We start from the raw sequence: 72089 nt of genomic DNA, 5'->3' as shown, positions 1-72089 counted from the left end.
TAGTGTTACAAGAATCAAATTCTGCATGTTACTGACGATGTTTTCACTTTAATGTTACCTAATATAGCACATTTGCTCTCTTGTTGGTTATCTGTTATGAATAATATGTTGCTTTATATCACATCATTCATAAATTAGAAAGCAAATGACAAAAGAAGATCATAGGCTCTCAAAATCACTTTATCTTTATGAATGAAATTTGATTACACTTTGATTCTGAAGCAATTTGTATCATACTTTTGAGTTTCTTGCTACAGTTTGAACTTTTGACAAAGAAAGTAATGCCTTTGTCATAAACTTTGGTATTTATCTTTATTGATAATCAAACTTTTTTGTTATGATTGATGCATTGTTACTCTCAGTAGTGTTTCTCTTACTGTTACGGTATATCAAGGAATATTCCAGCACATAATATAATTAAGTCCTTGTCTGTACAATTTAGAATACCAAAAGTATTTTGTACATTCTGTCATTCTTGTAAATGTTTCAATGTGTCCAACTGGTTTTAGTTTTAAGTCTAAAGTTTTTAATTTAAATACCAGCATATCTTCTTTTGTTTATTAGTTTTGGTTTAGCACAACTTTGCAAAAGAAATTCAGTCATGTAATGTTCAACAGTTAACCTAACAAGTGTCCATGGATTCTGTACTGGAACTACTCAGTTCTCTGCAGGCAAGTGCTAAGTTCTCCGTATTGTACAGGTGGGTGTAAATCTACTTCTACTAAGCTAACTTTAGACACGATGTCTTTATTTAATCGTCACGGAGAGCAAAGGCCTCATCCAGATATCTGACGCAGGGCCCTATGATTCATCCTATAAAGCTATGGTTGGTTTTGTATATGTTCTTTTAATGGTACTTTTTTCTTAAATTCAAAAAGTACTTTTTATAAAATTTGACTTTTACTAACAGGAAGACTGAAAATATCAGCTGTAAGATCATCATATTAAAGATGCACAGATGGATATTATTGCGTGTTTTATTGAAATTCCATCTAAACTTTGAGTAACATGGATGGTGCAATATATACTTTAGACTATTTCTGACATAACAGAAGAAAACCTTCTTAAAACTAACAGCTAACAGTTTATATAAATCAGTACGCGAAAATTTGGGCTTCAACTTCTTATAAAATATATTTTTAAAAAGCAATGGTAGTGGTAACGTATTTTAAAGTGTGTTACGGAAAAAATATCACACTCTCTGACAAGCAAAGAAGTAAATTGTATTATTATAGTACAAAATAATTAATATTAACCATGTTTATGGAATATTTTCTGAATTATTGATTCAATACAACACGGTTGTTGAAATGTGTAATGTATGTTACATTTTTATTCTTCCTTTAATAAAGTGTTAATTCTATGTCTAAAAACAATATAGACCGCATAAAAATTGGTTTTCCACTGATAACAATTACTTATATAATTTCATTCAGTTTTAGGGGTTTCAGAATTTTATTCGTTGTTTGTGACACTGGTTCATTTTATGCAAATTAGCTGAGCACATCCAGTTTTGAGTAAACAAATGGGCCATAAAAGTAACAAAATAATATATTACAAAACACTGAGAGACTTTAAGACCAGAACAAAGCTGATTAGTACATTTAAATTGATTTGAAACTTAGAAAATGTTGTTGTTGTTTTTTTTAATTTGTTATGTTTTATCATTCTCATTAATATTCTTGAATATGCAAATTAAATAATTAACATAAAAATGCTTTTTAAATGCCAATGTCTTAGCTCCATTTTGACATTATTTTTATTTTTTTATCACCAAACTGACCAAGATATGACTGATTACCCTCTATATGGCCGTATTTTCCAAAAAAATGAATGGTTGCCATAGAAACAATGAAATCTCATATAGTTGAAAAGAGTTTTTTTTTCATGGGAACATTGTTTTATTTTGAAAGAGTTGGTCCTGCCAAACAATTTGGTACCTATGAAAAAAGTCTAGGGTGGAGGGGGGGGGGGTGCATGGTAGACCTCATTGTCCCCCGTACTAATTGGTTTGGAGAGGGCACCACGTAACACCACCTGGACAAGAAAAAGTAGTGCCTTCCAGCTGACATGCACAGAAGAGCATGAATAGTCGCCTAAGAAAATGTGGATGGGGTTTTGTTGTACAAACTCAATGTCTGATATGAACATTATTTAAAGAATTCACCAAAATAGTTTTAGATGTCATGACCCTATCGTCGTGGTCCTAAAACAAAACTCGGTAATTTAAAGAAAGATTAATAGACTAAGAGGGTATCAAGACCAGGGATGTGCCTAATTATAATTGTAATTTAATTGATTATAAATAATTACAAGTTTTGATCTAACTGGAAATAATGAATAATTAAGCACAAACTAAATTAAAGTAATTGAAATCAATTAATTACCGACTTAGATTTTGGTTGTAATTGTCAATTGAATCTAATTACTTTCAATTAGTTTGGCTTTTTTACTGATCAATGGGCGTGTGAAATTTTCACAGTGACAGTAAATAGCTGACAGGTATTGTTGTATCAACAATCAGGTGTTAGAGGTGTAAATCCCTATTCAGTTCTGTTAAGTGTGATCACTGGGTGAACATTTTAGTCACTAAACCTAATAATTGGGAATGTACAGAAAAACTGATATTGAAACATGTCATTCTGTCATGGTATTACCTTTGTGAGTTGCAGGATACTGTCTCATATGGATGTCAATGTGTAAATTTGCTTATACAAACTGAATGACTGAATTTCGATATGTTTTCTTGCTGACATTTGCTGGTATTAACATGTATGTTTAAGTAAATGATTTGATTTGCTGCTTTTATGCACATTTTGTCAAAAAAAATTGAATTGTAAATAATTATGTTGAATAATAAAATTGTTTTGCAAAGGACTGAATTGTTAGAGATAAAATAATTAATTATAATTAATTACTTTTGCCAAAATAATTGTAATTAATTAATTACTTTTTGAAAATGACTTGTAATTTAATTCAATTTAATTTAATTTAATTAACAATTTTCTCAATGTAATTGGAATTAATTAATTATTTTTGAAAATAATTAGGCACATCCCTGATCAAGACCCCAGTTGTATTTGGGATTTTTTTATATATATTTACTGTTCTGCTCTGGTATACAGCACTGTTGAGATTATCCAAATTTGGTAGGGACAAAACACTGCTTTCTATTATCTTCAATATTTATTATCTGACTACTTCATCTGCACCGGATTAATTTAGAACAAACCGAACACGTTCAACTGGTATAAACACATCTGATATTTATTAGAAATGCGAGTTAGGATGCTTATTACTACCTTTTAAGTATATCGTATAATTGTAGGTTAGTCAAACCTAAGAGACTTGGTTTTGTTCGAGCCGGGTCTCTTATGAAAAGACATGGAACATTTTGGAGTTCGTGTTTTCTTGAACTATTTCTGCATTGTTAATTTTATACGTTTGGAAATTACAAACCAATGGCAACAGTTTTATCATTACGTGTACTATATACCGGGCAACATGAATATTGCAATCACTTATTAAGTGAAAATGTGTAACCAATTGTTTTATTTCAAGAAAATGAAGATAAATTTACTCTTTACAGTGCAGAGCCATTCATAGATGTTATTATTTATAAATAAAATATGCAAAGAAGAAAGAAGGAAGCCGATTAGAAATGTAACAAAGGCAGTCACTTTAATTTAATGTAGGCAATCCTGTACTAATAAATCCGTATAATAGCTTCAGAAACTTATTAGATACTCCCTGTTGTATTACTGAACGCTTAAGATGAGTTCACGTTGATAATATTGTCGCGACGTAGACATTGAGCACATATTAATCTGCAAAGTAGAGATAATTTAGATTTTATTAACTATCACAGCAGTAATCCTTAAGTGCCGTGTGGCGGCCGTAATCAGTTTCCCTGTACTTGGGTTAAGTGTTGTCATATTTTCTTGTCCTTTGAGATCATGCAGTCCATTCAATATTGATCAGGGCAGCCACTTACCTTGAAAAGTCAAGGAAAAATGATTATGTTTTTAAGGTCAGTGAATTGTCAGGGAAATCTTGATAATGATTAGTGAAAAATGAAATTTTAGAAAAGTCAGGGAAAAGTCACGGGAAAATGAAATTCTGGGTCAATGTTTAAAATGTTCAGTGGCAATGTTATGGCAGTCTTCAAGCAGTATTCATATTATTTCCTAGCACATTATGTTTGCTATAATTGTGTATAAACATAATTTAAATGTGTTTCAAACAATTTCATTTGGAATTTCGATGACTGAGAGGCTTTGCAACCCTTGTCTCCAAAGCAGACAGTTATATCTGAAACAAAATGAATAAAAAAAGGTGGATTGGACAACTTTAGGGGAGGAGGAGGCCGAAAAAATATAGTGGTATTGGTCAGTGAAAAGTATTGTTTAGTTAGCGAAAAGTGAGGATATCAGGGAATTTCGTTTCTCAACTAAGTTGCAACCTTTTTTTATGTCGAAGAATTTTGCATTAGCCGGTCTCATGGCGCGCGAGTGGTGTTGCACTTCTCATTTTCTCCCATGAATAGACAACTCAATCAAACCGAATCTGCCACTATCTTGCTAAATTGCATTATCTACTTACAGATTTTAGCAGTAGGTTTGTCAAAAGTTGTCACCTAGTGGGCAGTTGATATGCGGTCTGAATTTTAGTCATTTAGACTTACTCTTATGTATTCATAATTTGTTTTCAGTTTTAAGTCAGTCATTCCAAATGGTAAAAGCAGCACTCTGGAGTTTGCGTAAGAAAGTCAGACAGTACCTACAGTGAAGGATGATATGAGGAAGTTAATGGAAGTTGCGTCAGACTCTTGCAAATAATTGCCCTGATATTACTAGTATGTAGCCTGTAGTCGATAACACAATCCTTTTTGATAAAAACATCAACTGATCTTCGCTGTAGCGATTTTAGCGAGAAAACTCAATCAGAACAAAATTACGCAAATTAAAGTAAGTAAAGTAAGGTCTAACACGCGTTGTTTCTTTATTATTGATTTCTAATCAAACCAGCTTTCGATATCTGGTTTATCATTTTAAAAAATAAGCTTTAAACGCTTTTAAACTGATATGACTTCATGAATGCACAGTTTTATATTCAAGATTTCTCAGTCAAAGATTTTAATCTATGTAAAACGTCAGTTCCATATTCAAACAGAAACATGTTTCTAATATAAAGACGTATCGAACATGAAATAGTGATCTGGGCCCAGTTGTTCGAAACTTTAACAGACTGTTACTCTAATGGCCTGTTAAAATTTGGTCCAAAATACTAGTCTTGGTGGGAAAAACTAGTAAGATGTTTTAGTTTTACTGTAAAGATGTTTTAGTGTTCATAAATCTTAAGACATACATTTGTTTCTCTAAGTTTTCTAAAATGTCGAAATATTAATCTAAAAGTTAATCAACGATAAGCTTAATCAACTGTTAAAGTTTCGAACAACTGGGCCCTGGACAGAGTAACAGCCCGAGTTCAGCAGCATTTCTCCATGTCGACGTATCCCGTACCACAAAACGGGTAATAATTGTTTTACTATCAAAACCTACAACATGCATGTTACCTGATAAGAGAAATCAAAACAAAATATTAAAGACTGTTTGACATTGTTCCCAGTGTATTAGTCTTGAAACGTTGTGAGACTTCCCATCGTTATGATGTCACAATGCCGGTTGTCGATACATGCCTGTGATTCCGCCTTCTTTTATTATTTATCATGTGTATGTATGTAGATTTATGTAAAGGACTGTACATATAGTTACAATAATCATATAAGCGTAAAGATTACAATTGCAGTGTTTATCTGCATAATATTAAAGTATAAATTGTTTCATGCATAGAAAAAGTAGGAACTCCACAGGTTGCTTAACACGGCAAAAAAAGAAAATGTTGCAAGTCAGTTTGATCGAGCCTATTCATGGGTGGTAGAGGAAATGCACTTAATGAATACTAAAGTCGGCGGTAAAGTAACAGTATCAGCTGAAATATAATCTCTTAAGATATTACAATCAAGAAGTCTACTTTATTTTCATGTTTGTAGACAAACACACTAATCTATGTCACTGAATAAATAGTGCTGCGAAACCTCTGCATAACAATGTGAGTTTATGCCTTATCTATTCCATAACTCGCTGATTTAAGGCTACCTGTACACCTCATTTGCCTTGAAAAATGCATCTTGGTATGGAATGTTTTTTCATGTCATTCTAATTTTTTAAAAGTGCATTTGTATGATGAAATAGATGATTGTTGTATCGAACAAGCTATTCTAAATTTATAGACTATGCAATCCTGAGATTTGTTATGCATTTAAGCAGTTACCACATGTATAACATTACTTTCATTAATTTTATAGTTGCTTGCTGTACTTTATTATAAATTGCATATGTGTGTAGCGGTCGACACAAAACGAAGCAATGTTCATGCAAATTTACTAGGTTGTTCAGATCAAATATCAAAGGTAAGAAATTGTTTAAAGGAGGTGCTTTGTATTTCTTTCTATCGGAATAAATAAGGAAAAGGTAATATCTAATATTATTCCAATATACTGTTTAGAAAACTAATGTAGTCTGCGTTCCATGTTTTAACTGCAATATTTTTTTTAAAATGCATCTTTTAAATATCTAAGTTTTGTCATATTTTTGTTCACTGATATTACTCTCAATAACAATTTTATTTTTAGCTACGAAATTTGGTCAGAATCTTTGCCTTGATGAAATCTAGGTCAAGTTCGAATATGGGTCATCTGGGGTCAAAAACTAGGTCACTAGGTCAAATCAAATAAAAACCTTGTGTATGCGATAGAGACTGTATTTTTCAATTAATCATCATAAATTTTGGTTAGAATGATTGCCTTGATAAAATCTAGGTCAAGTTCGAATATGGGTTATCTGGGATCAAAAACTAGGTCACTAGGTCAAATCAAATAAAAAACCTTGTGTATGCGATAGAGACTGTATTTTTGATTAATCTTCATGAAATTTGGTCAGAATGATTGCCTCGATGTTATCTAGGTCAAGTTTGGACATGGATCATCTGGGATCAAAAACTAGGTCACTAGGTCATATCAAAGAAAATACTTGTTTTAACTCGAGACCACATTTTTGGTCCAATCCTAATGAAAATTGGCCAGAATATTTGTTTCCATGAAATCACTAGGTCAAACATGTTTACACTATTATGGTGTGTTTATCAGGTGAGCGACCTTCATGCCTTAAAATGTAGAGTATATTAAACTTAAATTAAGGAGGTAGGTTACCTTAATATTTGTATGTTCGCATGTCCAGCCGGGAGCTAACGTGACGATTTACGACGACGTTTACGACAAACTAAATGTGTTTGTTTATCCATTCTTCTGAAAACAAATCATGAACCTGTCTCCGATCTAATGCTTTATGGTTTAATAATGCAGAAATAATAAATAAATTGCCACAGAAACGCTTCAAAACAATGTTGCCTAAAATGACGTCATTGACGCCATGACGTTACGTGTCAGTTACCGCGCAAAATTAATAGCTTTTATTTTGACACTGCGGAAAATGGTTCCGTATACGGGAGTGTACGCATTCCGTATACTCCTAATATACGGGCGTATACGGAAATATTTTTCCCGTATATGGACCATTCCACATACGGGAATCCCGTATTCTTTAAATAGACATTCATGTTTTTCTCACATGGATCCGTTCATTCATACTTAGCATTAATACGTTTCAACAGTTTATGTCAGTATTCAAAGTTAGGGTTTGTCAAGGTCCAAAAGTATGTTTAAGTAGTAGGTTTTGATCATACTTTCAGGAAAGATACCTTTTATATGATATGTGCATTTTCTATATTTGAACTATTTTCAAACAGCTATTATTTCCTTAAACATTTTTATAAGTCTTTTGCTTTGCATAATAATCGATATTTTGCTTCTTCTATGTAGTTATACTGAAATGTTATGCGGAATGTAAGAAAATGGATGATGATAACCAATGTTATTTGGAATATAGTTGGGTGAAAGGTTACTTGTTACAGCCATTTTCAAATAAAAAAAAAAAACTGGCAGTTTGATTCGTAATACCTATTTTTCAGTTTCCGTTGATAATTTTTTTTCTTATATACTAAAACTAAGCTCTAAAATTGCTCAAATATTGTGGTTTTTTAAATTGAATTGATGTTACCATGGAAACGAGGCCCGTGGGCCGTGACCCATATATCTAAATTTAAAATTCAAAAGTGTTGACACTGGTCTATTTAAGGAACCAAGCTGTGGCTTTTTATTATTTCAACAATATCCATGAGAATAAAGCAGCATGCTGAACGATTTTCCATGAAAACTATCAGACGAAGGGTACTGCTATAAGAATTCTAAGCTGTGAAAGGATGTTTGAATAAATGCAAATGACACGACAATATAACTTACCTTAGAAATAATATGTTTTAAAGCCACATTAACGAGAAAGATAATTTCATTCAGTATCTTTATAAAAAAAATACGACAAAAAGCAAGATATAAGCTATTTTAAACATCTATGTGGCCATGGTTTCTTTAAACTTTAAATAAAATAGGGTACCATGTAATGTGCTTGGTATTTTGCTAATAATATCACCCAAAAATTCCATGTTAGTCATTAACAGAATGGCATTGAAGCCGTCGAAAACCCGTTTTTATAATAGTTGTTTATAAAATGAGAGAAAACGCGTTACCATGGAAACACGAGCCCCGCGACATACACATTTTAAGCTTATATTAGAAAGCTAACGCGCATACTAGTAAAATTATCAGTTATGCAGACTTCTACGGATGTCAATGAAACTAAAATACACTGATGTTCTTCAAACCTGGATAAAAAGTGTACTTGCAGGGACAAAGATAAACGAAACTGAAATTGTAGCATTTAAAATATCATATTACACGAAATACAAAAAATTGCTGCCGTACAACTACTTTTAATTTACCCTTGTAACAAGGTAACCTACACTACTGGATGCACATACCATTAAACATGGTTTAAAACCCTGTAAAATATCCATTAAAATAGGAAAACCCGTTAATTAACCCCATTAATTCTTGTATCACTTTATTTAACAGGCTTCACAATATTAATTGGTTACATGTTAAAATACCATTAAAACACCCATTTTTGACCATGAATCATGCCATTAAAAATTTTGTTTGGTAGCTAAAATAGTTAATGGCTTTGAAAAGGTAGTGAAAATCCTGTATATTTTGAATTTAACAGGATTATTCATGGCCCTTAAACTTGATTTAATGCACATTAAATTTTCCGGTTGTGTACGATTTCATTTAAGAGTAAACTTAATGGCCCTTAACAGCAATGTAATGCCCATTAAATCCTGCATTCTGTAAAATATGATTCGTATATATTCTCTTTTTGGTTTTTGGCTTGCTTTCCTATTGAATGCTTATAATTCCAGTCTCATATTGTTCTAAAATGGACTTTAAGCACAATAAATACATACTACGCACACATCGTCTATAATATATCATGATGTTATATTTAGTTGCATTAAAGTTATTTCCCCTTGATGCAGTTACCCCATTTTTTTCAAATGTTTGCCAAATTGTGTTCCTACAAAAATCGGATTTATTTCAATGAAAGTTGGATGAAAACGTATTAATTTATTTGTTAACATCAATCTACAATATTTTGGTAAGGATAAATACGTATTAATGCATGCCACTTTTTCTGTTCTTTGTTTTTCTTGTCTAAAAAATCAGCATTTGTATAAGAAAATGGGTGGGGTAAGGAATTTACATTATAAAATGTGTTCAGACAAGTTTAGATTTTCAAATTTTCCAATCCTTGAGTAGAAACTAAATTTTTTAGAGAAGTGAACAGTACACATAATTGTGAAGATTTACAGTCTGATTTAAATTCATTTGGGTTATGGGCAGATCAATCGTTTCTTCGTTTCAATGAATCAAAGAGTGTGGTACGCTTGATTGGAGATGGGAGAAGCTACTTGTAATGCAATCCCTCAAACATTTGCACTTAGCTGTTTAAGTGCATGCACGTGAGCACAAAGTACTGAAGTAGAGTTAAATTGTGATTGCCCATTGTGCGCTGACATTGTCATCAACAGTTGTTTTTTGAATACACCTGATGCTGATGCCTAATGTCTGTACCAATAAAAACTTGGTCAGAATGTTTGTCAATATTATAATGTTGAATAATTAAAACTACCCACATGGTCACTTGATCTATTAAACCGATACCTGTTAACCCTTCTCAGTACAACTCAATACAATACAATATCCATTTATTTTCTCATTTCATATGAACATATGACAGAATAAGGATACAATATAACAAATGTTTGTACGAGGCTGTTACATGTGTTTACATAACAAAATGATAAGAGAAAAAAGAAGAAACAAATATTCTTCTAGCATTTTACAAAACAGTACATATGTATAGATAGTGTTACATGTGAAGTAATACATAGTTTAAATCAATACGGCAAATATTAATATGAAGTTGATTATCTAAAGATGTCTTATTCTAATGGCAAATTTTCATCGCCCTTAATTTGATATACAATTCAAATATTATGAACCCATTAAAATTAATTCTGACATATTTAATGAGACCATTAATCAGTTTTTTTAATAATTAACGGCCATTAACAGAGTACTAAAAAGATTAATGGCCCCATTAGTTCTTACTAATTAATGTGGAATTAAGGGGTTATTTTTTAATGGCACATTAATTTCATGCCAATTAAAAATTTTCATGGAGTTTTAAGGAGCTTTAACTTCATTTAATGGTTTATTTTAAGCAGCTTCTCATGGCCATCAAAGTCATTTTTAATGTATGGCATTAAAACTATGGCCATGAAAATCCCATTAAATAGTAAGAAGTAATGGGTGAATTTTAATGGTGACCTGTAAAAACTCTGTTAAAAACGTTTGAAAAAATTAAGGCCAATTTCATGACCCTTTTAATGGCATGTGCATCCAGTAGTGCTACCTCCTTAACTTAAAACATTTCATACCAGATGAGCTCTGTTGCTTAATTTGCACGTACCAGACTATTTCGTGTATACTACAAGCAAGAATTTATACATGCAAATTGAACTCCTTCTTACAAATAATGCTTAGTTACTTCAGCCTGAAAGCTCTCCACAAACTGTCATTTATGCTAACATTAACTGTCAATGTCTACACTTGAACACGGAACTATGCATGCGACTTCCATCTTAAAATCTGTCGGACAGAATTATTGTTAATCTACCTGAATGTTCTGTGATATAAATGATAAGGCTTGGTATGTCGATCATTATCTCATTTCCACTTTTCACGACTTAGTTAGGAGGTTATCGTAGAACAAGATAAAAAAACAGACTGTATGATTGGGTTGAATGTCACATCAACACAATAGCAGGCCATACTTGCGGAGGAAGACCCCGGGTGTCATGAGTAGAACCACCGACGTTCTGTTAGCAGCTTGATGACCTCCTAAGATGAAAAAATACTAGACCTAAACGAATTACCAGACCAGCAGCTGTGTTGGGTAAGAAATCAATGTTGGCGACCTTGACTGTTCGGTCATGAGGGTCTCATAATAAAATATATCCAGATACAAGTTAGACTTAAGTTGCGATCGTCATACTTGAAAATGTCTAACTCATCTTATTTTTTATAGTCAGTTGTATAGTTTGTCTTGTAGCATGTGTAAGAGGTATACAAATGTAGAGTATTATCCCTTTCAGTCATTTAGAGGGAAGTGCTAAGCTGAAATGGTAACCGTTACCTTGATCTTTAAACCACTTACCACTAAACATAAGGGATATCTAGTTTTTAGTCAAAGTAGCTATTGAATATCCTACGTTACAGTCAAAAACCTAAACCTTCACATTTGAGCAACTGATTCCTAAGCCATGTATAGAACAGCTGACTTTATTTAAGAGGTTTATTCTCTACGTCCAACATTATTCTTTCAAACTAGCCTTTTTGAGGAATTCTTCCGTTTTACTTACCATAATACCTCGACAGATTGAAACCTATACCTACTCAGTTAGCATCCCACTCATAGAAATAAAACTACTTTGTTCATTATCTTTCTTTGATTTGACTTAGTGACCTAGTTTTTTACCCCCAGATGACCCATTTTCGAACTCGACCTAGATTTCATCAAGGTCATCATTCTGACAAAAATTCATTAAGATAAATTGAAAATTACAGCCTCTATCGCATACACAAGGTTTTTCTTTGATTTAACCTAGTGATAAAATATGAAATAAGGCAATGCCTCAATCGGGAATCGTTGCAGGCCATCAGCCTGCCCAGAAATATGCGTTTGTAGATTTTAGAATAAAAAACAATACTGCACATGTTTGTACTGATGTGCAAGACGTTGCGGTTCGGACAAGTTCAGTGGACGCTTATAACGCATAAGGAAAAAAGCGTTTTCTTCCAAAATATCCGAAGTCAGACGCTTTTAATTCAATAGTATATCTAATTCGGTATATATTGCATGTTACCGTAGAGAGACCAATCCCTTTGCGACGAAAATCGGTAGAATCGATTCCCTAGTAAGAAACATGAAGTTTTTCTTCACATGCGTGTGACCGAACGTACTTAGCTTGCTAAGTTGTCATAAAGATACGGCGATGTCCATAGTATGTTTCCTAATACAATGTATTTTAAATGCTTTTGACAGTTAAGCTGGTAACATTTCCATGTACATCTAGACATATCCGTTAAATTAACTAGAGGCAGTCCGAGGCCACAGTAGTAAATCTTTCGTTACAACAGCTGGTGATCAAACTAAGCTGTTGGCAACCTTAATGTTAAATTTCTTTTTGACAGGCAAACTGATACTTAAAACAATATTAGGCCGTTACAATATCATTATGCCTGAATGTTATCTTACTTTCACTGGGCTCATTCTGTTAATCAAGATTTTAGAAATGCTTTGATGTCTAACTGAAGAAATCATTAGAGTTGAATGATTTTACAGATGCAGTGTGGTACGTAATTTATTGCAATTAAGGGTTATTTACGTAATGCTTATACAATTACAAATTAATTTCAGAAATAAAGCCATGTACCACATTAACCCTTATTATGCCGAATGATTCTGTCTTTTCGAGCAGTGCAGATCATGATCAGATGAACGGATGTGCACTGTTCGCCATTCAGTCAGTATCTTTTAGGTATGCACCCCTTCAAATAGTTAATGGTACTGTCCAAACTGAAATTTAACAAATCCATTAGAGTAATTTAGCAGGGCAAGGATTAAAGGAGAGGATATAAGTGGAGTTCTTATATAACTGACAAGAGTAGACACAAAAACTTCATCCAACAAATATGAGGTATGAGAAATTAAAAGATTGTTTGCGTTTGATTGTGTTTTGTCATTCAATATAATATAAGTATTCATCGTAAAAACTTAGTGTTAAACAAATCAAATCTGTAAGAAGCTACTTTTTGTTCATATAACGCAGCCTAGCAAACACTGTGCGGACGGCAAATTTAGAGAAATTGAGATAGTGGTTTGCCGAAATGTACTTCATAAGAAATAATATCAAATTAGATTATAAAAGTGGAAAAGCTCGTTTCTATCACATAGCTGTCTGTTTATCAGGCCGCTGCTTTATGTTATTTTGTCATCCCTCACGCAAAGATATTCAGTGCCGGTAAATGACAGGAATGGGGTCACTTACTTGGTAACGTAATGCACTACCATTACCATTACATTGAGATTTACCTCATAACCGTTGTCATTACATCAATTCTATCTTACCATTACCATTAACTCAGTTTGGAAGATAATGCATCACCATTACCATTACCATTAACATGTCATTGTAATGCATTATCATTACCATCACCATTATAAACGTTTATAAAATATTCTAACAAGACCAGCAAATAACCTACATACATGAAGAGCAAAATCTATCTCGGGTTATTCTGCAATAAATCACTCGCGTGCAATGACGTCATCCGATCAAGATGCTTAGCACGGTCGTTAAAAGTAGTTACCATTTTTTCTAACACTGTTTATACTAGTATGTCGTGTTAGATTCGAAATAACAAGTTCCCAAGTGTGATTTATCGTAGAATAACCCGAGTGTATCGTTCTTAGGCGAAACAATGTCACTAAGCGTACGGCCTTTGTGATATATTCTTAAGCATAAGAACTCAAAACTCGGATTATTTTAAATGCGATAAAAAACAAAAATCAAACAAGTAATGCCACGTACCAAAAACGCAGCCTCCCCAAAACGAAACCCACAGCACGCAGACTGCGCAAACACACACACGCATACACATACACGCGCACACACACAAAGCCAACATATTAGGACAAAACGAACAAACAAAGGAACACAGTGGGGCACCGCCTTGGAACGGTCAGTGGCAAAAACACCACTTGGGAGCTTAAACCGGTTTATGGTGCGCACCCAACCTCACTCTTACCCCCACCACGTTCCAAAGACACGGGACAGTGTAAATAAAAGTAATCCCCTCCAGGTGAATCTCTAACACACGTAATGGAGACAAAAAGGCATGGCATGTAAAACACAAAAATGCTCGTGTATAAATATATAAAAAGCAAACCTTTAATAACGTATGTACCCAATGCCTTTTCAGAAGACAGAGCAACAAGAGAAACACCTTTAAGGGCCCGACGAAACAGGCCAGAAGACAACCACGTTTGGGAACTTATTATTTCTTAACTAATCGATACATTTATTCTGAAAGATGTCACATGTTATGAGTACACACAGTAAATACCTACTACTAAATGTACATTATAAATGTATATTGATACATGTATGTCAAATGTTTGATCTAACATGTCTAAGTTGTCTTGATCATCATCAAAGTTTTAGTCACATAATAATAACATAATAACAGACTATTCTTGAGTTAATAGAACAATTATCCTGAGTTTTGTGAAGAAAACAATAAATAAATATGACACTTAAAATATATTGTGTTGAGTTGCCCCAGGCACTCCAGTATAAGGGAAGCATAGGATTAAGAATTTAAATGCTGAAATATGACTTTTGATACTTCAGACCTGCTTGTTTTACTACACCAGATTCCAAGGTTATATATCACTGTCCATAACATACTTGTTGTAGGTCAGAGGGTCAATTTATTTATTGAATTTGTTTTAAAGACAATAAAAGTACGGATTTCCTCAATATGTAGATAAGTAATGGCAAGTAATGGAAAACTAATTGACCATTACCCTCATTTTTTTAAAATAATGCATTGCATTACCATGGGACAATTGCTCCATTACCCATTACAAAAATAATAATGCCCATTACAATTATCAATTAACCATTACCCATTGCCTCATCCCTGGTATATGTTTTGCTGTATCGTCTTCTTTTATCAAAATGATTTTACTGGATAGAATAAAGCGAATGCATGTCAGTAAATGACAAATTACTGATAAAATCAGTTGCTATTCTGTCACATTTGGTAATACAGTATTTGCCGGTAAACAGGAAGACTTGATAAATCCGCACTGTATGCAGCCAAAAGCAAATGATTACATACTATCAATATTGTGTTTGTTGATTAAAAAAAACATTTAAAATTAAATGAAGAAGTAAATTAAATACATTGAAAATTTATGAATTCGTTATGTATTTGATTAAATGTGTATCTTGATTGGGGTTCAAATTAATATGAACTCAATAACAGCTTTACATTGTTTTAGTTTTTGTTGCCATTTAAGCTTATCCCCCTTAGTTCTAAACATATTAAGGGCGATACAGCTTTGTGATATTCAAAGACTCATATATGATAATGCAGCAATTGAGCATGTGACAGAAATAATCTGCCTAACACAAACACAAAATCATTTTGACTTCTTGGGTCTTTTTTTCAGGCGAAATCTGTATTTTTCTTGGAAATTTCATTTTGTATCTGCTGATAAAAAGAGACATATGACAGGCGTAATAAATTTAGCTTATTTCCCAAGAAACATTGTCTGTCCAAAAGATGTGCGAAAGATATATTAAATATTATAAAAATTTCTGTTCTTCTCAAAAGGTTTGAAAACAATTAAGTGCAAGAGTGCTATATTTTTGTTATATTCTAAGACGTATAGGCAGATGAAACAACGAAAAGTGTAAGAGATTCACGAATGAATTAATCAGCATGTGTAAAAGAAATATTTGTCTTCAGATTTATAAAATATTTTTGACTTCCTAGGTCTGTTTAAGGCGAAATGTGTATCTTTCTTAAAAATTTCATTTGCAACTGCTGACACAAAAAAGACGTGTGACAGTCGTAATATAATAAGCTTTTCTTCCAAGAACTCATGTTTGCCCATAACATGTTCAAAAGATATGTTGAATACAAGCTTAATACATTTTTTTTTTAATTCTAAGACTAAGAAAATGCCGCGTTTACACTTAAATCACGCAGCAGGTGTGTACTTGAAGAATTAATGAAATCAGGGATTATAAATTAACTTTAATTTCTTGTGTCTTGTTTTTTTCTACCTACGATTTATTTGTTCGAAGACTAAATTTGCAGATGCTGGCGTGGAAAGGCATGTGACAATTTTAATGTTATGAATTTATGACGTTATGTATTGGGTTTCTCAGAACAAACAGACATTTGCCTGCTATGTAAAGATATGATGCAGTGTTTCTTGGAAGACGGGTCTGTTTGATATATTATATATATTTATGTGTATTCTTACTGCCGAGTAGCCAAAAGACTTGTTTCTGAATTGCGCAATAATCTTCTATATATCTATGAGTTGTCTCGAACATTATCAATTAATTAAGGAAAACAGTTTTCTTTAAAGGTATTCCTTTTTAACATGTAACCGTACGAGTAGAAAATAGGAGGTCTTTTATGGATCTTTCGATCGCGATGTTTGTTTGAATTACTGTAACGTTATGTAATTCTTTCCTAGACAAAAATAAAATCATTTTGTAGACTTTTAGGAAACTACTGTGTACATAAGATATGTGCACCTTCAAGTAAACAAATTACAAACAAGTGAATGAACTGTTGCATTCAATACAAGGTCCCCACCGGAAGGTGACTAGTTATCAAGCAGTAAACCGAATGATATTTAACCTTTCTATGATATATTTCTTAAGAAAGCTTTGACATTTAATTACTGACAGACTAATAGTTTATGTTATGGAATCACATGAGGCTTTACTTGGGGTAAAACTCCTGAATTACAAGTATCTATATTTAACGCGTTAAACACAGTCCTACATAGCAGTATTGGTAAAGACAGCGGAAAACTTTTTATTGCCGCGGAAATCTGGTAGAACAAAATTTGCTTGTTTTGAAAACCTTCCACTTCACTGGGCCTCATTTGCTAGGTCTGTCTGTTTTATCAGTGCATTAAAGTATTTGAAAGAACATTATACCTATAATTTGTATATCATATCGGAATCCAAAAACACTGTCATGACGTCACTCCTTCGTAATCGCAGTACTATAATTTTAATATTAAACTGCTTACCTTTAATTTCCACTTGGAATATTCTTTAATATTGGGCAGTTTATTTAATACTGGACTGCAAGAGGAAAACGATTTATATACATATTCAATCTAATGTAGTCCAATATTTAGCAATAGCTGGATTACCTACTAAAAATTATTGTAATCCACTGAAAGAAGTCCAATATTATAACACAGTACTGGAAGTAAAAAAAAAGATTATTAATATCAAAACAAAGTTTTATGTATACATAAGATAATAGGTAAGGGTAGTGAGCACCACAAACACAGACTCAGAACCACGCATTTGCAAAGTAGGCCCAAAACAGAAAGAAGCTGTACCGAGTTTTTCGTTCTTATGCGAAACGATATACCACTCAGGCCTACGGCCTTCGTGATATATTTTTACGCATAAGAACTCAAAACACGGGTTATTCTAAAATAAACCACATTTGGGAACTTATTATTTCTTAAGTAATCGCAAAATGTTTTAAATAACAATGCAATATTTGCATGCGTCGACGTAGGCCAGCTGTTCAAATTAGGTCGTGACCATTGACATTTTACATATAAGAACAAGTGCATTATATATCCAAAGCGATATTTCGAAAGCACAGTAAGGAGGGGCAAGTAATTCAAAGTCAATGACTTTAACTTCTCCAACATTGGGCTCTCTTAACTAATTTTGTAGTTAGAGATATAGAGGTCTTTTACAATGCTTCGACACTTTGTTGAACGTGGTTTAATCGGAAAAGTTGAGTAGAAGTATAATTTGACAACTGACCTGTGTAACAGTGCGGGAAAACCCACTTCAATGAATCATAAATTGTAGAACATGTAGTATGCAAACCATACGGATTTGGCTGACAAATATTCATGAATGGTAAAATGATATATATGACCTATATAATTCAAAACGCAGCCTATAATGGTATGAACACACTCAATTAAATCAGTTTTGATATAATTTTACTCAGTTGCATTCTATACTTCCAAAGGATCTTACAGATTTTATTATGTTATCGGAACTGTTATATTCTATGAAAGTACACATGTCGCCCGTTACGCGTAGTGCTTTATTGATATGACACAATGCGATTTTGGTTTGATCGGAGATGTTAAAAATAAACTGCAGTGTTTTCTTCTAAAAGACTACTAGAAAACAAGACATACTGGCAAAGCTATGACAAAACATATACTTGGCCAAATAGCATGAAAATGAATAGGTTAAAAATGACGTTCAGCTAGTTCCTTTTTCTTTAAGAAATGTTATCACATGTCAGTAAGTCACAGTTTGGGACATTATTTTCTGTGTATAAGATTTGGATATATCTGATTTTGACTGATGCCTCCTTAAAATAACGACACTCATATTTTCCTCTTTGTTGATACATGTACATCAGTTTGAACACGGGTTGTTAAAGCATTCCTTGTACTCAAGTTCACAAGTATTGTCATAGAAACCTTTCAAGTAAGTTTTTTGGTCTATGCGTTTCTTAGAGTACATAGATTAATTCAGTGTCTCCTTAGCAGCCCCTTAATGGGGAGAACATTTTCTTTAATGGGAGGCAAATGTTCTTAACGGGTAATCTTACAGACTATAATATCATCTGTATTTCTTTTCTGCTGTTAGCTGTTTTGCTAAAATCAAATGAGTTTGGCCGAGTGATTGACAGCTACAAAATTACACTCAGCATCTTCTGAGGGGAAAGTAATTTCATTGCAACAAACTATTACCAATGTATGTAAGTAGAGAGACTTTCAAATGTATCCAGTCAAGTTTGAATAGAACCTTGTCCATGTACTTAGAAAACATTTACATAAATAATTTAGCTTTCTACTGTGTTCAGCTGAGATTAGTTGTTAAACTGGTTTGCAATGTACTGAGTTGCTTACCTGGGACACAGAGCTTTAATGTCCTGCACACACCGTTCAAACAATGAATGCATTTACAATTATTCAAGACTATCTCACAATATGTTCAGTTATTTAAGAAAATCATTTGCATTTTAATGTTGATACTAAAAATAGCATGTATTAACACATGTTGGTGTTCTTCAAAATAAGCGCTCGTGAAACAACAATACAATATAAAAGTGTGGTACATAGACTATGAAGTAGCAAATATGACACAAAATTTAATTAAAACAGGCAAAATGTTTCCTGCAAGGTGTATATATTTGGTGGATCACAGCTCTTGGCAATTTTGTGTATGTGTTTGCTCGGTTTTTTATTGCCTACTGTTTTCAAATTTTTGAAAGACCTAACAAAATTACTACACAACTTGACATGAAACAGATATGTAAAGTTAAAATGAGACTATTAGAACCTTGACATCGACTACCGGCAGCATTTTCTTTTTTTATCTAATATACATGTAAGGAACATAATTGCAAATGATCGAACTTTGTTGACCGTCACAGCATGCAAAACCACCCGTTTGTAGTGATTATTCTTATTATCAGAGTACGGTTTCGCAAATTGGAATCGCGTCTGAAACTTAACTAATTATTGAATAACAGTAACTTTGTCTTAGCTTAACAGAAAACAAAACAATGACAAAACCACAAAATGAGAGACGACCACATACTGTTAAATGTCAATTTCGCAGTGTCTCTGACACAAACCCCACCGTTTTTCAATTATTTGCAGATTGATGAAATTTGTTGCATGCGTAAATTGTACCACATGTCTTCCTCCAAGATACCTTACAACTATTTTGTAACTACATTCCATCTGTATAAAAATTAACATACATGCACATGTATTTTTCTCTTCATATAATCCGTTTATGATCACAAAATTTCATAATGGCTGTTATTGTTTATTTCTTTGAATTATTCTAAATGATAATTACAATGTCCAAAATGAGAAAATAGACCTTACCTTTAACTATAAGCAACTTACGCAAATCAACAAATTATCAAAATTATTATTTTATTCAAACTTATCTTCTTTTCTCTCGTTTAATTTCACAAAGAAAGAAGCAGCCTGTTTTATCATATAAATACAGGCGTTTTGTAATGCCTTTTCGCGACACTCATTTCTTTAAAAAAATTGCATTCATAGGACAACCATGTTTACTTTGTTTGTTTTTTTTGTTTGTTTTGGGTTTAACGCCGTTTTTCAACAGTATTTCTGTCATGTAACGGCGGGCAGTTAACCTAACCAGTTTTCCTGGATTCTGTACCAGTACAAACCTGTTCTCCGCAAGTAACTGCCAACTTCCCCACATGAATGATCAGAGGTGGAGGACTAATGATTTCAGACACAATGTCGTTAACCATGTTTGCATATCAGTTCGAAATACTTTGCAAAGCGCACAGGCACAGTTATTATCTGGCACGATCGAAAAAGCCCTATGCTTAGGATCATGTAATTTACATTGTGCGCAGGAAACTATCTGACTAGAACATCTTAAAAAACATGAAAACAGTCAGTTTTTTACTCGGTAGACTTATAAGACTTATTTTAAGTATGATATTACCAAACTTTATATACTCACAGATATATTTTGTACAATTGCATTGTACCGCATTTTATTTTGTAACACAGTGAGAAGCTGCGAGAGTTGCTGTACTTTTGTAAATCTTAAGGTCAATAGTAAGTTTACGAATTATACATATCTGCGAAAATGTCAAACTTTTCTGTCTATACAAAACATTGTAAGATTCTACTGAGTTACAATGTATTTGCAGGCACAGAGATCCGCTAAGCGCTATTATGGTGCTATTTCCTAACTTGATCATTACCTTTGACATGTGGTTGACTTTGGATTCTGGTATTTTAGATTAGATTATTCAGTGGAACAAAACCATTAAAAATGATAATTTAACTTAAAGCGGGTTTAACTGAAACAAATATTTGTAAATAAATGCAGGACATGCGATAATCGAAACGCGATATAAAAGCTACACTTATCTTAATATGTTTTTCATGAAATCAAGAGAAACAAGAAATATCTTTAAAAATGATGGTCGGCGAATTGTAATAAGGAAAGAAGTTTATGAATTTTTCATCTAACATTCATCTTTCATCTAACATTTTTCGAATTGCAAAACTAAACACCACACTTTAACAATTTAAATGGTTCTCTTTTAATTTTTCGCAAAGGTTTCGTAGGGTTGCAGTTTTGTTTCGTTTATCCTTAGACGAATAATTACAGCAGTAGTTTGATGAAGATTCATGAAGCGGTTCATGAGAAGAGGTCATTAAACGTGTTTATATTTTAAGCTAAATTGGTCCCTATCCCCATTTGTAACAAAATAGCAGACCTTACGATATTGTTACACATCGAGTTTGATAAAAATCCATTACATTTTAGTGGTTAATGCGAAGAAAGGCATATCTCTTTTAGCTATAGTGGTCCCTAATAGGGCCCAAGTTCCCATATAAATAAATTTGGAAGAGGACCTTATAATGATGCTCCAGACCAAGTATGACAAAGATCCACCAAGCTGTTAATGAGACGCTGTATAAAGGCATTTCCAGTTTTAGCTCTAGCAGCCCCTAAAAGGGGTCAAATGTCCCAGCTGAACAAAGTTGGCTGCGGGCCTAATAAAGATGCTACAAATCAAGTTTGATTAGAATACATGAGAAAAAATCAATTAAAGGATTTTTTTATTTATTATTTTTATTTATTTCTAAAATAGGCCAACTGATCCCGCTTTAACAAATGCATATTCGCTATTCATGAATCTTTGGACAATGACGTCACACCTATAAAAAAGTGAAGGTCAAGCAAAACATACAATTTTAATTATTTCAATATTTCTGTTTCATAAGCAAAGTTTGACCGTGGTCATATCACATAGATAAACTGTATGCAGCGTACCTTTATTTCAGTGTAATGAGATTCAGTCATTATATAGCATATATATAATAAAACAGATTTCAACTGAGTTCAATATTTGCATACCATACTAAAGAAAAATATTCATATATAATAAATCAGTTAAATAATTTATAATAAATATATCAAAGCAAACAAGTACTCATTTTAATATGCAATCTGAATAAGTCACAAAAGCAAGAAACCTTTTCATATACAGACGACAATTGTAACAAGGAAAATTTTTAAAAAGCACTTCTCTACATAAAAGACTCTTATCACACCCTTATTCATGTGATACGCAGACCGTATTCAGCTCTTTCTTTAATTTGATATATGTTGGTATTTGAACAGGTTTTTATCATATTTATTAAACTTACTTATCATTTTGAGATATATGAATATTCTTGCTAAATATACTGAGCCAAAGTTAGCTTTAAAACTGTGAACAGCGTCGTTTAGGATAAACGCTTTGTCTACATTTCACTCAGCGTAGCACAATCAACAGAGTGAAAGAAATTGACACTCTCGTCCAATCAGGCAGTGTTGCATAAATCTTCCATTTTGATAAATTATCTATAATGCATTATCAAGTAGTTTGATTTGCAAACTGAAGTCACGTGGCATAGGTAACGAAAACGAATTTAGACGGCGTTCGCCAAAAAAGTGTACTAATGAATATTTTCTAGTGTATATGCTCAATTGATGGCCACTCTCCTGTTTGTCAATACATTCCTAATATGCAAACAGAAAGACACTTGCAGATGGCACTAAAGACAATAAGTATTATCATACAAGAGGTGTTCAATTTAAATTAAAACAATTTACTTAAATACATATATGTGCAGAGACCTTCATCTTATTGCATCAAATCCGATCCATAGATATAGTACAAGAGTTCAGTCAATGACAGAACTGCAGTACAGATAAATCTTCCTAGTATTTATCTCCGTAGTTCTTTAACAACAGTGAAAAGCAACAATGTGTGGATAAGTCATTTCATTTAAATATAAATTTTCAAGAAAAAATATAGGAGTTACTTCTTTTTTTATTGATGATGTGTGTTATTGTACACATAACATTATTCTAATTTCCAGCTTAAACAATGGATCTAAATTTCTTATGTTAGACTTAAAATATTTGCTGTTGTCATACAACATGCAAGTCATGAACATTTTCAAACAAATCGAGTCTGCAATTTTCACGTTTTGCCTTGTTCTCCGAGGGATCTACTTTCCAGATTTTATTTACTTCACAGCAGTGGGTGTTAAGTGCTGTGCGGCGGCCGTAAAATGTCGCCCCGACTTCGACTTGTGACGAAGTTTGTAAAGCCCTTTCCTTTTTATTGAACAATATTTACGTCAGGTTTGGGAATGCAGTTTTCAGACAAGTAATTGGTATTCCCATGGGAACAAATTGTGCACCCCTTGTGGCAGATTTTTATATTGTTATGAAAGAGATTTGATGTTGAGCCTTTCTCAAGATACACAGGCAGACATTATAATTGCATTTAATAATACATCACGCTATCTGGATGATAAACTTAATATGGATAATCCGTTTTTTTTATCAGTTAGTGGAAAATATATATCACAGGGAGCTGCAGTTAAATAAAACTAACAACTCGGATAATACTACTTCATTTCTAGATTTACATCTTTCTATTTACGACAATTTCATACATACCAAAATTTATGACAAGAGGGATGATTTTAATTTCAGTATTGTAAATTTCCCCCATTTCGATGGAGATGTACCCCACGCTACATCTTATGGGGTATGTATTTCTCAGTTAATCCGGTTTGCAAGAGCGTGTAGTCATGTTGAAGATTTCAATGAACGTAACTTATTTATTACAAATAAGTTTCTTCAACAGGGTTACCGTTATTATAAATTACGTAAATACTTTTCTAAATTTTACTATCGTAATTCAGATTTGGTTTTAAAATACAATAGCAATTTAAAATCACTTCTGCGGGAAGGTATATCAAAACCCGCTTTTTATGGGGATGTGGTTTACAAACTTCGTAAGATTTTGGGTCATGGCAATTTTCCAATTGTATTTAGTAAAGTAATTAAACGTTTTATGATAAGAGGTTATGACCCAACTGTTTCGAGACACACCGCGTGTTTGGTTCAAGCCTTTTACAGTTGGACACTACGCTTTCCTCTTTGATTGTGTCTGACGGATCAGCTGGAGGACTCTATGATTAGTAGTTCTTAAATCCCACCAGGACTGAGTTATTGTGATTTCCGTCTTCTGGCCTGTTCCGTCGGGCCCTTAAGGGTGTTTCCCTTGTTGCTCTGTCTTCTGCAAATGCATTGAGTACATGCGTTTTAAGTTCGTAAGGATTGCATTTTTATATTATATCTACAAGGGCATCTTTGTGTTTTACATTACATATCTTCTGTTGCCTTTACGTATGTAAGGGTTTCACCTGGCGGGGATTACTTTTATTTACACTGTCTTGTGACTTTGGAACATGGTGGGGGTAAGAGTGAGCTTAGGTGCACCATAAACCTGTTTAAACTCCCCAGTGGTGGTGGTTTTGCCACTGACCGTTCCGAGGCGGTGCCCCACTGTGTTCCTGTATTTGTTTGTTTTGTCCTTTTGTGTTCATTTTTGTGTGTGATGTGCGAGAGTTGTTCGTGTGTGTCTTTTGGGAGGCTGTGTTTTTTGAACGTGGCTTTCCCTGTTGGATATTCTTCCTTGTTTTTCTGTGTTGTTACATTTTCAGGTCCTTCGGGATCATTGATTTCAATTCATTTAGATTTGAAGAGTGAATACTGTAAGGGAGCTTGGGCAGTGTTGCATTTACCATTACTGCTCATAAACAGACTCAATAAAACCAAGTCTGCAATTTTCACTGTTTGCCTTGTTCTTGATGCTTCCGAGGGATCTACTTTCCAGATTTTATTTGACAACTATTTCAATTAGATAAGCTCCTGCTGCAGTTTTCCAATTCTAGTATTGATTATGTATTTATCAATGGCTTTATAAGTAGGGCTACTTATACAACGGAAACTACATGGACATTAGGTAAGAAGTTTCAGAAAAGCTTAAACAGCATGCTTTAAAGTGATCAAATCCAGACTTTAGTATTATACTCGGACTTAAATTTTACTTACAAGCACTCCCAATAAGTTTATTTTGTGTGTTTGATAATTTAATATTTTAGATACTTTCTTTATATTAGACTAGTAAATTATTTTGCAACGCTTTAACCAAGACGGAAAATTTATATTGATTGTAATCATATTACGAACTTATAACGCGACGTGCGACAATGCAAGCGACATACGACTATAGAATATAATAATGTCGCATTGCATTGTTACACTGTATTGCGCCTTTACCACGATAGAAATAGAATTCGCTTCGCACTGCTGTGTGTCGTATCTTGCGTCGCATAAAATAGCGTACGTTCCGTTCCAAGGGCGACGCACAGCACGACGTACGACAATTCGACGCGACAGAAGACAGTGCAACGCAACACCCGAGGTTTACCGCGACATTCCATGCTGCGACGCTACACGTGGTAGTGCGACAAAGCGACATTCCTGTGTATGATTATTGTACGTCACTTCGCATTGCCGTGTCCTGTCACAATACAGGTGTAATAGCCCAGATTTCCCCCAGTTAGTTCTTTCCCCGGGCAAAAAAACTGACTAGTAGATTCTTTACCCCGGGGAAAAACTGACTAGTCAGTTTCTTCCCGCCCCCAGTCAGTTTTCCCGCCTTGGAATTAGTTTTCTGATAGGGGAAGAAACTGACTAGTCAGTTCTTTCCCCCTAGTCAAGTTTTCCCTTCAAGTACTGGATTCTTTCGGTATTGTTATTAGGAATGCAAGTGTCTATTCATTTTCCATTTAAATGTAAGATGAAATACGTACTGTTTTTCATTTCAATAATCATATATGTTTCTTTTTTTTGTAACTTTAATGAATGTTTTTTTTTTTGTCAAATCAATTTTTTTAACTTCTGGTTGATTGCCATTACTATTTAATATCTGTCAGGTGTGGGGAAGAAATTTACCGGTCTGTTCTCTCACCCCCCCCCCCCCCCCCGTCGTAGCATGTACTTGACCATTTTTCTGTTAAGTGGGAGAAGAAATTAACTGGTCAGTTCTTTCCCCCTTGCATATACTTGACCTATGAGGTGGGAGAAGAAATTGACCAGTCAGTTCTCCCCCCCCCCCTCCCCCCAAGCAAGTGCTTGACCTGTCAGGTGGGGGAAGAAATTGGCCGGTCAGTTCTTTCCCCCATAACCAGTACTTGCTCTGTCAGGTGGGGGAAGAAATTGACTAGTCAGTTCTTTCCCCCCCCCCCCCCCTAAGCCAGTACTTGACCTGTCAGGTGGGGGAAGAAATTGGCCGGTCAGTTCTTCCCCAACACCCCCCAGGCAGTACTTGACCTGTCGGGTAGGGAAATGAAATTGATTAGTCAGGTCTTTCCCCTAGCCGGTACTTGCTCTGTTAGGTTGGGGAAGAAACTGACCGGTCAGTTCTTTCCCCCTAGGCAGTACTTGACCTGTCTGGTGGGGGAAGAAATTGAACAGTCAGTTCTTCCCCCCCCCCCCCCCCCCCCCCCAGCCAGCACTTGACCCGTCGGGTAGGGAAATGAAATTGATTAGTCAGATCTTGCCCCTAGCCAGTACTTGCTCTGTTAGGTTAGGGAAGAAACTGACCGGTCAGTTCTTTCCCCCCTAGGCGTACTTGACCTGTCAGGTGGGGGAAGAAATTGAACAGTCAGTTCTCTCTCTCTCCCCCCACGCCCCACCAGCCTGTACTTGCTCAGTTAGTTGGAAGAAGAAATTTACCAATCAGTTCTTTCCCCGTAGCATATACTTGACCTATCAGGAGGAGGAAGAAACTGGCCGGTAAGTTCTTTCCCCACCCCCACACCCTAGCCAGTATTTGACCTGTGAGGTGGGGAAGAAATTGACCAGTCAGTTTTTCCCCACTATCCTGTACTTTCTTTGTTAGGTGGGGGAAGATACTGACCGGTCAGTTCTTTCCCCCCTAGTCAGTACTTGCTCTGTCAGGTGGGGGAAGATATTGACCAGTCAGTTCTGGGGGAAAGAAATGGTCAATTTCTTCCCCACCTGATAGGTCAAGTATAGGCTAGGGGGAAAGAAATGACCAGTCAATTTCTTCTTCCCACCCAACAAGTAAAGTACTGGCTAGGGGGGAAAGAACTAACCAGTCAATTTCTTCCCCCACCTAAAAGAGCAACTACTGTCTAGAGGGGAAAGGACTGACCGGTCAATTTCTTCACCCACCTGACAGGCCAAGTATAGGAGGGGGAAAGAACTGACTACTGGCTAAATGGAATGAACTGAGCAGTCAATTTCTTCCCCTACCTGACAAGTCAAGTACTGGCTAGGGGGGAATGAATTGACCGGTCAATTTCTTCCCCCACCTGAACGGTCAATTTCTCCCCCCACCTGACAGGTCAAGTATATGCTAGGGGGGAAAGAACTGACCGGTCAATTTCTTCCCCCACCTGACAGGTCAAGTTCATGCAAGGGGGAAATAACTGACCGGTCAATTTCTTCCCCTACCTGACAGGTCAAGTATAGGCTAGGGGGAAAGAACTGACCGGTCAATTTCTTCTCCCCACCCCACAGGTCAAGTACTGGGGAAAGAACAAGAACTGGCTACAGGGGAAAGGACTGACTGGTCAATTTCTTCCCCCACCTCACAGGTCAGGTATATGGTAGGGAGAAAGAACTGACTAGTCAATTTCTTTTCCTCCCAACCCGACGGGTTAAGTTCCGGCTACGGGGAAAGAACTGACCGATCAATTGCTTCCCCCCCACCTAACAGAGCAAGCACTGGCTAGGGGGAAAAGAACTGACTGGTCAATTTCATTTCCCCAGCTGACAGGTCAAGTACTGGCTAGAGGGGAAATAACTGACCGGCCAATTTCTTCTCCCAACTCTACGGGACAAGTACTGGCTAGGGGGGAAAGAACTGACCGGTCAATTTACTTCCCCCACCTTACTGGTCAAGTACTGGCTAGGTGGGAAAAGAACTGACCAGCTGTAATTTCTTTACCTTAGAAGAAATTGAAACAGGCAAATGGCCATTTATTAAAAAAAAATAACAGAAATTAAAATAAAAACAAAGACAAATATCAAACAGGGAATGCCACGTACCAAAATCGCAGCCTCCCCAAAACGAAACCTATAAGTTCATTTAAAAGAATTTCTTTAATTTACACAAAATATGAAACATGTTTCTTATTTTATATGAAATTTAAATGAAAACCGACTATCGGAAATAAAAAAAGGCTAGTTAAGAATAACCAAGAATAACCAGTTCCAAGTCACTATCAGGGGAAATAATTGACTAGCCAGGAAAACTGACGACGGAAGGTGGGGGGGGGGATAAAAATTGACTAGTTAGTTATTTCCCCCAATAAGAATGATCAAGAGTAACCAGTGGCAATTGAGGGGAAAAATTGACTGGGTGGGGGTGAAGAACTAGTCAGTTCTTCCCCCGAGGAAAAAACTGACCGGGGAAAAAACTGACCGTTACACCGGTTGTCATTTCAAATGTCGCATTGTATCTTTGAGTGCCATGTCGAGTGTAATATGTCGTGCTCAAAGTGCGAGACACCATATTCAATGTGGCACTTATAGGATACTGTAAAATTTAGAAGTGTTCAGTTATATAAGTTGAACACTTTTCGTATACTGGTAAATGACTGTGAAAGCTTCTTGATGAGATTGATCATTCTGTGGAACCCGGCCGGTTCCAAATTAAATGTATTTCGCGCTCCGAGCGAGGTAAAATGTCTTGTGAAGTGTGTCAAGATCTTGTAGATGAATTTTGTTTAGTCTATTGATGAATTCTATCAGTATTGTGGCTGAGTTCGAAATAAAATGGACAGTTGTATCCGTACAAAAAAAAAGAACAGTTTCAAATATTTGTACTGAAATGTTTGAAAACCGTCTGTTTTTCTAAGGGAGCAGAGTGTAAACACTATTAGGCTATTTAACATTGTTCTGTACAATACGGAGATATATTTGGACGAGTACCCAGCTGAGAAAACCATATTGGACGAGCCGCTATATATATCGTATTGTACAGTACAATGTTAAATAACCTTTTTATTCTATATCTATTTTATCTTAGTTTGACTTAAAAATGTTTCACTGAATATTGTATTCCTGCCTTTTCTGTATTTTCCCAGCTTGGTATGAGTGCAAATATATATTATACAGAAAAATGTTAGGCCCTAAATAACCTTTTAATTCTATACTCATTTCACTTCATACGTAATATACGTAAATCATTGAATGTTGTTTTTCTGCGTATCAGTATTAAATAAATTATATGGTGCAACCTCCCTGAAACAGCCATTTGGCGATTTGGGTGGTTATAATACTTGGCTGAGATATCATGCCCACAAATATTGTCAGCAAGTTTGGTGAAGATCCGATGAAAACTGAATAATAGAGCGGACATGCTTTGGATGCCGACCGCCCACCCTGCTGCCATGGGTGTTCATATAATACGCCGAAATATAATGCCCAAATTGTCAGCAAGTGTGGTGAAGATCGGATAAAAACTGTCGGATTTAGAGAGCGGACAAGGCTTTTGCAGTTTGCCTGTACGAGTTGTCAAGAGGTCCGGTTACCAGACCCCTAGCGACTGCCATTCAAAATCTTTCAACCTGTGACAAAATGATAGATTTTTCCAATCAATAAGATTTTCTTCCAGTTATACCTGTATAGATCTAGATCTATATAATTTCTATTTGGGAATACTTGTTTTTCTTCCGCTGAAACTTGTTCTAAATCAGATAGCATTGCAATCACTTGAATCGTTTTTGTGTGTTGTAAACAAACAAACGACAATGAAATCCTGATTTCAAGATGATAATCAAACTCTGTACATAGAGCACCTACTTCATCCGATTTACATTCGGAACATTTTCACGCGTTTCGGGCTTTATCGTATGTTTAACATAATGGGACTGTTGAACCGTCCAAATACAGAAAAATACAGGATGTTTTGTACGCACGTGCGTCCAAATACAGAAAATACAGGATTTTTTTAACGCATGTGTGTCCAAATACCGTAATATATTGTGTGTGTGTGTGTGTGTGTGTGTGTGTGTGTGTGTGTGTGTGTGTTCGGGTTTATCGTCTTTTTCAACAATTTTTCAGTCATATAAACGACGGTGTCTACTTGTAGCAGTGAGCACAATGCCCAACTTTATAGAGCTGCCTCACTGGAATATCACGCCGTAGACACGTAGCATGATACCCCACCCAGTCACATTATACTGACACCGGGCTGACCAGTCCTAGCACTATCCCCTTAATGCTGAGCGCCAAGCGAAGAAGCTGCTAGTACCATTTTTTTACGTCTTTGGTATGACGCGGCCGGGGATCGAACCCACGACCTCCCGCACTCGAAGCGGACGCTCTACCACTAGGCTACCGAGGCGGTGTAATATATTGTACGGTCACGTGTTGCAAATGAACGTTCACGATTGCATAGATAAAATAGATATAGAATAAAAATTATTACTTTAAGCATTTATGTACATTGTATTTAAATAATGTTAACAGTAATGTTTCAAATATCTTAGTAAATTGTACATGGTTATTTCGGTGAAAGGTATCGAATAAATATTTAATTGGTATGGAACTATAATATTAATAAAATATGTATGAAATCTGCGATAAAGTGTGCATTTGTGTGTTTCATAATGTAAAATTATATAAAATAAATGTAAGCTATAAAGAATTTGTTTCACATTTTTTATTACTGTGATAAACCTGCCAAGTTGTAAAGGCTACATTTTATATTTTATTTAACCATTTCAGTATGTTCAACTCTTTTCGATACAGTCAGAATGTCTCCAAAATAAACGCCATACCCATTTGTCATTTCCGATTCTATTTTAGGGGATTTATAGGCTCAAGGAACTCATGTTTTTAAATTGCCATTAATTTTTATTGTTAGCTTATCTCTATTATTCAAATAAACAGAAGTTTGAATAATGGGAATTTACTGTACTGAAATGTAACATAAATGTTGATGATGCTGAAAATTTGTACATTGTTATCTTGTTTGTCAAACTCCGACTTTGGAAACATGATACATATACGGTACGTTTAACTTACATGTTTGATTCATTTGTACCGAATTACAGAACAAACAGGACTTTCAATGTTGCGGACATTTATGTATATTCAGTGTAAAACCTTTTTCACGTGAGGAAGGTATCCACCTTAAAAGCGATAACATAATGTACGGACAGGCACCCGATGTCATCTTCCATCATCAAAAGCTGAACATTCACTGTATGACCTATAATTGTGTTTGGGTGACGTTGAGCCTAACAATAAATAAATTTATTAGCAATAACGGAACAGACAAAAGTCAAAACATACGTGCACGTTGACATGATGTCCATCTTGATATCATATTTTATCAAGGATATGGATTGAATCTAGACTATTAGCATCAAATATGTTTAACTTGTCGTATAAACTTGCTGGTAATCACAATTAAATATTATTTAGCATCAGCTGTTGTAAAGAAAGCGTAGTAAAAGTGGCATTATTTATTTATACTGTGCCTACGTGATCACTCGTACATATGCACAGTATTTTTAACAAGGTATACTGTACTGTTCAATACAAAACTAGTTTATTTTCTGTTTACACAGAAACGGTTGAGTAATTGGTCAACTTTGTATATATGGAATTCGATCATTATAATTATCTTTAATATATGTAACTTGTTGTATAGTATTGCGTTTAACAGGCCAAACTGTAAAAGCAGGAATTTTCACAAAGATTTGAATTTCGCTATATTCGCGATGCCCTACATACCGCAAAGAAAATAATCCTCGTGTAAATATTCACAACTAGCATAATTCAAATTCAAGTAGGATATCATTTTTACCATTTCGCGGAAATTAAACCTCGCGATCACGCTCAAAATTTCAAACCTGCGAAAATATTTGCTATTACAGTAGTATATTTCATCTGTCACCCTTAGCTTATGTTTGCATTGATGATATTGCCTTTCTGATACATTTTATACGAGTTTTAAATCCTTCCATGTTCTTTGGGTCACATTAAATACATGACTAACAGTGTTTCTGGGTAAGTCAATTTAGGCAGCATAAAATAGTTGAGTGTAGGATAATGACCATAATAACATATTTCTTACTGTTCAAGTTTTGATCAAATTAAATGATAACGTTAAGCGAAAATGGTAAGACATTGCATATTTAAGAGTTGGATGTGTATGTAAACTCAAAGGGTGCATGATAAACGTTACTTTGTCTTTATGGTGGTTGATATAATCAATCACTCATGAAGAGTTTGTTTTTCTTAAATGCAATGCGGCAAACACATTTTGCATGTTATTTATCTCGTATTATTTTGGCACATTCTTTGTTCTTCTTTCTAAATATTCAATTTTAGATACTAGCTTTCAGATGTAACAAACGTAACTGTGCCTATGCAAAAACAAGCTCTTTCAAAAATATATATTTCTCTCAGGCTAGGATAATAGATCGTTATCAAAACTTAAAAATATTAATCAAAATTTACCTTGAACCAACAATTAAATCTTAATATAATTTGCAGTTTATTTCCAATAAAAAAACTGACTATGAGAACCCTGCCAAACGTTCATTTCCATTCCGGCTGATTTAGATCAGTGATTGCAATAGGTGATTTAATCTTGAAGTTCAATCTGTGCTGTAAAACGGATAGGAAATAAATGCCATTGCATGGTAATACTGTAGCTGAACGTAGATATACTTAAATTCATCTGGAGACAGCTATGATAGTGAAAAATGTTTAATTTATTTTATAAAAACTTTACTTAAGTAGTGAAATATTGCTCATTCTTCCTATTACTAATCTGAATCCAAGCAAAACATAAAAAAGTCACTAGTGCCTGATGTCAAATATGCATAACACCAATCAGGCAAAAAAAATGCAACAAAAACTAGATTTAATGCCAGCTGTATACATATTATACTCCTACATCATTTGCTAAAATTATACTCCTACATCATTTGCTAAAATTATACTCCTACATCATTTGCTAAAATGATTATATCTTATGAAATTTAATATCTTTTGAGATTCCATTCTTTCTGTTTTAAAATAAAATGGTAGGTATATTTGGAGGCATGCCATTTTCAGAAGTGTTGAATATTCTAAGAAAAGCTCTGATTAATTAAAAAAGCACATTTTGCAGTCTCGAACCAAGTGTTAACGTAATGCATATAAAGGCTAGACCTTAGATTAGAAAGTACAAAGGCCTCTCGTGTGTTCTTTCTAGAATTTGATTACAAGAGAATGTAATTATTTAAAAGAAACAGCCGCGACTATGGTGAAGAAGTGATGTAGTAGCCAGTTGTAATTGTCAGTTTTCCAAATAATGACAGAGTGTACTTGCTTTGTTCGATGATTAATGGTAATGTAATAGACAATTTTAACAAATTGAATTTTCGCTCCATGAATTCTTTCGTTCTTGTGTTATCTAAATATGTTAGACATATGAATTAAAGATGCTTTGCATTTTGTTGATAATGTTCGCATCACATGAATTAATAAAGTAAAATGCTACTTGAAACTGTGGCCTCTTAATGGCATCGATTGTTCCTTTTTGTTTATGTATTCTCAGTTCGCATGTAGGCTTTCATCCGTTTGCAATATTTGAGAGCAATGCACGGCCGATAAATTGTCAAAATGCACAAAAATCACCGATTGTCATAACTGGTTCATTACTTTAAAGTATGACATATCATATTATGTACATGCACTGCTTGGTACAGACTAAGCAAATAGGACTTTGTAACAGCTTACTTTCCCAGATTGATTGTCTGCTATTCTCAAGATAGAGATGTGTTTTGCACTTAAATGACTTCCAGAAAGATTAAATGCAATGTCTTAAAAAGTACCGAAACGTAACAGCATTTTTGTTACAAATTCCTGAACTATATTATGTGCATATGAAACTAGAAAGCTTTCGTGAACAAAACGTGCGAAAATAGTCAGTATGGGGAAAAGATCAGAACATGTAACATAGAAGTAGCTGACCTGTATTGATGCTTATAGTGTCGCAACATATTACAATTTCAAGTTGCAATAAATGCTCCTCCTGTGAAGGATATTGCAACGGACTATTAACTAATAAACACATAAACAACTGGTTTATTGTCATAGAAAGTAATGCCTCACACTGAGTATCTTTTTTTCATTTCCTCTATAAATGCTGTCAATGTGATGTTATGCTGATAAACCATGTTAAATTATACTGCGACATCTGAATAAATGTAAGATAAAGTGATTGACATTTACTCTATTTGAGACCATTTGCGTAATTCATACAATTTTCCTGAATTCACCCTTTTCCATAATGGCAATTTTTGCATGCTTCGTTGGACAATCAATATAAAAGAAGACTGTGTATCCCTCAGGCTCACACAAAAATGTGATAAACAGAAAATGATTTCTTATATATCACAAAGGATTTTGTAATCGTAATATGATAGAAAAAAAACAGTAACTAAGGACTTATGCTGCTTGTATCTCCATTTTGCAATATAAGTATATATTGTCTGAAAAATTAATGTGGATCTTTCTCGCTAACATTTTATCATTTTCTCGTAGAGTTAAAACTGCATTTTACAATGTCTTATTTTATTCACATGGCACATGCGATTTTATTCTTCTAGCAGAGTGCAAGTATATTTGTAAGTTTAAGATATGTATTAAGATTTCCTATATTTACAGAATATATGTTGCAAAAGAGAGATATGAACTACACGATCTCTGATAGTCTAGGATTGCGCTTTATCAATTGTCATTAAAGATCCACCGTGATGTGTGCTAATTTCTTTTTACAAGAGAGGACAAAAAGTTAAATTGCACACATAGGACAATTCTTTAACAATAGCAGCTAAGTATCGGAAATCCTCTTAAATACCGGATTCGTATGTTAACAAGAAACATTTGAAGACAGTTGCCCACTATTATTAAGGAGCTTACACTGTGTCTAACAAACCGATTTTTTCCGATAACCCAGTGGATAGCGCGTAAGTTTAGCGTTATGGTATTGACTGGAAAATAATGACCAGAAAATACATCACCACGGTGTATATTAAAGAAATACGTTAGCTCTGCTGACCCCCTTACTTAAAAAATAGACACTTATATATTACTCACTGGTTTGCTTTGCGTTTTCATTGTCAACAATAATGCCATTTAGTATTCAATAACAATGGACATGTTATGCGTATATAATTTATGCAGCACAGTTCTGTCCCAATGATTTCAAACAGAAAAATTGTTTATAGTACGTTTTACTTTTGTTAAGTCGCGTTTATTCACAGAACTTTTAGTTATAGTAATTTCGCTCCATATTGATGATATGATTCATTCTAAATAATATTTCAATGAACAATGCTCATATCCACTGTAACATGAACAGACATTGACTGTCATTCATTGAAGTATATCAAATAATGATGATATGTAAATCAAAATATTTATAATTTAATTCATCATCGAAACACAAATTTCATGTCGGAACAATGCAAGAATTACATATTCCTACATTATAATTAGGCATAATTAAGCATGCTGTCTAACATTTATCGGAAGTAATATTCCTCATCTCATACGTAATGCGGTAACTTATAATAGCAACAAGCAGTCTGTTACAATTATTAAGTTAACTATTGTTCCTCATGCATATAATGAACAGCTATTTTTATAATAAACAACTACTTTGATAGATTAAATGTAATATAAACCATTCAGATATCAAGAAACTGGAGCCTGTGTGACAAAAATTTGGATATATAGATAGAAAATGGTTAACACACAATAAGGGAATATGGAGTGTGTATGGAAAATGCACCTATTCTAGCAGTTTAAAGCATTACTGATGTAAACGAACACATAGATATTTTGAATGATAATTGATAAACTGACAATGACATATAATATAAAATTTATATTCACTTTAAAATTTGTACAAATTGGGTCTAGAACGTCCTAGAAAATACCAAATGAAGCTGAGATTCTGTCAGTTTTTGAAATCTCAGACCGAGGTTAGGATTTCTCTGTTACAACCAGATATGTGCGTCATATATTTAATTTTCAACCACGACTACCATTTTAAGTAATTATTCGTCTCTTGTAGTCAACCGTTGTAGGGATGACAAATAAAATTGACTAAATGTCATAAACTGACGTTATCAAGATACTACAGTATTCTGACAATGTGAATGATGGATTGAATGAACTTATTAAACAAATAATCAAGGCCTTCGAGTGGTTTATCGTCTAGTTTACCACGGTTCACAGTTCAGATGCGTAGGGATTGAACCACTCTGACATGCTCATTGACATATTTTAATAAATATCATGCTGGACTTCATTTACCCGAGGAGTGATGTATCGGACGTCATGCGGCAATTTGACGTCATAATTGACGTCATAATGCTCTCTTACCAGTCCGCGCGTTAACCGTTGTTTATCGCAGAATATACAGAGCTTGAGTTCCTTCTTTGTTTAATTGGAAAAATCGAGCCATGTTAGAATAATAAGTATATGTAAGACAAATGTGTAACAGTCAAACTCCAAAGATTCGACTGATTTCATTTGGAATGTTATACCATCATTGGATTACCGGATAGAACAAACTTATTGTTCGTATCCTTCTCAGGTGAACAATTATGATATCGACAGGAAGAGTACTATTGTTCCTTTCTCTAACCTGAAAATCGTAAGAATGAAACAAATACAAATTATACAGCATTGCCTAGAAATCAGAAAGCACGTCCTATCTATACATTCCATGTATGATGGACTATTTTCAATTTTCCGCAATCATATTACACACACGGGGAAGCAAGGCACATAATGAAAGAGATAAAGTCGTACAAAGATTATTTGGAGGTGCGTGCTGGGTGCAACCAAGCAACAAAAGTATCAAGGCTTTCGTTCATGGTTACATTTATACTGCTCTTGTATTATTCACACAAATTAACTTAGTTTAAAAGTTTATGGTAGCGCTAAATATTATTTTGAATCCAATTTTAAAACTTTTATTGCATATTCACACAATTGTATTATATCTACCGGTGTGTTTCCTATCAATTTACAGTTTATTTATGTCACAACATCATTTAAAGTCACAAATCGTAACACACCACTTACCATTTAGAAATGATATGACAAAGAGAGGAACGAGTACAAATGGTCTAAATGTATGAATAAAACGAAGGCAGTTCGTCTGAGCAGAAGTTTAGTAATATTAGTTTTTAATTAATTTAGATGTTAAAATATATATCTCTGCTAAAGTAGAAAAAATTATTTCATAACATTGTGTTATAAACAGCATTAAGAGCAAAATATATATTGAATACCTATTTTAACATAATAAATATACCATAAAAAGTTAAGCCAGGACTGTTACACTCATGCAGTGCTTGGTGATTATACCTGAAATTCCAAGACGATACTCATAAATGAACGTAAAAAGGAAAACAAAAGTCTTCATTTTTCATTGTACAAATGCATTAGTAAACAGATATATCACCGAACTGTGTTGCTGCAACTTTCACTAAAACTTTCACTATTTTATCTGTTTAACTATTTTTCTATTGCTTTGCTAAACATCTATTATTTGCCACATTAACATTAAACAAACTTGTTAACGGATAATTTGAGAAAAAAATGTTTAGAAGCATAGGGCAAAAACAAAAAGAAAACAGACTTTCTTGACACACCTTTCATGTGTGACTGTTCACTTTATAAGCTTTATATCATGGTACTTTTCCTGTTCAAGTCACTTTACTTTGTAAAATAAGGCTGAATATGCGAACAGGCGCATAGACAAAAATACACTTTTTTTCTCAAAATCCTAATTTGAACAGCAACGCGTTCAATATTATTAAAGAAAAAGCAAGTTAAGATACTTTTCCTGATCATGGTATGATTTTGTCAAGTAATAAACTGTTTTCATCTTTTTTATTTAATTTCTTTGGTGAGATACCGAAACAAACAAAGCCAACAGATATAGTACAGAACTATTACACTGACAAATTATGGACAGGTAACAATGAATGTGCAATATGTGTATTGTTTTTTTAGTGAATGATGTACTTTGATTTCGCTGTATTTATCTAGAACCATGTTTACTGACAATTTTAAGATGGTCTGTCAAAATTTAGGACTCACTGTACTGCAAGCAAGAATCCCTAATGCACGTATAGTAATGCAGTCATTTATTTGAGTCATGTCTTACATACTTCTTCGAGGAATTCAGGGTGATTCGCCGTTAAGAGTCAAGTCTGTTTTACATTATTGAATTCACCATTGATAAACTCATTTATCTGTCTTTGAGAAATTTGTCATCACTTCACGGGGAATAACAACTGTGCATGGAAAACTGTTGTAGTATATAGTCAGCACATGACGACAAAAGGCAAATCAATCCTTTGTTTATGGCAAGTTGCATGTTTTATTGCCACTTGTAATTCAGAAGAAATCACGCTTGCTTCGAAAGCAATCTAAAATAAACCCTTTCTAATAATAATTACAAGTCCTCGAAATACTTTGTAGTTTCGAGAAAGTCATTAAAATAGAATGAATCACATCTACATTTTTATTTTACTTGTTTGTATGTAATCATCGTACTTGATTATGGAACTGTCGATTTGAAAGAACATAAGCAATAAAATCAAAGAACTGTAATAACACAAGTCATTATCTTTTAATGGGAGATAATCGAACGTCCGGCTCCTCAAGACATTCAAACTGCTTTTAAAACAAATGATTTCATGGACAGACTCAGTAACACTGAGTCAAAGAACGAGCAGTCATAAGTATTTAATTTGGCCACCTAATCTACCTGGGTGAGCAAACTTTTAAGGTAATTTTCTCTTCCCGATGTATGCTGACAACTGGCGGATACATACATGTAAGTGTATAATTGTTTCTTTCGATTTATTCTTAAACATTATGCACGATAATTATATCTATACAAAAAACACTGAGATATTCATCTAACAATGATACATGTGTTCGTACTTGCTGTTTTAATGAATAGTGAATACAAATAGTTACACGCTCCTTGCTAGGCTGTTGTGATAAAACATGTATCTTCTGGTCAATTTTAAGGTTTGCACTAAATGGTAAACGGAAAAGTTAATTTACACATTTGATAATATTTCAATCTAGTGTTTTGCTATATCATATATATGTGCGCACATCCGTGTCTTCTAGACCGGAAGTTTCTTTTTTAGAAAACCTCGTCTATGTTTGTTCTATAAAGCTGTCGAAAGCATAAGATTAGACTTACAAAGTCTAATGAGAGTCAAATAATCTGTAATAATGTTACTTTCTTTCTTCCTACTGATATTTTCTTAGAAAACCATTATCTCTCTAGGCTCATCACATCAGAAGAGAATCAAAGAAAAGATACATTATACTTTTTCAAGAAAGTGCTATGAAAGAGGATTTTATGGTAGAGCTATTTGATTTGAAGGACTCTAACGACTGATCCAGTCTAGCCTAAGCTATGCGAATCGTGTCTGTGATGTGAAATATTGAGACAATGTTATTGGTGCACGGTGGAAGATAAATTACCACTTGTTCAATATACATAGCACCCTTATAACGAAATGCACGTTTTAAGTTAAAATGAAAAAGGACATTTTCCCGTTCATGACCATGGTTCTTATTGTAACCTAAGGGTTAGTTAAAATATGAACGGTAGATTTTTCTTCCTAGTCTGGTACTTGCTGCTGTAACTATTCAATTTATTTACTTCCAATTTATTCTTTATCATTGTTTTGATTTATTTAACATAGACAGTCACAATTACAAAAGTTACAACAAAAGAAAGATGGATAGAATTTAGATTACTTCATATGACGCGATGTTATGTAATGTCATACTAATGTCAATACATGTGTCATATGCTTTATTTTTGAAGCCTAGTTCACATGTTAGGTGACGAATATTTACCAAATAAACCTCTTTCGATTTTCGCTGTAAGCAAACTCAAATATCATAGAAGATTAAAAATAATAAGAAGGTCATGATTACCTTGGATCGCTCACCTGAGTAATATGAGCTATATGTTTTAAATGTCAAACTGATGATAAAATATTAAGAAAGTCAGTAGGTCACATTCATGATCAATGAAATTCAGTTTAATGATTTGTGTGCAAAACTGTGTATGTCATCAAAATTTCAAGCCTGTATCGTAAAAAAACAAGAAAGTAGTTCAGTAGGTTAAGGTCACAGTCAATTGACATCATATTACTTTGGATCATCAGGTAATTATAATTAAACAGTCTTGGAAATAGGATCAGATGATTTTTTAAGTATTTTCCTATATAACTCACATAATAACTACGTGACCCCAGGGCGGGGCCTCTTGTAACCCCAGGGGCATAATTTGAACAATTTTGGTAGAAGACTACTAGACAATGCATCATACCAAATATCAAAAGCATAGGTCGTATGGTTTCAGACAAGAAGATTTTTAAAACATTTTCCTATATAAGTCTATAAGACTTGGGACCCCCAGGGCAGGGCCTCTTTTCACCCAAGGGGTAAAATTTGAACAATTTTGGTTGAGGACTATAAGACAATGATACAAACCAAATTTCAAAGATCTAAGTGTTGTGGTTTCAGACAAGAAGATTTTTAAACTTAACTTTTTTTCCTATATAAGTCTATGTAAAACTTGGGACCCCAGGGGCGGGGCCATATTTGACCCTAGGGGGATAATTTGAACAATCAAGCGGTCATAATAGCTCACCTTGTCACTTCGTGACAGGTGAGCTAAAAAGTTAAATTAAAGCTGACCTATACTGTTTCAGGTACTTTTATGACTTTAAGCTCATTAAAACGAATCACTGCTTTGAACAATTAACTGCACGGTACATGACTGCGAACAACACTGGAGCAAATGTGTTCAAGGTGGTTATTTCACTCCACAGATAAATTAACGAAGGCATTTTTGTCACGAGATTCAGAGTAGTGCTGCTACTAAGCGTCATTTTTAAAACTAATTATAAGGTTATTGTCATTATTTGTTCGTTTCAGAAGTACTATCTTTAGTGTCTAATGCGTCGACCTTAATTTAAAATAATTTTTAAATTAGCAAATGTTTCATGTGTTATATCTGCTTCTATATGTTCTTGGCATTACTTTTAGTTATAGAAATTTTATATCATAATACTAATATTTTTCTTTTAACATTGTTTGTTTTTGTTAATTTTGATTTTCCATGTGCTTCAAGGGTTAATGCATTTACTTTTCCTTTCAAGGGAATATCATAGAAAAACAATGAAAGTGAACATCGCATTGAATTAGTGCAGAGAGACAGACACAAAATTAATTCTACTCTCAGCATCCTTATTCACGATAAAGCAAACACATTAAGTTAAACGAAACACTTTTACTCTTAATTATGTTCATGGGAGTATTAATTAATGGCATACACCACTTTGGCATTTTTTCACGCTAGTGGCGTTATTTTGCAACTTTTGAACTGAGTTAAAGCTAATGATCAAATTGTATCTTAACGTTTTTGTTTTGTTTCATTATATCTTCGTTGCTGTTTTCAAATACTAATGGTATCGGTAGTGGAGTGGTTAAGGTCGCTGGCTTTGAATCACTTTTCCCTCAACGCTATGAATATGAAATCTTGCTTGGTTTGCAAAATTCTGTCATGTTCTTCTATGCCAAAATGATGTCTAGAGGGACATGTTGGGTGTCTCTCAGCCACGAAAAGCTTGGAAGTTGTCATATCCAATCAGAACATTTTTGGATGAAGCGTGTGGCCGGCAACTGCTTCTTGAGAAAGAAAAACGTAATAACATTAATGACAGTCTTTCTGCTTATTACAATGGATCATATTCCAAAGGCATAATATAAATCGTGTTTGAAAAGTAAAATATAACAGGCTATTTCAGTTCTGACTGGGAATCGATCTCGGGACGTCTAACACCAAAGGTGGACACTCTACAACGTCGCTATAACTGCTCAATAGAAAGGAAATATAAGTACACCCTTATATTCTACCCTACACACAAAACATTTCTTATCTATGTTTCAGCTGCATGGACAGTTACAATGATTGCGATAGATACGTCACACTTATAATAACAATGCATAGCCAAACACAGTGCATTTGTTCTTGATAACGTCAGTAAGAGAATATGACACTTCCATTGTAGATGAAAAATAAAACGTATGGGTAGATTTCCCGGAAGCACAGAATACCCTAAATATATCCAAAGAGCTATGCATCGCATAGTAGGATGAATTAAACATGATTAAGCAGTATATCTATACAGATAAAAGATTTCAGGTTATAGTTTTTTTTCCATTTTAGAACACAACTCATCCTTTTTTGTTGATGATTAAAAAATCGTCCTACACAGAACCGTGAAGGGCCGGACATGGAGATACATGGCAGTTTTGTACCGATATAAAGTTTACTAAGGTGACATTCCCTAACCCTGGGAAGATTGTATTTTAAACAATGAATAACCAGAAGGAACGGGAGCTCTGCTATTATTGCAGAAAAAAATATACGTCGTGCCTCGTTAAGGGAGCATATTTGCGTCACTACGAACCTCCTATAATTTTACTTAGTAAAGCTCTGGACTTCCATATGACATCATAAAACAATAGATATAAATTATTAACTCTCCAGCTTTGTGATAACTTACATTTGTTGATCAGCTTTAAAGGTACTCCAATTCCATTGAGGTAAATTACCTGCCTCCTGTGAAGTTCAATAAATATACTCAATACTGGCTAAATTTCGTTGCCTCGGTGTAAAATAGGATAACTGCATAGACACAAAAAATACGCATAAACCGTTGTGTACTGAGGTGCTATACTGGTGTCTTCTTTTCTGTGAAAGTCAGGAGTATCTCCGAAATATGGATACAATGCTGATATTATTTACATAAATACAGTTGAACAACCATACAACAGTACAACTAAACCCTTACAAGAAATGTTATGCAGTTAGCTGCATACCACATCATCTACATAAGATAGATTAGTATTCCTTTGTCAAAGGTTTTCTTGTGTATACATTTAAATGTAGTGTATTAGTATTCATACTTTTTATATGTTTGCCTGTACAATGTTACTATATTGTAACTGCTTAATAAATGTTTCAAAACAATATGGAAATACATGCAAACTAACTGATTATTATAATATAAAACTACGCTCATAAAAACCCATTATTCGTACTTGTTGTCAACGTATTTAGGCATAACAGATGGAAGCTTTCTTATTTCATGAGTAACTAGCTTGTAAGACAGAAGTATCGCAAATAAGAGTTCAACATATGTTCCAATTAGGAATACTTATTTGACTGAAAACAATCCTTCAGTAGTTTTACAGAATACCCTACTCACATATTCAAGCATAAGATATAACTTATTAAACAACCGTGCAAAGGAAACTTGATGCATTACGAGAAAACAACAGAAAAAGAACATAGATTCTCCTCTATTGCACACACGGAAGTACGTCATTCTGTTTGGTGCTTTAAAACATTTTTGCGACGATGTAAATTACTTTTCCTTTTATTTGAAATTCAAATTGTAGACATTTCCAATTTTAGACATGGTTCGTTTTAGTTTTAACAGACACAGTTATTAAACCAGAATTCTGCATTACCATATTCACATTGTTACGTCAGAGGGTAACAATTTCTTATTACAGTAAATAAAAGTAACAGAAAGACGAGACGGTTAATGCGCTTTGCAGCAGGGCGTTTCCATCAATCAACTAAACAATGTCATCTATTTTGGATGGCTTGTTAGCCTCTACATAGTGAAGTAGTTTTGATTTGTCTGTTTTCACTGGCATTCCATCTGCAGTAGCTATAACGGCCAGGGGACAGGTCCTAGAGGAAAACAAAGTGTCGATTCTAGATCAATGTCTTGCTGAACAGCCAAAAGTACCAGCTGGTCATACACGTTACATTCTGCTCTTATCTGTAGTATTTTGTTTTGGTAATTTGTAACTTTCCTTGTATCTTTAGCTGTGTCTCTTCAAACTTGCATAGAAGCAAACGCTGAAGAGCTTCCGTTATATACGTGTGTATATTTAGGTCACGGCTGTAACGTTGATACCAGGTAATACTTTATCTTATCATGAGAACCACTAGAACAAATTTCTGATTCTGTTACAAGTTCTGCAAGACCACTGCCCTTCATTAATTTTCCTACAGTCCCAAATATAGAGCAGATTGTATGAAACACACCATTTCTAACAATTATGTTACCAAGTCCAAACCAAAGAATATGCCTTCTTAGCTACAGCTTAGTCACATGTCAGTATTGTATATTTCTAACCAACATCATTACTTGCATCTACCGATGTTTGTAAGATATGCCGGACTGTAGCATTATCATTGATTGAATAATTCAAAGGTGCCATATATATGAAGCAAATTTGAGCACTCACTCTCTGCATATCATTTTACACATTTGTAATTTATTTATTTATTTATGTATGTATTTTCCACTCAATGAAATCAGTTTCATTTCACATGAAAAATTATTTGTTTGTTAATCTTGATTGTAAATTCAGTTCGAAGAAAACTATATATAATAATATGTAATCAGTAAGTTTTATTACATAGATTTATAATTTGTTATATATTTATATGTTTTAAAATATATGATACATATTTAGGGAATTTGTACATGTTGTATATTTGTTTAAACAAAACGTTTTACCATATACCAAATATTATTTTACATTTTTAAAAATAATTATCATAAATTTAAAACTCAAATTGTCAACATTATATTATTTTATTTGATCTAATATACATTACCGCTTATTTTTTTATTAATATCATACAACCGATATAAGTATGTCAAGCTCGTATCTGTTATAACCACAACCTCTTTTTATAACACTTTTGACATACACACTTCAAATAAAATATGAAATCACATATTAGTTATATTTTCTATTTTCGTTATAATTTTTGGTAACGTACATTTGATAACGTAAATCACATGCCTATAAGTGTCACTTTTACCTGCAAAATATAAATTTGTAAATTCTGTCTTTATATATTGACATACTGCGCAGTTAGTAAACCATTTATGGCTAACTGTAGTGCCAGTCAGTACTTTCTAAAAAATTATTAATCGTAACGTATAAAGTAGACTGTAACGTAAAAAGAACCCGACTTGCCAGATGGCAGAATTGCTAGAATGATAGCTCATATTATATGCTTTAAGAAAATCATAGCGTAGAAATATCCCTCGAGGAGGAAGGGGGGCTATTGTCAGCTCAATGTCTATTTCGTTTTGTAAATCATTCTTTTCAGTTTAACATAGAAAAGGCGCGTATTAAAGTAACACATTTACTACGGTACTGCTCTCAATGCTGTCTGTGTGAAACACTTCTGTCTCTTCAAACTGAGCGTTAAAATCACAGGAGAATTGTGGTGCACTAAAACCGTCAATATTCGCTTCAGGAAAGCCGTTTTCATTTATTGTGCAAATGCCTTCGCGTTCACCAAACCACGAAAATAAAAAAAATAGATAATTTATTTCATTAAATCATGTGAAGAAGAAAAGTAACCTATTGATACGCGACATACGACTTTAGATATATGTGGCATTGCATTGTCACACTGTATTGCACCTTTAACACAATAGAGATAGAATTGGCGTCGCACAGTTGTGTGTCGTATCTTGCGGCGCGTCGAATAAAACACATTTTTGCAGTCCCGAACCAAGTGTTAACGTAATACATATAAAGGCTAACCTTAGATTAGAAATTACAAAGCCTCTCGCGTGTTATTTTTAGAATTTGCTTACAAGAGAATGTAATTATTTATAAGAAACAGCCGCGACTATGGCGGAGAAGTGATGTATTAGCCAGTTGTAATTGTCAGTTTTCCAAATAATGACGGAGTGTACTTCCTTTGTTCGATGATGAATGGTAATTTAATAGACAATTTTAGCAAACTGAATTTTTCATTCCATGAATTTTTTCATTAATTGTGTTATCTAAACATGTTAGACATATGAATTAAAGATACTTTGAATTGTGTTAGTAATGTTCGCATCACATGAAATACTAAGTGAAATGCTATTTAGCGCTGTGGCCCCTTAATGGCATCGGCAATTTCTTTTGATAACGTATTCTAAGTTCCCGTGATTTTTACAGAAAAGTTTGCAATATTTGAGAACAATGCACGGCCGATATATTGCTCAAATGCTCGTTTGTTCATTACTTGTATGGCATATCATTTTATGTCCATGCACTGCTTAGTACAGATTAAGCAAAGAGGACATTGTAACAGCTTACTTTCACAAGTTGATATAGATGCTCATTGTACAAGTCCACTACTAAAACCCGAATGAGTATTACATGAAAACCAGTGTTTGTAGCTGAGGCTTCATATTTACTGAAAATATGACCCACTGCATCGGATCTGACAAACTAGTCGTGGATATGTTCAAGAGTAACCAACAAATAAACAAAAACCTTTGCCCATTTCAAACCGAGTGTTTTTCGACTGCTTACGAACCCGTCGTGCATCTTCGGATTTTTTCGGAAAAATGCTCCGAAACGAGGCTATAATTTAAAGATAGATCCAACGATAACGTGGTGTGTACAAACATAGCATAGGGAATTCAACATTTTTGTAACTCACAAAAACTTCTTGACAATCATTCTTATAATACAGGTAATATACAGCTATACTACATGTTTTCGGGTGGACAATTTAGGCCCTTCCTGTAGACATAGTACTAGAGATCAATCAGTTACCCAAACGATACTCCTACCTTGAATTTACCTTTACACATGTACGACGAAAATTAAAAGGCAGAATGCAGTAACTGTGTAGTGAAAAACTTAGTGATAAGTCATTTCATTTAAATGACCATTTTCATGGTGTTAACTGAAGCGTTTTTTCTTGTTTTGATATATATTGTATGATAGGGTATAAATAAAATTAAATCTAAATTTCAGCTTAAATAATGGATCTTAATTTATTTTATCAGTCTTAAAACATTTTGTGATATCATACAATATGTATGTATTTGACAATTCTTTTGCATTGACATAAGTTCTTTCTGCAATAATCCAGTAATAATTGGGGATTAAATATTTATCAATGGCTAGACAAGTAGGACTATCTACAAATGCGAGTACATGGAAACTAAATAAGACGTTTCAGAAAATCATTAGTAACATGCTTGAAAATGATAACACCAAGACTTGAGTATCATATTCGGTTTTAGATTATATATATAAGCAATCGATGTTAATTTTTCAATTGTTTTTCATAATTTGAAATTTAAGGTACTATCCCTACTTCCTGAATAAATGTGTTTTCACAACTTGATCTGCAAACTTATGCAGTCAATTTCTTTTCAGCAAAGTTTTAAGAATATAGATGAATAACTACCTTACACTGTAGAAACAAAATGTGATTGAAATTTACCTAAAGACACTGATTTATGTACATATTGCTACATTAATTCAATAAAATTTTAGACATTAAGCATATTGTCTTGGCCTAATATTATGTCACTGTCAATTTGAAACTAAAATCTTGTATATCTCATATTTTTCATGCAAATCAAGTATAATTACTATCATGGAAATAGAAAAAATATACAGTTATTTTGTGGCGCGTCTTTAAACGGATATTCGTTTGAATTAATTTTGAAATCACGTGATCCCGAAGAATTTCCGATCGGTAACGGAAAAACGATAAACATGAAAGTAGGACAAATGACCACCCATGTCAGTCTAAGAAAATACAAAAACATTCATTCGTTTCTCTGCACATGTTTTGACTTGAAGAGAATATTGCACGGCTATCGTAATGTTTAGTAGTATATTTCAAAATGTGTAGCCTTTTTTTAAGATTTATGTTTTTTATTTGTCTTTATTTGGTACCTTTAAATGTCTTAAAATGTACCAAAAAGTAGCAGCATTTCTGTTACGAATTCTTGAACTGTATTATGTGCACATGAAACTAGAAATCTTTCGTGTACAAAGAGTGTGATACATGTAGTTGACTTTTATTTATGCTTATAGTGTCGCAACATATTCCAATTTCAGTTGCAATAAATGCTCCTCCTGTGAAGGATATTGCAATGGACTATTAACTAACAAACACATAAACAACTGGTTTGTTGTCATAGAAAGTAATGACTCACAGTGAGTATCTTTTTCCATATCCTCTATAAATGCTGTCAATGTGAGGTCATGCTGATAAAACATGTTAAACCTGCATTTTACAATGTCTTTTATTTTATTCAAAGGGCACATGCAATTTTATTCTTCTAGCAGAGTGCAAGTATATTTGTAAGTATAATTATATATTAAGATATTCTTACATTAACAGAATACATGTTGCAAAATGGAAATATGAACTAAAAGATCTCTGATAGTCTACGTTTGTGCTTTATCAATTATCATTATAGATACCATGTGTGCTTATTTCTATTTCCTTTTACAAGAGAGGACAAAAAGTTTAATTGCACACCTAGGACAATACTTTAGCAACATTAGCAACCAAGTATCGGAAATCCACTTAAATACCGGATTTGTCTGATAAAAAAAAAACATTTGAAGACAGTAGCCCACCATTATTATATCTTAAGCACCACAGTTCTGTTTCAGTACATTTTACGAAGTTACTTTGACCAATTGCGTTTATTCGAAGAAGACGACTTTTAGTTATAGTAAGTGTCGCTCCATATTAATGATATGATTCATTCTGGATTATACTTTAACGAAGAATGCTCATATCCCCTGTACCAAGAACATATATTGACTGTCATTCCTTGAAGTATATCCATTGTTGATGATATGTGAATTAGAATATTTATAAAATTAATTAATTATCAAAACACCAATTTCCTGTCGGAGCAATGCAATTATTACATATTTCTACATTATTAGTTAGGCATAATGTCTAAGATTTATCGGAAGTAATATTCTTCAGCTCATATGTAATGCGGTAACTTATCAGTAGACTATAGACTTAGAGCAACAAGCGACTTATTACAATTATTAAGTTAACTATTGTTCCTCATGTGTATAATGAACAGCTTTTTTATAATAAACAATTACTTGGATAGATTAAAAGTAATAAAAATCATTCAGAACTCAAGAAACCCAGCAAAACAATTTTCCGTACATAGGGCAACTGGTACTGGAAATGCTGGAGCCTATGTGACAAAATCTTGGATATATAGGTAGAAAAGCGTTAACACACAATGTAGAACTATATCATTAGTAGATATGGAGTGTGTATGGAAACTGCACCTATTCTAGCAGTTTAAAGCATTACTGATGTGTACGGACACATAGATATTTTGAACGATAATTGATAAACTGACAATGACATATAATATAAAATTTCTGTTCATTTTTTTACAATTTAGGTCTAGAAAGTCCTAGGAAATACCAAATGAGGCTAAGACTTTGTCAGTTTTTGAAATCTCAGACCGAGGTTAGGATTTCTCTGTTACAACAAGATATATGCGTCATATATTTAATTTACAACCACGACTGCTATTTTAAGTAATTATTAATTGTTGGAATGCTTGTAGTCAACCGTTGCAGTGACGTCAAATACGAGTGACTAAATGTAATAAACTGACGTTATCAAGATACTACAGTGTTCTGACAATGTGATTGATGGATTGAATGAAAATGAAAAAAAGGCAAATGTGTAACAGTCAAATTCGGACGATTCGACTGATTTCATTTGGAATGTTCTGCCATCATTGGATTTCCGGATAGTAAAAAGCTCATAGTTCGTATCCTTCTCAGGTAGACAATTATGATATCGGCAGGTTCTCATATCTGAAAGTCGTAAGAATGGAACAAATTCGAATTCTTGCATAAAAACTACTCTGTATAAGAAGTGCGTGTAACTTGTTTGTTTTTATGAATCATTTTAATGCTTTTTGTACGCATCAGTCAGAATGCTTTTATATAATTTCGCGCAGAACTTGGATAAAACATTTAAAAGCTTTTCACTACGTTCGTACTCATCCGTACTCTAAATGTGTTCGTACTCAAAATAATTCGATTGTCAAGTTATTACTTTTGAAATAGTGTTCCTGTTACCAAATTTTTAAGTGAAATGCAAAAATATAGGGAATTTTATGTTTGTAATAATGACAGATAAAGATAATCGGTTTAACACCTTCATTAAATGCTTCTGGAAGTGTTGTTGATTACTTGGCCCTTGTTATGGATATTTAAAACATGTTTATCGTTTCCAAGAATAACAGAATGGTAATTAAAAAAATGTACCGGAATCGTAAAGTCATCACATATGAAAACAATGCATTTAATTGTCGTGTAATGCTTTTTATGCAAAAATAGCGACAATACACGTTTGTTTTGTGTATTAACGTCTGCAGAAGCCCTTGGGATGTGTTTGTAACCTCGACCCTCGACAAACAATCCCGCGGGCTTTTGCATACGTTATTACACAATAAAAACGTGTATTATCCCTATATTATATCTAACATTGATTAGATATCAGACAGCACATCCTTATCACTTCATTCCATGCATGATAGACTATTTTCATTTTTCCGCAACAATATTACACACACAGGGAAGCAAAGCATATAATCAAAGAGACAAAATCCGTACGAAGATTATTTGGAAGTGCGTGCTGGGTGCAACCAAGCAACAAAAGTATTGAAGCTTTCGTTTCATTATTATATTTATACTGCTCTTGTATTATTAACAAAAATTAACTTTGTTTAAAAGTTTATGGTAGCGCTAAGTATTGTTTTATATTTTGAATCCAATTTTAAAACTTTTATTGCATATTCACACAAATAAATTATATTTACTTAAGGAGCATAATCCTTTATAAATGTACAGTACTATAAACAAATCTTGAAACCGGTTAATGTTTAAGACAATGCTTAAGTTAACTATATATTTAGCATGATTATGTCTTACATAATATACTGATCTTAGTCAAAGTTATCTGTATCCCAGCGATTCTGTGTTCTGATTTGCAAACACAAGTTTTGTCGTTATCACGTTTTGCTTCCCATTGCAAGCTAGCCTGTATCGCCTTTGTAGCAACTGTTGAATATAAGATTGTACCACTGCAGTTCCAAGTCAGGTGTGGAACCGGATTGCCCCATGACATGAAACAAGTCAGATTTCCTAGGGTGTTTTCTATAATCCTGTACATACTGCCGTTTGCTATGTTTTGGATTATAGGGCCTGTGTTAGGCGCATCTACAACAAAACACCGTTAGAAATACATAAAAAATGCTACCGGAAGTTTAGCATAAATAACGTGATAAGATGACTTCAGAAAAAAAAAAGATATTATAACAGCTGGAAGACTTCTTGATCTTTAGTGTCCTTTGCATGTTGGAAGATATAATGATGTATATATAAAGTATAAACCAGTTCAAGTGTTTTTGCAATCCATAATAAAATCAATACATCAGTTATTAATTTCTTTGACTGAAATTGACTGAAACAAGATGTATGTGCACTATCATATATGAGATAATAGAAAATGTAAATGTAGTTAAAGGAGTTCATCACAATATTTTGTGCGCAGCTCAATCGCGCAGCAAGCGATATCCACTGTAAAGTTCAGAATTCGCCACCGGAAGTGCATAATTGTCGGATATGTAGCGCACTCGCGCAAAATATATCGTATGTACTGACAATATAGGTCGTGCATCCATATTTTACCTTTAAAAATGATGGTGCTTTATTGGAGGAGTAGTTGTAGGAAGTGCTCGAATCGAATACATTGTGGACAGCCAATTTGAAAGTAAACTATTTCGTCCAGTAATGATGCAGCCGACTCCAAGTCAAATAAAATTCCAGAAAATCTTAACGTAGATATATCTCCTTCAAGTTTAAATGTGACTTCCTAAAAATGTTGTTATACTTTTTGTGCCCCATCCCGTTTTTCACCTAGTAAGACCAGAGTTATGGCCCTTGATAGTCAAATTATACATAAAGGGTCTAAACATTTGTGTCGCACGTACCTCAAAATTATATGCGCCAAGAGTCATGAAACCATTCAAGAATTAAATTCAGCATGCGAAGTTGTGCACCAGCGCTTTATTTGAGGTTTCACTCAATAAAAACAGATTTATGTCCCTTGACGTGGTCAAATGTATACAAATGGGATGTGAAAGCTTGTGTAGCACGTATCTCAAAAAGTATTTGACCTAGAGGCATGCAACCTGACAGGGTAACTGCAATAGTCTCCTTCTCAAGGTACTGGGATAAATTATTAGTTGAATCATCGATGTGTCTTCTTCAACCGCTGGATACCAAATGAGCTCTCTGCCATCCATCTACCTATTTATACCCCAGCAAACGTGCTATTTTTAGAACTTATTTCTGATTGGTCCAAATTTAAACATAAAGTTTTACAACGAGTACTTGCTCTATCAAATATCTGGTTCCCTTTAACTTTTGTATATGTCATAATGTGCGAAGCTGGGACCCAGCCATCCACATAATGAACCCAAATCTGCCACAAATGACCCAAATTCTATTAATTACAGCAATTCAACAAAAATTATAGCCATGACAACATGAAAAGGGAGTCAAGCACTATCTGTGCTTATGTGTTACGTTATCAATATATTAAATATACAAATTATGCTGACAATAGCCCCCTTCTCAAGAAAATACTTTCAGTTTTTCAAACACATAAGGAATAATTTGCGTACAAAATCTCCTTTTCTTTTTACTATTTCTCAATTTTTTACAAATCATGTATCACTGCTATCATTAACATACATCCAGTAATATTCTGATAAAATTAGTATCAAAGATCAAACATTTCTAAAAGACTCAAAATAAAATATATGATTTCAAGAATATCATACAACGATCATCTCCTGACCTTTTCATTTTACTATCATCATGAATGATATTCATTTGTTTCTCTGATCGTCAGAGTACTTGTCATCTTTTCTGTTGACATAATAATTGTTATCACCAAAACCTCCTTTTACATGATAGCTCCTGTCAGACCTTCGTATAAACCCTTTACCGAGATAATTTCTCATGTCATTTTGTCTCCATGACTTCTTATGCTCAGATTTATTTGGGCCATGGTCTTTATAACCCCTATAGTCCCGTCTGTTAATATCTCTGTCATATATATCATTTCTGTTACGCCAACGTGATCCTCTGTTCATAATCTTAAAAGATGACCTCTCATGATATCGGTTCAATCCTCTATTATCATAATTGTATGACTCAGGTATGTCATCAGAATGTCTCCAGCTTCTTTCTGTTCTGTCATGATACCTATATTCTTGCAAACCATGTCTACCCTTAATATTCTTTGATGCCAGGTCAGTCTTTACTTTCTGGCATACATCACATGCCCGACAAAACCTTGTTACTTCATTTGTTATTCCAGGCCAGTGAAAACTTGTTCGTATTTCATCAACTGTCTCTTTAGCTGATAAGTGTCCCCTGAATTTTGACTTATGTGCTTATGTCATAACACTTCTCCTGAACTTTATTGGGACTACTATCTGTTTAACAACTCTGCCCCTTTTCTCCTCAAAGACTCTATATAATACGTTTTTCCTCACTTCATAATGAAACCTAAAACCTCTTTTTGTTTTCAGCTTCAACTTATCTGTAGCATAAGTCCTAAGTTTCTTTAACGTTTCATCATCTTTCTGAGCAATTTTCATCTGCTCAACATTAAACGTTTGCTCTTTAAATTTGCAAACCTCGGACGGTTTCGAAGTTTCTATGTTTATTGCATGCTGGGTTTCCGTCATCCGAGTGGCAGCAATGTCTTCGCCGGATGAAGACTGCCATTCATCTCGGGTTTTCCAGTTGATGTCTGGCTTATCTGAAACTCCTTTGATATTACCGATTATCAAATCGCATACCATATTTGACACAACCATTGCCTCAATTTCACCTGTAAAATATGGTGTATCAACTTGTTTCTTTGCTGCAGGAACTGTCCTTGAACGTCCATTGATCGCAACCATAAGATACGTCTTATCCAACATTTGATTCTCTGATACGTGATCTTTCCTGACAGCCGCCAACTCACAGCCTGTGTCTCTCAAAACCTGGACTTCTTTATCGCCGATATATCCATTCTTCAATATCAAGTTCCTTTCACCGTTTGTTGAATTAATGGTACAGGTGCTTGCTACAACCGAAATCGATTTTCCATGTGCTAACATAAGTCGTCCATCTTCTATGCAGTCTTTTAAACGTTCGTCATCTAATGATATTGCTATAATTGATGCTGCAACTTTTCTGTCATCCGACTGTCTGTCTTTCTGCGCCTGGCCCTCCTTTCTCCAGTCTGTGAATGTAGACTCCTGCATTCCATGCCTATTTCTGTGTCTTTCCTCATAGGATCCCCTGCTAGCTAAAGCTGCACCGCTTACTTTCCTTTTAGATAGGTCCCTGCATTCTCGTGCTATATGACCTTCCTTATTACATATAAGCTGGCTTTTCTCTTTTTGTAGGCTGAGACACTGACTGAACCTCGGTCGAAGGCTGTAGCTCATTGCTGCATTACAAATTACTTCTATTTATCCGGTTAGATGTGATAGAGCCACCATGAGCTTCAATATATTGTTCTGCCAACTGTGTAATCTCAGCTCTCGACTTTGCAACTCTTTCCTTTAGGAATAAAGCAAGGTCTTGGAACAAGTTTGGATGAACTGTTCTCTGATCATAAGGTCTATCAGCATTTCAAACGTATTGTCAACTTCTGCCATCTCTGTCCATCGACTGAAATACCTGTCCAGCCTTGACATAAACTGAAAAACAGTTTCACCACGCTCTGGCTTGCATTCCCTGAACTTCAATCTAAAACCTTCCTCTGTCAACTGGTAACGTTTCAGCACTGCTTTCTTCAATGCTGGGTAGTCATTGGCTTGGTCTTGAGGCATGCTTGTATATACGTCCAGGACTTTTCCTGTAAGTAATGAGCTGAGGCTTACAGCCCATGTCTCTTCTTTCCATCCTTGACTTTTTGCAAACCGTTCAAATCGTTCGAGGTATGCATCCTTATCATCTTTACTTTCCTCGAACTTCGGGAGTCTAGGCCGCAATGTTTTACTGCTCAAGTGCTCAGCCCCTTTATCAACTCCTAAGGCTCCAGCCTCAGCTTTTATTTTGAGGACCTCCAGCTCATGCTCCTTCAAAGCTAAGTCTTGCTCCCTCAAAACTCTTTCCTTTTACAAACGTTCCAACTCGTACAATCTTTTCTTTTCTGCCTGTTGTTCTTCATAATGCCGTAACTTTTCGGCCTGTTCGAGCTCAAAAAGTCGTTTCTTCTCAGCTTCTTGAGCCTCAAACCTCCGTTGTTCATCATCATGACGCCGCCTTTCTTCATCTCGTCTCAGCACTCTCTCCTCGCGTTCAGTATACTCTTTCTCTTTCCTATCCACAAACTCTATGAGCTCTGAACCTGACAGACCCATACGTTCACCCATCTCAACCCATTTGTCGTAGTTCATCTTTAAGCTTTAAACTGGAACTAACTCTAAAATTCAACTATATGTGACTCAGACTACCTTCAGTTACAGCGCCTTCTGGTACACCACCAAAACGTTAGAACCACTAGTCTCTGCACCTCCTTGGATATGGATCCCGGACGAGGCCCCAAATTGTCAGGATACTAGTTATATGACCCAGGGAAGTGTCTACGCCTTTAGTATCTTGAACAATGGTTTGGGTCCAATCGCTAAGGTGACTATGTCTTAGACTAGCTGACAAACGATGTAGAATGTCCTTTGTTAAAACGTAAAGCTGGTGAGACCAAATATCTCATATATAGAATTTTCCTCTGGCTATCCTGCCAAAATGATTCGTGTGCCAATGATTCTTAAATGATTTTAATTATGGGCTAGACAATTTCAGGGATCAGGCAAATCACTAAATGTTTCAAACTAACAAGTTTCTATTAGCTCAAACTCCCATAGGCTAGAGACTCTATACTTGACTGGTCTTTTTGTTGAAGTTCCCGTCAGACAATGTCTTTGAATCAACAACATACGAGTCCTATCGCATAGATGCTCGGCCTCTGTCCTCTCAGACTCTATATGATTGCCCTGGCTCCTGGATGCTCAGCGCCTATATGCTATCACATGTAGCATTCAACTACCATATAGGTATATCCCCTAAACCTTGGCTGTACTTCGCCAATAATGCTGAACCGTCTATAAGCTGGAACTCTCCTACTATCTCAGTAGATTACCAAACTCTGGGTCTCTGTCTCAGCTTCCCGATGCTCAGCCTATATATGCTATCGTATATAGCATTCAACTACCCTTAAGGTAAAACTTCTATGCGCTGGCCCTATAGCTCGAAACCTTATCGAAATTCTGCTACTCTTCTTTAGTCTAAGAACTTCCAAAGTCTTATTTTTAATAATTTATCCGCCCTGACAGGGTAACTGCAATAGTCTCCTTCTCAAGGTACTTGTATAAATTATTAGTTGAATCATCGATGTGTCTTCTTCAACCGCTGGATACCAAATGAGCTCTCTGCCATCCATCTACCTATTTATACCCCAGCAAACGTGCTATTTTTAGAACTTATTTCTGATTGGTCCAAATTTAAACATAATGTTTTACAACGTGTACTTGCTCTATCAAATATCTGGTTCCCTTTAACTTTTGTATATGTCATAATTTGCGAAGCTGGGACCCAGCCATCCACATAATGAACCCAAATCTGCCACAAATGACCCAAATTCTATTAATTACAGCAATTCAACAAAAAATTATAGCTATGACAACATGAAAAGGGAGTCAAGCACTATCTGTGCTTATGTGGTACGTTATCAATATATTAAATATACAAATTATTCTGACAGCAACTGAAGGAAACTTTAGATATCGTCTAAATGTTACAATAATTCAGAAATGTTCAATGACGACTTCTGTACTTCTTACTAGGAAAGAATTTTATTTCATTCAAATATGGTATATGCAGTAACTTCTATTCTAGACTTTCATTATAGAGGTAGCGTAATTGGACCTAAAACTATCATGTCCCGGTCCAAAAGTAATTGATAACAATGCTTACTTTCAGCAATGTTGACAGTGGTATGCAAACTTGGTGAAAGTGACTGTAAATTAAACTTACCAAAGGCTTTGCAATCTAGTTACAATCAGTCATCAAAGAGCCACGCATGGAGATAGATGATCATTAGATTGCTTTTAAAAAATCGCATATTTTAGTCCGTTTGACTAGCTTTATTGTTTTTTTTGTAAACAAGATACAAAAGATGTAACGAAGTATTAAGATATTTATATGAGAAAACAGTGAAACCTCTTGTCCACTTGTTGATCTAATTAAAATCTTAGAATTTATAATTGTTTAGAGTTCTACAGTATTGTGTTTGATTTAGAAAACAAAGAAAATATCAAACAGGGAATGCCATGTTCCAAAAACGCAGCCTCCCCAAAACGAAACCCACAGCACGCAGACGTGCACACCACACATACACACACACGCGCGCACGCGCGCACGCACGCACGCACACAGACAGACAGACACACACACACACAAAGCAAACACACAAAAGGACAAAACGAACAAGTAAAAGTTAAGGCCATTAGATTATCTGGGAGCTCATAATTATGTCGAAGAATATCCTTCTGGAATTTGGACCAGCTTATTTATAATTCATTTTGAGATTATTTATTTACCAAAATATCGGGACACGTTCCAGTCCCATCCCTTATAAATGTTTACCTCCTAGCATCAACAAAATCCATTCTAGTCATGGAATCTTCATTGTATTATTATTATTGTGTAATTGACAAGTTTAGGTCACAAGAATGAATGAATGTTTACGTTAGGTGAAATATCATATTCCCATCCATTCTACAAACTTTGTTTTGAAACAATATTGACATTCTCGTTAAAAAAGCGCAATATTTACGTTTCGGTCGGTATGTGTTTGTGCGGACTGCGTCCTCGGTCAATTTCATTTTTACAGATCCGTAAAACACATATTGACCTCAACATAAGTCAATATTTGTATAACATTCAATGGCAAGTGCCTAAAACATAGCATATATCTTCTGACCTCAAAACAAATGCTACTACAAAAGACTTATGTCTAATTCCTGGTAAGGTCCCTGGCCTCCTAGCTACTAAATTGTAAGTTAATTAGTTGCTAGATGCACCGTGTTCGGATAGGTTAGTATTTTCTTCTTGCTAAAAGTACAAATTACGTTGGACATTTTATTAGCATTTGTGCAACTTTATCGGTCCTATCCAAAATGCAAATGTCATTGAGAGTCGATGACATTTTGTTAAAGTAAGATATACTGGTAAGTTTTAGGTGAATATTAATTCTTTTTACAACACAACGATTTCTTTATATAATTTTTCTGGAAATACGCCCATCTAAACGTTAACTGTGAACAGCATTCTCTACTATCTAAGTTGTTAGATCGATTTCAAGAATTCATACCGCATAAATCAACCTGCACAAGATACAAGACGAAAATAGTAATTCACTTATCTGTATGCTTATGTGAGAAACGTATGTCTAACTGAACATAGCAAACATGTTACACACGGATTAACACAATAATGTATAAACAGTACTTATATATTGTATGTGTATTGTTTGAAATTCTGTATCCTTGACAACTGAAGAAGACATGAAAGGTAATTTAAAGCTCAGTAGGAAACTGTGTTCCACCAAAATCTAAATGGCACATGATGATAGTCTTATGACTGATAAAGAGGGCACACTGTCAAAATAATAAAATTTATTTTGTCATTTCTTTGATATGTAAATGATATCTTAGTAACGAAAGTATGTAATACCTTTTACGTTGATCTTTACTGTATTGCTTAATATTGACAATCCTGATCGACATATCCATTTGTCACCATGCTGCGTTTGATCTACATGAAGTATAGTTAATGTGGAACTGTCATCTCCTTTACAATTCCACTCGTATAAACTTCTGTTAGAAAGAAATCCGTATGCTCCACATGTTCCATTAGCAAAGAGAACAATGTACGACCATAATCCGTTTAACTTTGACCATGGCCAAGCTGTTACTTCTTCTGCTCTGGAGATATTTACAGCGCACGTCAAAACAACACTTCTATTTTCCAAAACATCAACAACAAATGGGGTAAGAATCGCAGTGTCTGATACTATACCTATAAAATAGTTTAAGAAAATGCCGTATTAAAAACTTGATTCAAAATATAGTCTCCATCAATTTTTTTTCTACTTTTTTTTCTTAGAGTATACATTCTTGTATTAAAGCATTATACAGACTAATTTTACATTGAATTAGAATGTACACTTACGATTTTCCTTTAATAGATTACCAAATATTTAGAACAGCACTTTATCTATATGGAAGTAAAGTGCAGTGCCTGATGTGAATTGTTATGCAGTTTGTAGTATGACTTGCATATTCGTTTTATTGCAGTTCAAAATTTTATTTAAATTGTGTAATGAAGAATACTCGGTTTGAAATTCGATTCCCACAATCGATGCAAAATAGTGTGAATTAAGAAATTCTGAAAAGAAAAATATTGAGCATGCCGCAAATTTGTTTCATGATCCGAATTGCAAAGTGCAGTATATTTTGCAGTTCACAGTTTACAATTCATGTTGTAAAATGAGAAATACTTTGCAGTTCAGGATTGAAATTTCAACATGTATAAGAATCAATAAAATCTGTAAGAAGAACCTTTAGAAGCTTAGAATGCAACCAAGAAAAATTATAGACTCGCTTTGATTGAGTCATTTCATGAAAAGTATTGAAAGGAACAACACAGAACCCAAGACTTTCTACGGCCGCCACACGACACTGTTGTAATAGTTAATAAAATCTATATGAAGTTCCTTTGGATTAATAGAATACAACCAAGCAAAATAATAAGTCATAAAACTAATGCAAAAAATATATACGAAAACGTATACTGAATCTCGAAGATAAAAGTTCATGTTTTACAAACGATACTATAGTATACTCCGACAAATCAGAAATCTTGCAATGAAAAACCATTCAAACATATAGTCATATGTTTACCTTGGATAACAACTTGCAATCATGTGAGCATAAGCACAACTATCGAACTAATTGCTAAATTGTAAAAGTGACCATTTGCAATGTTTAAATATGGAAATATGGTCTAGTAAATGGAGCTAAACAACTTGATTATGGCTTTTATGATACGTTATAAACAGTAAATGTTTAAGGAGGACTTTCAAATAGTTAAAAATACATCAATAAACTGTTTGATAAGATACTTACAGTGTCACTCGCTGATACTTAAGCCAGAGGCTTTTACTTGCAGTTTTCATAAGCATAAGCGTCGTTATCCAAAGTGTTAATGACCTAAGGTACATACCTTAATTACATTTATTTTAACTAGCAAACAAACAATATAGAATCATTAAACATCTCCCTTACCTTGAACACCAAATATTGCCAAAAGCAGGACACAGTAATGATAAGAACACATTGACAGGCTGTTTATTTTGTGAAATTGCAAACCTGAAAAGGCAATTATCTCAACCGGAAGTAATTATAATACCATGCGATTTATTTACTATGACTCAAACAGAAAACATGATATTCCGCTACTAGCGCACATCTTGCATGAAAGTTCACAAGACATGATACAATAAAAGAACCGAACGGTACATATCATTGTCAAAGTAGTGGTAATACAAAACAAACATGTAGGAAGAAATTTGAATCATTGTTATCAATATTATGATATCATTGATTTGTTAAAAGTTTAAAGTATTAATTCTAACATTCTTTACATTTGTCAATCAAGAAATCATCTGAAACATTCATTACACATTCAATTGTTCCATTTTCATTTTGAATTAACGCATCTATCAGTTATACTATACTAATATCAGTTTCTTAATTATATAGTCTTTTATTTGATGGTTTCAATATTGTTATCAATACTTACATTTTACATTGATTATGTATTTTATGTATATATTCCGTATATAATAATTATGCTAACATCCATACACTGATAATACTCACTGGGTTACATTTTGGGGCTGCCTATCATGGAAACTGTGTTTTTAATGGAATATTTATCTCTGTTTTGTGTGATTGTGAAGTGTATCTATGCAGTTATTTACGAAAGGAATAAAGCATTTTGTTTTTGAGTTTCAGAAATACATACATTGTACTGAGACATTTATGGGCTAATTAATAAAATATTCACTGTTGAAAAGCAGCACTGAATTAAAACTAAAAAACAAAATGAAGTATTCAGGTACAAGTAATCTTAAACTTATGAAATTGCAAAAAGCTGTCAAGAATGTGAACAATATTAAGTGTTTGAAAACCAAAATTGTTAACAAAAACAAATACGTAATGCTATTCAAAACTTGTAGGAAGATACCGAGTGCCTTCTGAACGACACTTCGGAGTTGCTGAAAACATTTTGCAATAGATTTTAAGAAGTTCCTTTAGAAGCAAAGAACGCAACCAAACAAATAAATAGCAAACTCAGTTCGATCAAGTCTGTTTATAAGAGGCAATGAAACACACCTTACGCCCCCTAGCACTGGCTTAATAGGAATTCTGTTTAAGTAAATATGGTCCAAAAGGTCTAGAAAATCTAACAACACTGAAACCGAGTACGAGGAGACCTTTTTGTGATAGCAAATATTTTAAAGGTGATTATTTGGAAGCAGAACAACACAACAAGGCAAAATTTTGAAAGTTGGTCCTGTCGAACAATTTGATACCTATGAAAAAAAGTCGGGGGTAGGGGGTTGCATGGTAGACCTTATTGGCCCCGTACTAGATTTGTCCCCACAATATCGTTTTAACACTTAGAACATTTTATTTGCCTTAATAAGATAATGTGGTAAACGTTACTTTTGGAATAATTTATTTACTGGAACGGTCAGTCACACCGTTAATATGTCAATGGTCAATAGAAACAGAAACTTCGTGTCCGCTCCACATCATTATACCCCATTATGCTCTCTTTACGTATAACTAATAACAGATGGGTTACATTTTATGACTATTATGCTGAAAATTACTTCAGTCATGCTGGCTTAAAGTCACACACTGAGACAAAAGTTCATATATTATTTGGTGTTTGCTTTATATCGTTTTCCTCACTTTTAGAAGGATGGTCAGAAAATGTGTAAGAAGCAATCTAAAACCGTGTCTCGTAAAGGATTTATGTCGTAGTCACTGTCTCATATATTTAACCCACTGAACGGTTTTCTTGTCCGCAAAATATCCTTGTAACAATTTAATAAGCTTTAGTTCGCAACTCCTTAGCCATGCCTGGTCATCGTCAGTGCCATATTAAGAGGTCGAATCAATGAATAATAAACATAATTTCAAGTACTGAAATAACTGGATATATTCTTAATGCCATTTTTTTAATGATAACAATAAAATTTGGATGTAAAACCTGCACATAATCAATATTCACAATGTTTCATTTATTTGAACATGCAAAGCAATAGAATATATATGTTGACCTTGAGCACGAAAAATGAAACATTATTTTCTATGAAGATTTTTTCTTAACGGATCTCTTTACAGTTGATACATCATTTTGCAAAAGTACGTTCAAGATGAAAAAAATGTTCACATCAATTACTTGCCGAATTGACCTGTTGCTAAATTATAGTGACACTATTGATTACAATTACATTCAAAATAACAGCTTTTTAAAATATTTACGTACCTTGAAATATATGCAAATGATATAAATTATCCTTTCATGGAGGAGGTTACGTATGTTTATTACTTCCTAGTCGACAATGATTTAAACCTGAATAACAGTTAAAACATGGTTAATGTACATTACCAAATTTCTTTACCAGACTCGCTCGCATAATAACACGCAATAGTATTTTGACAGATAGATTTGCAGTAGTTACACAAAGGAGTAGTATCAGGTGATTTCACAAACTATTGTTACCCTTAAAGTCGTTAAAAACATTTTTATTAATAACTTAAACTTTAAAATTACTTCAAATAGAAAATACATACGCATTTCATACCGTCAACCATAATTGTGTTAAATACCCAGTGTCTACACCCCGCCTCTCTCAGTAAGCACGTCGATGCTTCAACTGTTAAAGAGGAATACAAGTTAGATCAAGTTTTGGTCCTTTAGATGCACAGAGCGAAACGAAAAGCTATAAAAAGTGACTCAGTTCGATTTGAGTCAGTTCACAAAAGGTTTTGACAAGTGATTTATCATTATGTCTCTGCCATAGGCGAAGAAAAAGTTGTAGCTCGACCGGGATATGGACTTTATCTCGTGCCTAAAATGACACTTTCTATGCAGAAACGGCTTAACACATCATCATAAATGATGACTTCTTTGAAGAGGGGCAGTGTTACGGTCGCTTTCGCATAGCCTGTACGTTTAATGTCAACCTCTCACAACTGCGTCGGGGAGTCGACTCTTTGGTTTAGTGGTTAGTGCGTTGGACTAGCACCCGAACGACCAGGTGTAACAGCCCAGTTTTCCCCCAGTCAATTCTTTCCCCCGGGGAAAAACTGTCTAGTCAGTTTCTTCTCCCCCTAGTCAGTTTTCCCCCCTTGGAATTAGTTTTCAGATAGGGGAAGAAACTGACTAGTTAGTCAGATTTTTCCCCGGGGAAAAAGTGACTAGTCAGTTCTTTCCCCCTAGTCAAGTTTTCCCTTCAAGTACTGGATTCTTTCAGTATTGTTATTTGGGATACAAGTATCTATTCATTTTCCATTTAAATTTCAGATGAAACAGGTATTGTTTTTCATTTGAATAAACCTATATAATTCATTTTTTTGTAACTTTAAACAATGTTTTTTTGTCAAATCAAATTTTTTAACTTCTGTTTGATTGCCATTACTATTTAATATCTGTCATGCGCGGGAACGAAATTGACTGGTTAGTTCTTTCCCTCTTGCATATACTTGACCTATCAGTTGGGAGAAAAATTGACCAGTCAGTTCTTTTCCTCCAAGCCAGTCCTTGACCTGTCAGGTGGGGAGAAGAAATTGACCAGTCAGTTCTTTCCCCCCTAGCATATACTTGACCTATCAGGTAGGGGAAGAAATTGACCAGTCACTTCTTTCCCCCCTAGCATATACTTGACCTATCAGGTGGGGGAAGAAATGGACCAGTCACTTCTTTCCCCCCTAGCATATACTTGACCTATCAGGTGGGGAAAGAAATTGACCAGTCAGTTCTTTTCCCACTAGCATATATTTGACCTATCAAGTGGGGGAAGAAATTGACCAGTCAGTTCTTTCCCCCCTAGCATATATTTGACCTAACAGGTGGGGGAAGCAATTGACCAGTCAGTTCTTTCCCCCCCTAGCATATAGGTGGGGGAAGAAATTGACTAGTCAGTTCTTTCCCCCCTAGCATATACTTGACCTATCAGGTGGGGGAAAAAATTAACCCGTCAGTTCTTTCCCTCCAGCCAGTACTTGACCTGTCGGATGGGGAGAAGAAATTGACCAGTCAGTTCTTTCCCTCCTAGCATATATTTGACCTATCAGGTGGGGGAAGAAATTTTTCCCCCCACCTGATAGGTCAAGTATATGCTAGGGGGGAAATAACTGACCGGTCAATTTCTTCCCCCACCTGACAGGTTAAGTATATGCTAGGGGGGAAAGAACTGACTGGTTAATTTCTTCTCCCAATCCGACAGGTCAAGTACTGGCTGGAGGGAAAGAACTGACGGGTTAATTTTTTCCCCCACCTGATAGGTCAAGTATATGCTAGGGGGGAAAGAACTGACTAGTCAATTTCTTCCCCCACCTATATGCTAGGGGGGAAAGAACTGACTGGTCAATTGCTTCCCCCAACTGATAGGTCAAATATATGCTAGCGGGAAAAGAACTGACTGGTCAATTTCTTTCCCCAACTGATAGGTCAAGTATATGCTAGCGAGGAAAGAACTGACCGGTCAATTTCTTCTCCCCACCCGACAGGTCAAGTACTTGCTTGGGGGAAAGAATTGACCAGTAATTTTCTTCGACCATCTAACAGAGCAAGTTCTGGCTAGAGGGGGAAGAAATTGACTAGTCAGTTCTTTCTAGCAAGTACTGGCTTAAGAAGGGAAAGAACTGACTGGTAAATTTCTTCCCCCACCTGACAAGTCAAGTATATGATAGGGGGGAAAGAACTGACCGGTCAATTTCTTCTTCCCACCTGAAAGGTCAAGTTCTGGCTATGGGGGAAAGAACTGACTGGTTAATTTACTTCCCCCACCTTACTGGTTAAGTACTGGCTACGTGGGAAAAGAACTGACCAGCAGTAATTTCCTTACCTTAGACGAAATTGAAACAGGAAAAAGGCACATAAAAAAATACAACAGAAATTAAAATAAGTTCATTTAAAAACATTTCTTTAATTTACACAAAATATGAAACATATTTCTTATTTTATATGAAATTTAAATGAAAACTGACTATCGGAAATAAAAAACAGGCTAGTTAAGAATAACCAAGAATAACCAGTTCCAATTCACTAATTGACTAGCCAGGAAAATTGATGAGGGGAGAAAAAATTGACTAGTTAGTTCCCCCCCCCCCCATAAGAATGATCAAGAGTAACCAATTGCGATTGGGGGGGAAAAATTGACTAGGGGGTGGGGGGGGGGGGGGGGGGGGTGAAGAACTGACCAGTTAGTTTCTCCCCGGGGAAAAAAACTGACTAGTCAATTCTTTCCCCCGGGGAAAACTGACTGGGGAAAAAACTGACCGTTACACCGGGTTCGAATTCCGCCACAGGCAGTTGGGTTTTTTTGGTCATAAAATGTTACGCACTTCTATGCCTAAAGGTGGTAAGAATAATTTCAACTGTTTTGATTTAAGCAATTTTTTAAAGTGGTTGCGTTATATTCAAAAATTATGTTTAATGTAGACAAAACACTTTTCGATTCGAATACAGAATGTAATGAATCTTTGAAGCAGTTTTTAAAATGTTCTGTTACGTTATGACACACATCAATACATCACTCTTGATATTTGAAAAAGTAGTAAGTTTACGATGTAATGTTGGTTTGTGTGTGTGTGTGTGTGTGTGTGTGTGTGTGTGTGTGTGTGTGTGAAAATACGTCTCGCACATTTCTTCTGGTCTAAATGGAGTTACCACACTTTTAAAAGCAGTGATTAAGTCTAACGGGCGTATCAATCACACTACGGTGTGTTCCAATATATATTAGCTCAACTGAAAATATGTAGAGCTCTGAAAGAAAAAAACAAAGTCAGGACTTTGTGCGATATTCACGAAGTCATCAGACATGAAATATATAGATCACACAGGAAAAAAAAATACAGCAAAATTTATATATCATCTAATGTTAATAAATGTCACGGTATAGAACTTGAATATTAAAATGGGGAGAAAGTGTGTAGGCGGCCGGGTAGCTCAGTCGATAGAGCATCGGAACAGTATTCCGTGGCCCCGGGTTCGAGTCCCGGTCTGGCTGCACATTTTTCTCACCCTGTGACATTTGGCGCCGAACGTGGGGCCGTGACGGCATTACACTGGTTAGTCTCCGACGCCTGTAATTGCTTATATATAAAGTACCCGCTGAAACTCGAGGACGAATTTCAAAAATGGTGGGGAAATATGTCACGGTATAGAACTTGAATATTAAAATGGGGAGAAAATGTGTAGGCGGCCGGGTAGCTCAGTCGGTAGAGCATCGGAACAGTATTCTGTGGCCCCGGGTTCGAGTCCCGGTCTGGCTGCACATTTTTCTCACCCTGTGACATAAATCTTTAGATTTGTACTGGATTTGAATCACCTTCAACGCAAATATTGTAATGTTAGTAAAACCTAAAATAGAAACCTACAGTATCATTACTATTACCTAGTAGAAGTCTGACTGAATGTCACTAATGAGAATTTCCTAGTGCACAGCTCTAATATATCTTTCAAGAATCTTTGAAACATTTTTTCTTAGACTGAAAGATAATTATCATTATCAGCAGGATATATAAAAGAATAATAAAAAAGATAAATAGATAAACAGAAAAGTAAGTGAACTTAATTTCATAAGCCCATTACTTGCTCATTATTTTGACATAATATATTTGCTTATAACACATATTTAGATGGTATAGCACTCTGATTCATTACAATAAAATTTGTAAAATAGATCCTTTGGAAGAATAGATTGCGACCAAGAAGAATAATAGCAGACCCCGTTTGATTTAGTCTGTCTAAGAGAGGTAATGAAATGTGCAATACCTCTCACACACGCTAGCACCGGCTTAAGCGGAACTCTATTACACATTTATTGAATGGACTCCTGGATGTTCCCAAAGGACCAGAAAATATAACAACACTGAATCAAAGTACGGGGAGACTTTTTATAGCCGCCACACTCTTGTGATAGTTAATAAAATCTGTAAAATGATTGTTTTGGAAGCATAGAATGCAACCAAGAGGTATAATAGCAGACCCGGTTTGATCGAGTCTGTTCTCGAGAGGTAATGAAATGTGCAACACCTCTCACGACCCCTAGCATCGGCTTAAGCGGTACTCTATTATACATCTATTGAACGGACTCTATGATCCGTAAGGACCAGACAATATAACAACAATGAATCTAAGTACGGGGAGACGTTTTACAGCCGTCACACGTAAAGATTGCTGTTGTGATAGTGAATTGATCGAGTCTTTTCATGAGAGATACTGAATTGTGCAACACCTCTCACGCCCCTAGCACCGGCTATAAGAAGAAAGACCACATTCAACATATCAGCAAAATGGAATCAAACGTACTTCTGACTGACGTAATTGATGACAATTTAATGTTCTTTGTTACAATTCATTCTTCCATTTTTTATGTTATGATATCAAGTTAAAACACCAGGCAATTCACGTTTCTGCAAAATTAGATGCCGTTGATTTAAATCAATCAAAAAGCACTCTAATTTTCTTAATGCATTAAACCAGGACTTGATTGTGGTATGATAATCTAAATGGATTTTTCGAGGAAATGAGCTCTCTCAGAAATCATTCTGAGTCGTAATGATGTATTCTCATGATGCAAAGTATGGTGATTAAATGCATTTAACAAATGATTGTTAGTGACTTTAAACCCTTATCATGCTGGGCACGATTGATTCCGCCTTTGCGACCAGTGTAGATAATGATCAGCCTGCACATCCGTGCAGTCTAATTATGATCTGCACTGTTCGCTATTCAGTCACTATCTTTTTGGTAAGCATCCCTTTTAACAGTTAATAGTACTGTCCAAATTGAAAGATGGACAAGTTCATTATAGAAATTTAGCCAGCCTGGTAAGGGTTAACACAAATGCATTCCGTAGATTCTTGGTACAATTTTATTATTACAAACCATCACAAGTTCTTCCTCAGCTGTTGTGTCATATTCATGTACTCTAATTCTTAACCCGTACACTGCTAAATTTCTAAAATGGACTGGTCCACCACTCAATTTGGGCAGTTACATTTATTATTCAAAAGGGAGTTCACGACTGAATAGCAAACTGTGCTGGTCATGATCAGACTGCATGGATGTGCAGACGGATCTTGGTCTGCACTGGTCGCAAAAGCAAAATCACTTGCCACCAGCAGGCTAACGGTTAATGATAACTTGATAAGCCTTACTTAGGGACACATAGTCAATGTCAGTGCCAACAATTTATCTGCCATTAGATATGTAGAATCTGTAGGATTTAAATACCGCCATTTTTTCATGAAGACTGAAGACCAAGAGAAAGGTATTTTTGAAGTTGAAGTTGGCAGAATGATGTTCTTTGTTAACTGGCTTGAACGTTTTTGAAGTTTATAAAGTCAAAAGCAAAATAAATTAGCATTTTGTTTATTTTTATGATGAAGTACAGTTTGTAACAACTTGCCCCAATCTATGTAACAACTTGCCCCGATGGCGGGGTAAGTTGTTATGTTCGACCTGGCTGATCCAACCGAACCTTTCAAGCTTTTGAATACTTTCCTTTTGGGAACCACAGTATTTATTTGATTGTCGAAAGAATGAGCTTTCTAAAACTAGTATCGAATCCGAAGTTGGTGTATAAATTTAAACCGTACACCAAAAACTCTAAAAAATGTCCCAACTGGCCCCGGTCTCCCCTAATGCCTTACTAAGTTATAAAAATTAAGGCTACCGAATGATTGGGTTAACTTTTATGAAAGGTCTACTAAAACCTTTGTCTTTGTCAGTGATTTAGAATATTATGTAGTGTTTCTTGGGTTTTCTGCATTATTTTATATTTCATTCAGATTTTTAGATTTCTTGTGAAGCTATTTCAAGTAACACCAAGCATGACAGTCGCAGACTATAAGGATCTTACATACCTGTCTTTGTAAGACAGAGTTTTCCCTACCCGAGGGACAGTGTGGAATGAAAACCGAACGTTTACCCAAGCTGTCCCGAGATTAGGGAATTACACAGGCAAACATGTTAGATCATTTTTCTTGCCTATAACATTCAAAATAGATCAAGGAGACAATTTAGATTTGGGTATTTTCTGGCATCAGTTATGCAGTTTATGACGTCATAATAGTGCAAGTACTATGTGACGTCACTTAATCGACGCTAATTTAGACAAGGATTTTCTAAGACAGGAATCTATCCCTGGCGCGTACTCGGACAAATGTATACTTTCCCTGTTAGGTAGGCAAGACAAAAACTTTTTACTGTGGAGTGCAATGACCTATTGCCGTTAAATTTTTAAGAGCTTTAAAACAGATTCGCAAAGTTAAGAGGTGCCGATTGCAGGTATACATTGAGTTAATGTTATTTGCAGTTACTGATGTTTTTGTATGTGTACTGATTAGATTAAAGTAGAAAAAGCCGCATCGAAAATATTACTTCCTTATATTCCATATACATGTAATGTTATTTTGATAAGATAGTTTTCTCATATTTCTTCTATTTTCATATTGTTCTCCTCATTTGTGTACATGAGTTAAGAATGTAGAATCTAATGTTTACATTAAAAAACGCAAACTGAGAGTAGATGTCACATTATACAATTTTTATAAAATAAAAAGCGGAAAGGTCACTGGTTACCATAGTTCCAGCTTTACTATAATGTACATCACGGAGAAAAACGTATAAAGTCTTTTTAGTTTGATAATGCCTCCATTTCAATTTCAAACAGTAGAACATTCAACTCGTACCACGAGAAAAAAGTACATTTTAGTATTTTTTTTCGCACGGATCATGACGGATGAAAATACTTCAATATGAAAATAATTTCAAAAGCAATTCAAAGCAATTAAAATAATTTTGCCATTTTGCCGTTAATCATACGTTGAAATCGTTTTTACAGAGATTCTGCTGTGCATGCATTCTAGATGCAATTTATTTGTATCTTGCAATCGATTAATGTTACTGGAACGAAAGAATCAAATATAATATATAAATACATTATTTATTGGTATGATGGTTTGACGACTTTTGAATATTTTTTCAGATAAATGAATACAGAAGTGGCTCGCGCAAGTAACTGCTAATGCAGACTATTTTACTGATTCTGTTGATATTGTTATCTGTCGGCTTCAGAAAAGTGCAGAAATACATGTGTGAAGAATAGAAGAAAAGATATTATGATACATTTTTGCAGCCATAACGATTTAAAAATTTAAAACAATCACACCTTTCTGTTTAAATAGGACGGTTTTAGCTTAAAGTTCTAGGTGGCCAAGACAATTATTGCCATATCACTTCGTAACCGGCCAACACTTTATGTTTAGGTATTCTTACTACTTTTGTTATCATGTACCAAGAAGAGTAAATCTATTCATATCAAACGAATGAATCTCGGAGTTGGAGGTTTGTTGGGGGGGGGGGGGGGGGGGGGGGGGTGGAAGGCTTTACCTTTTGCCAGAACCCTGACTTATCAGAGATCCTTCTTCCCAGACACCATCCGCCTATGGAACAGCCTCCCACAGACTGCCGTCAACAGCCCCACCATTGACAGCTTCAAGGGAGAAGTCCAGAAGGTGACACTTAGATAGACTCATACTGGCCGTTTTTAACTGCACTGTACATAGATATTTTTACCAACCACCTCAACTGCTGTAGAAGATATTTATAATCCTGTTGAGGTTGAGAAATAAAACAAACAAACAAAACAACAACAACATACAACATCGACCATAGATCACTTTATTTGAACAAGAACAAGTACAAAGACGATAGTACTTTGTCACAAAAGGAACTCAGTCAATTAGCCCCGGTGTTTAAATAAAACAAGATATATATATCTACACTTTCCTCAATGTCTAATAGAATGTCACAAATGAGAATTGCTCAGCGGACACAGTTCAGTGATAGCTCTGATAAATCCTATTTCTCATTGACATGTGCATACTTTAAACTTATAGCACGTACATTGATCAAATAAACAAATGCATTACATCGGCAAATATACATCAAAGTATCACAGAATACATGGCCTTTAAGATCAAGGCTATTCATGAAATTCATTATAAGATAGGGAAAATCTATAAGAACTAGAGAAATTTGTTATCATAATGTTCTGATACTTTATTCAGATACATTTTAAAGTAGTAACACTCTACTCTCCGAAATTTCGCTCACTATATCAGTATGAACACAATAACTTATGCGATGTTGAGTGTAAGAAATGACTCATAACTTTACTGTATGAATATTAATAAGACTCAAATAAAGATTAGTATTATTAATTTATAGTTTTTCATCTA

The sequence above is a fragment of the Mercenaria mercenaria genome, chromosome 7 (assembly GCF_021730395.1).
Source record: "Mercenaria mercenaria strain notata chromosome 7, MADL_Memer_1, whole genome shotgun sequence".
Classification (NCBI taxonomy): domain Eukaryota; kingdom Metazoa; phylum Mollusca; class Bivalvia; order Venerida; family Veneridae; genus Mercenaria; species Mercenaria mercenaria.
This window is presented reverse-complemented; position numbering follows the sequence as displayed.